General features: G+C 44.5%; 2 non-coding genes across 2 annotated transcripts; one reads left to right on the top strand and one right to left on the bottom strand.

Annotated features, from left to right (window-relative positions):
• Positions 1 to 28,245: 28,245 nt before the first annotated feature.
• On the bottom strand, positions 28,246 to 28,340 carry trnai-uau (transfer RNA isoleucine (anticodon UAU)). Its single transcript has 2 exons — positions 28,303 to 28,340; positions 28,246 to 28,281 (listed from the first exon to the last, which is right to left on the bottom strand). It is a non-coding gene; the product is annotated as a tRNA-Ile (tRNA).
• A 17,830-nt stretch (positions 28,341 to 46,170) lies between these two features.
• On the top strand, positions 46,171 to 46,254 carry trnas-uga (transfer RNA serine (anticodon UGA)). Its single transcript has one exon. It is a non-coding gene; the product is annotated as a tRNA-Ser (tRNA).
• The last annotated feature ends 25,304 nt before the right edge of the window (positions 46,255 to 71,558 follow it).

The following is a 71,558-nucleotide window of genomic DNA, read 5'->3' as shown; positions in this document are numbered from 1 at the left end:
CCCCACCCCACCCACCCCAACAATATCCAAAACGGTATACTTGTTAAGAGAGGGGAATAGCTGCAGGGGATTCCTGCACTGACTGCCAGCCCGCCCTAGTGGTCACCCATCTATCTGCTTGCAGTTTGGGTGTAACTACTTCTCTAAAACTCCTGTCTATGACGCTTTCCGTCACCTTGAAAATTTCCCGCGATATCACTCTAAGTCCTTTTGTTCCCTCTTTCGAGTCTCAGCGCCGCCGAGAGACACATGGAGCCTGTCGCCGCTCTGGATCAGCTTCCTCACAGGTCCGCCAGTCGTCTCTCCGCTACCATATAAGTAATGGCCTTGAGCCCCGCTCTTTATTTACAGCCTGTCGCTGCTCCTGATCAGCCTCCTCGCAGATCCGCTAGTCACCGCTCCACTACTATATCAGTAAGGGCGTCGAGCCCTGCTCTTTATTTACAGCCTGTCGCTGCTCCTGATCAGCTTCCTCACAGGTCCGCTAGTCATCACTCCGCTCCCAGGTAAGTAAGGGCCTTGAGCCCCGCTCTTCATTTATAGCCTGCCACGTTTTATGTTTTCTATTTTCTATTACACAGGATGTTCACTGCAGAGGTTGGAGCAGCCCTGCAATTCCTCTAACTATTAGATAATAAACTTGCTACTACTAGCGGCGCAGTGGTTAGCACCACAGCCTCACAGCTCCAGCGATTCTGGGTACTGCCTGTGCGGAGTTTGCAAGTTCTCCCTGTGACCGCGTGGGTTTCTGCTGGGTGCTCCGGTTTCCTCCCACAGCCAAAGATTTGCAGGTTGATAGGTAAATTGGCGATTGTAAATTGCCCCTCGTGTAGGTTGGGGAATTGAGGGGATGTGATAGGAATATGGGATTAATGTAGGATTAATATAAATGGCTGGTTGATGGTCGGCACAGACTCGGTGGGCCGAAGGGCCTGGTTCAGTGCTGTAACTCTAAATCAATAAATAATAAACCTCAATACTTAAAAAAAAGACGACTCACCGGCTACTGACTTCTCTTCTATTGGTGTCAGTTAAATCTCGGGAAGCTGCCCCTTATTCTGATGAAAACTGGAATGTTTAATTTCCAGCTCCTTGGACAAACTTCCTAACTTTGGAGAAAGGGAAACAAAGTTCCAAAACTGACCAGCCAATCAACTCACAGACTTCCTGACTCGGTGGAAACGGGAGAAGAAACCGGGAAGTGGCGGCGCTGATGGAGGAATCCCTGCACCATCACTTTAATGCTGCCCCTCTGACCCCCGGGGCTCTCGCCGAACCCGGCGGCTCTGATTCGGGGCCTGAGGGCCGCTGAAACTCCATGTTACCGAGGCTGCGCTCAGCTTCCGGGAGCCGCTCCGCGCAGACATGCGGACTCCGTGGGGCGGAGCCTTCTGACGCCTGCGTGTTGCTGTTCTTGGCTTGGAGATGGGCCGTATTTCTGCGCGCGGGGCATTCTGGGCAGTATAGGCTGCCATTTACCAAACGGAGAATGGAGTATGTTTCATACTCAAAAATAAAATGGTATAAAACAGCGAACATATATTAACGACGCGTTTGCTGGCAACGTAACCAAATAGGTGATGCATCACTGGTACATGCGCAAATGCAGCCTCATCGACTGAAACGTGACTGTGCCTCAGGCACAGGAGTTCAGTTCGCAAGCAGGACCCTGAGCTTCCGGTTGCTTGCCATTTCAACACTCCCCCCTGCTCACATCTTTGTCCTGGGATTGTTGCAGTGTTCCAGTGAACATCAACGCAAGCTCGAGGAACAGCATCTCATTTACCGATTAGGCACACTACAGCCTGCCGGACAGAACATTGAGTTCAATTATTTCAGAGCATGACAGCCCCCCCATTTTACTTTCATTTTTAGTTATTTGTTTTTCTTTCTTCTTACATTCTTTTTTTTACATTTTTTACAATCTTTTTTTTTTGCATTTATTTCATTTCATCTTAGTTTGTTCAGTTTGCTTACTCACTGTTTTTTTCAGGTTTGCACTTGCTGCTGTTCAATATTCGGTGTATTAACAACTAATTTGTACAAATGCTTTGTCTTTCAACACACCTTTAACATATTGTTTGCCTTTGCTCCGTGACCTTTTGGTCAGCTATGCGGCCTGGTCCAATCTAGACTTCCTTTGTTACCTCTTGCCCCACCCCCACCTCACTTGCTTATAACCTGTGACTTTTCTAATATTTGTCAGTTCCGATGAAGGGTCACTGACCCGAAACGTTAACTCTGCTTCTCTTTCCACAGATGCTGCCAGACCTACTGAGTGGTTCCAGCATTTCTTGTTTTTATTTCAGATTTCCAGCATCCGCAGTATTTTGCTTTTATTTTATGCCAGGAGTAAAGATGGCGCTGCTGAATTCGACACAAAACACGAATTAAATCCAAACCGCCTCAATGGTCGCATTCAGGTCCCTGCTCCCTCCCGTGATCACCGCTTCAATCACCGCATTCAGTTTCATGCTCAATCACAGCTTATCTTCCCCGCTCCCTCCGATGCCCTTCGCCTCGTCATTTTCAATGACTCTCCGCTCTCCCACTCGCCACTCCCTTCCAGCGCTTATATTGGGAAGTTCAATGGCGGGGCTTTAACCCAACATTATCGGCGTTAAAAAAAAATGTTCACGGTTCACGGCATTGGAGTCCAGGCATGCGCAGTGCCGAACTGCTTTTCGCGGAAGCGCAATGCCAAGCAGTGTGAGTGATGGCGGCGGACAAGGTCCTTGTGAGTTGCATCACACACTGCACCCCCTTTTCCTCCGAGGATGTTTTACTGGAGTTGTGTTGCTGAGTGTTTCGAAACTCTGTCTGCTAGAGCTGGAGGAGATTATAGAGATAGTGAGGCGTGAGGGGATGGAGAGATTTGAAAGCAAGGATGAGGATTTTAAAATTGAGGTGCTATTTAACTGGGAGCCTGTGTAGGCCAGTGAGCACAGTTGTGATGGGTGAACAGGACTTGGTTCGAGTAAGGACACAGGCAGCAGAGTTTTGAATGATCTAAAGTTTATGGAGGGTAGAATATGTGATGCTGGCCAGGAATGTGTTAGAATAGTCAATTTGAGAGGTAACAAATACATGGATGTAAGTTTCAGAGGCAGATGAGCTGAGACAGTGGTGAAGTCTGGCAATGTTACTGAGGTGGAACTAGGCAGTCTGAGTGATGGTGCTGATATGCAGTTGGAAGCTCATCTTGGGATCAAATATGATACCAAGGTTATGAATGGTCTGGTTTAGCCTGAGACAGTTGCCAGGGAGAAGGATAAAGTTGGTGCCCAGGGAGTGAAGTTCGTGGCAGGAAGTGAAGACTTCCCAATACTTAATTGGAGGAAATTTCTGTTCATCCAGTACTGGATGTCAGACAGTCAGGATGGTGTGTGACTTGGAGGGGAACCTTGAGGTGATGATGTTCACATACACCTGCTACCCTGGTCCTTCTACATGATGGAAGTTGAGGGTTTGGGAGGTTCTTTTCAAAGTTCTGGTCCAATTGTACACACATAGAATCACCCTCCTCTCCTCCCTCCCTCTCTTTTTTCTCCTCTCCCTCCTTCCTCCTATAGAGGGCAGAGTCTTGTGTAGGTCCAGACTGGTTGGCAGGTTCCCTTCCCTGAAGGACATTAGTGAACCAATTGGGGTTGTACATCAATCCAGCAGCTTTCATGGTCACTTTTTCCTATTGCCAGTCCCATGAATTACCAGATTCATTCAGCTCCATTTCACAACCTGCCTTTGTGTTTTTGTGGCTTTTCTCACAGACATTTTTTCCATTTTCAAGCAATTTGACAGGGTTTTAGAAGAGGAGGATTTGCAGTTGTGAAATGCAAAGCAAACATTTGATCGGGTTCTGAAGGACTTGGCCAATTTATCGTAACCCAGATATCACTGGATTTTGAACATGGAAGGAAAAAGCACTGATCACAGTGGGGAGAAACTGTACACGTGTTCTGTGTGTGGAAGAGGTTTCAGCCGATTATCGGGCCTGTCGAAACACAAGTGCAGTCACATGGGAAGAAACCATGTAAATATGGGAACTGTGGAAAGGATTGAATCATCCATTTGAGCTGGAAACCCATCCATGCAGTCACACGGAAGACTGGAGGATAGCAAATGTTGTTCCCTTGTTCAAGAAGGGGAGCAGAGACAGCCCTGGTAATTATAGACCTGTGAGCCTTACTTCGGTTGTGGGTAAAATGTTGGAAAGGTTATAAGAGATAGGATTTATAATCATCTTGAAAAGAATAAGTTCATTAGCGATAGTCAGCATGGTTTTGTGAAGGGTAGGTCGTGCCTCACAAACCTTATTGAGTTTTTCGAGAAGGTGACCAAACAGGTGGATGAGGGTAAAGCCGTGGATGTGGTGTATATGGATTTCAGTAAGGCGTTTGATAAGGTTCCCCACGGGAGGCTATTGCAGAAAATACGGAAGAATGGGATTGAAGGTGATTTAGAGCTTTGGACACCATGCAGAGTACTGGGCTAATGGGAAGATTCTTGGTAGTGTAGATGAGCAGAGAGATCTTGGTGACCAGGTACATAAATCCCTGAAAGTTGCCACCCAGGTTAATAGGGCTGTTAAGAAGGCATATGGTGTGTTAGCTTTTATTAGTAGGGGGATCAAGTTTCGGAGCCACGAGGTCATGCTGCAGCTGTACAAAACTCTGGTGCGGCCGCACCTGGAGTATTGCGTGCAGTTCTAGTCACTGCATTATAGGAAGGATGTGGAATCTTTGGAAAGGGTGCAGAGGAGATTTACTAGGATGTTGCCTGGCATGGAGGAAAGGTCGTACAAGGAAAGGCTGAGGGACTTGAGGTTGTTTTCGTTAGAGAGAAGGAGGAGGAGAGGTGACTTAATAGAGACATATAAGATAATCAGAGGGTTAGATAGGGTGGATAGTGAGAGTCTATTTCCCCGGATGGTGATGACAAACACGAGGGGACCTAGCTTTAAGTTGAGGGGTGATAGATATAGGACAGATGTCAGAGGTAGTTTCTTTACTTAGATACTAGTAGGGGCGTGGAACGCCCTGCCTGCAACAGTAGTAGACTCGCCAACTTTAAGGGCATTTAAGTGGTCATTGGATAGACATATGGATGAAAATGGAATAGTGTAGGTCAGATGGTTTCACAGGTCGGCGCAACATCGCGGGCCGAAGGGCCTGTACTGCGCTGTAATGTTCTATGTTCTATGTCCTTGTGTCTCTCCAAGTTGGATGGTCAGTTGAAGCCTCATCTACACACAGAACACGTGTATGTTTTCTCCCCTCTGTGAATGGTGTAATGTCTTTTCAGGCTGTGTAACTGGTGAAAGCTCAGTCACAGTCTGTGCACTGGAACACTCTCACTCGGGTGTGGGTGCCTTGCAGTTTTTCCAGTCACACTGATGTTTGAAATCTTTTCCCACAGACAGAACAAACATTTCTTGTTCCACATTCAAAGTCCGATGATATTCAGGTGCTGATGAATCGAATGATTCTTTCAGATCTTGATGTGATGCTTGGTTTAAGTTTTCCCGTCTGCTAATCCTTCTCTTCTAATACCCTGTTATAAAGGAGATTATAAAGGTCATCACTCTAAGTGCAGGATAGAAATTCAGAGCAGACAATTCTGGCTTCAATGCAACATTTTTCCTCTTTTGTTCCCCAAAGCTGTAAATCCCCGTCTCACAGCTCTCCCTCCTCCCTGGGCAACCAAACCCATGACATCATCTGCACGATTTCTTTGCTCCGCTGACAGTTTTCTCCCTCCCTCTACTCTGGCTGGGTTCAGTATTCCAGCCCCTGTTTGCTGAGTGAGAAACAAATCAAAGACTCAATGATTTTCCCTCCTGCTCACTGGGACACTAGAGCCCCGCCCACTCTCAGTGCCGGCAATATGATGGAAACGCATGCGCACCTCCCTCTGCTCAAGATGGCGGTGCCGAAACCCTCCCGGCTTCCTTTCGAGAGGTGGCAACCGTTAACCTGGGCAACTCAGGGAATACCCCGGAGGCGCAAATGCTGGAACTGGAGCAACTTATTCGGGGCTTGAGGCCTACACCAGGTGTTTTTGAAGCCTCTCCGGCCGCCCGCCGGTTCTCCTGTGCCCCATCAACTCTTACCCGCTGCAAATGCGTCCTCCAGAGAACTCTTACGGCTGTGATCATACAGACAATACGCATGCTCGAAATACTGTCCAGTACTGCACCTGCGCGCTGTGCTCCTGTGGAATGAATAGGGCAGATTCATAGATCGCTGGGAATGCTGGGTAACAGTCCCGCCATTGGAAGCCCAAATTAATGCTTCCAAATTGCATTCTGTTGTCGGATTGTAATTAAATTATTGGGCTGACCTTCCAAGATGGCTGTGTCGAAGGGAATTATTGCGTGATTGAGGGAGTATGACCATGACTGAGAGTCTTTCAGTGTGTACGTGGAGTGGATAGAGATGTTTTTCACTGTTAACAATACCCTCGAAGATAACAATACCCTAGGGCGGCACAGTGGCGCAGTGGTTAGCACTGCAGCCTCACAGCTCTAGGGGCTCTAGGGACCCGGGTTCGTTTCTGGGTACTGCCTGTTTGCAGGTTTGCAAATTCTCCCTGTGTCTGTGTGGGTTTTCTCTGGTTTCCTCCCACAAGCCAAAAGACTTGCAGGTTGATAGGTAAATTGGCAATTATAAATTGTCATTAGTATAGGTAGGTGGCAGGGAAATATTGGAACAGGTGGGGATGTTTGGTAGGAATATGAATATGGGATTAGTGTAGGATTAGTATAAATGGGTGGTTGATGTTCGGCACAGACTTGGTGGGCTGTATCTCTAATCTAATCTAAAGATCCTGATAATGTTGCTGTCAACCAGGCAGTGTGGGAAAAGACAGAGGGATATTTTTGACTGAAGCAGGCTCAATAATTTTCTCACCCCAGCAAAACCAAAGGACACGCCGATGAAGGACATGTTGATTAAGCTTGAGCAGCATTACAATCCTAAATCATTGAAGATTGCAGAAATCTATCAGTTTGGAACAAGGAATCAGCTGCCCAATGAGGACATTGGGGAGTTTATTGTGGCCTTCCAAAAGCTGTCACTTCATTGTGAAGTTTGGAGAATTTCAAGAGCGTGTGTTGTGTGACAGATTTGGTTCCAGATTAAAGGGTGAGCAAATTCACGGTAAGTTGATGACATTGCCAAAGGTGAGTTTTGACATAGCTTTTCAAACAGCACTGTCCATGGACATGGCTGAATTTGACTCGAGAGAAGTGAGAGTTAACAACCGTCAGTCATCTGCTGAAGCAAATAAGCTGCATATAAGTAAGCAGAAGATCCCAATGACGGCAACTGTTGGTGTTCAAGTGGGTGTTGCTAGTAAGAAAACGGGAGGAGGCCATCAGGGGAGTAGCAGTGGTTAAATAAAATCCTGTTACCGGTGTTGAGGCCAACATTGAGCCCAGAATTGTCCCGTTGTGAAGGCAGAGTGCTATAGCTGCAAGAAGAAGGGTCATCTTGCCAAGGCATGTCGCAAGAAGGTCATCGGTGAAAACACAGGCAGGAGGAAACATCATTCACTGCATACGGTTGTCAAACAGCAGCAGGTTGATGAGGCATCATTTGAGATCCATGTGATCAGAAGCACAAGGATGTCCAATGAAAATTCACAGAGCATCGTGGTCCAAGTATCATTGGATGAAGCTCCAGTAAACTGCAGCAACTCACTAAGGCTCCTTCGACAGCACCTTCCAAACCCGCGACCTCGATCACCTATAAAGACAAGGACAGCAGATGCATGGGGACACCACCGCCTGCAAGTTTCCTTCCAAGCCACACACCATCCTGACTTGGAGCTATGTCACCATTGCTTCACTGTCACTGGGTCAAAATCCTGGAACTCCCTTCCAACAGCACTGTTGGTGTCCCTAAACCCCAACGATTGCAGCAGTTCAAGAAGGGAGCTCACCACCACCATCACCTTCTCAAGGGCAATTAGGGTTGGCAATTAATGCTGGCGTTGCCAGCGATGCCCACGTCCCACAAACGACTAAATTCAACATGGAGGTCAACACAGGTGCATCAGTTAGTATAATTCCAGAGTCGCTGTGACGTGAAAAGTTGAGTCAACATCCGCTGGAAAAATCATGAGTAGAGTTACACAGTTATGGAGGAGAGAATATTTCCCAAATTGGAAGTGTATTGGTTGCGGTCACATACAATGAGCAATGTGCAAAATTGACCATCATTGTTGTGAAAGGTGAAAAACCAGCCTTGTTTGGAAGAAACTGGTTAGCAGCACTTAAGTTAAATATGAGCGAGCTTTTTTGTATTGAGGTGACATTCATATCTCAACATGAAGTACCCTAAGGTGTTCAGTGAAATCTGCAAATCAATTCAAGGATACAAGGCTAACATACAAGCTCGGGAGAATGCAAGTTCGGTGTATTGTCAGCTGCATCCAGTACCCTATGCTCTAAGAGAGGAGGTGAAGCAAGAACTGAAATGACTTGAGACTGAGAACATTATCTCTAAGGTCGAGCAGGGTAATTGGGCTATTCCCATAGTGGTAGCACCAAAGTCAGATGGTGGTGTAAGAGTATGCTCTGAGTATAAGGTAACCATCAACAGATACTGGAAAGTAATCCACCCAATAACTTGACAAACATGGAGCATCTGTTCACGACGTTGACAGGAAGCCAGACTTTTTCAAATTTCGATCTGACAAATGCCTATCTGCAGCTTGAGTCAGACGCTGAGTCTGAATCATTCTTGACTATCATTACACACATGGGTCTATTTCAGTTTCACAGGCTGCCATTTGGTGTTTCTTCAGTCCGTGGAATTTTGTAAGGAATGGAGCTAGTCGTGTGTTATTTGGATGACATTCATATTCGTGCTCCAAACAAGCAAACCTATGACGGCAGATGAAAGAGGTGTTCCAACGCTTGGAAAAGCATGGAGTTCAGATGACAGAACACAAATGTGAAATGTTTCAAAATTCTGTAATGCACTTGGGTCACAAAGTAGACAAGAACGGGTTGCATGCTACCAAGTGTAAAGATCAAGTAATTAGAAATGCGCCACACCCTCAGTTCACATCTGATCTCAGATCTTTTTTGAACCTCATAAATTACTGCGGTAAATTCATACCAGATCTGGCAACATTATTGCATCCATTGAATGAACTCTTGAGGAAGGGTTTCCATGGAATTGGACAAAGGAGGGTGATGAGGCATTCAAATGGCATAAAAATCAACTTGTGGAGGGTGTGATGCTTATGCATTACGATGTGCTCAGAGATTAAACGAACATGTGATTCCTCTCCATACAGAGCAGTTTTTTGTAACTCGTTCCTGGGATGTGGCCTTCAGACGAAGACGAGTTTCCAGTCACAGCAGATGACATTGGTTGAACAACTCGTCGGGGCTCCATATTGGCAAAGGGTGTACAAATATAACACAAATGAGTGGGAAACACAGATACTGGATTTAGAATACAGGCCATTTTTTACGCATAAGAATGAGTTGTCGGTTGATCAAATTTATGTCATGCAGGGAGCTAGAGTTGTAATCCCTGGAAAGTACATATTGCAGTTGCTATGTGATCTTCATGATGATCACTTAGGGATGTGTTTGACGAAGAGTCTAGTGAGGAGATATCTTTGGTGGCCAGAGTTAGAGAAGGACATTGGAAACATAGTGAAATCATCTGGAACATGTCAAGCAGTAGAAAGGAAGCCGCCATCGCCAAGTGGCTCCTCTTCCTCTGATGTCACCTCACAATTATTTTTTTCTCCTCTTCTGGTCAGTTCAGACTCACTGATCACAGCTCTCTTCACTGCTGAGCTGCTTCACATTGCTCCCTGTCTCTAAACTTTGTGCTCTAGGTAAAGCTCGAACTCACAGCCTTGGCATTCCTCGCTAATTGCACTGCTGTATAAGTACCATGCGTTAACCAACTGCGCCACTGGAATCCCAGTTTAATATATTTAACATGGTGAACTGCAGGCCAGTTAGCCTAACATCAGTGGTCGGGAAAATGCTCTCATCGATGTTCAAGGAAGTCTGAACGAGCACTTAGAAAATCATAGTCTGATCAAACAAAGTCAACATGGTTTTACGAAAGGGAAATCTTGCTTGACAAATTTATTACAGAATGCTGAGGATGTAACTAGAAGGATAGATAAAGGGGAACCAGGAAATACCAGGAACCAGGAGTTACTCGGGGTGGTGTCCTAGGCCCAACCATCTTCAGATGCTTCATCAATGAATTTCCCTCCATCATAAGTTCAGAAGTGGGGATGTTCGCCGATAATTGAATAAAGTTCAATACCATTCTCGATGCCTCAGATTCTGAAGCAGTCCAGGTCCACATGCAACAAGACCTGGACGACATTCAGGCTTGGGCTGATAAGTGGCAAGTAACATCCACACCACCCAAGTGCCAGTCAATTATCATCTCCAATAACAGAGAATCTAAACATCTCCCCCTGACATTCAATGGCATTATCATCGCTGAATCCCCCACCATCAACATCCTGGGGATCAGCCTTGCCCAGAAACCTGGAACAGCGATAAACATACTGTGGCTGCAAGAGTTGGTCAGGGGCTGGAAATTCTGCAACATCTTCTGACTCCCCAAAACCTGTCCACCATCAAGTAGTCAGAAGTCAGGAGTGTGATTGAATATTCTCCACTTGCCTGCATAATTTCAGTCACAACAGTACTCCAGAAGTTCAACACCAGCCAAGACGAAGCAACCCGCTTCATCACCACCCTATCTACCATCTTAAACATTTAATTCCTCCAGTATGATGCACAGTGGCAGCAGTGTGTACCATATACAAGATGCAGTGCAGCAATTCACCAATGCTCCTTTCACAATTCCTTGCAAACTCGCAACCAGTATCACCTGGAAGGACGAAAGCAGTAGATGCATGGGAACACCACCAACTGCATGCCTCCCTCCAAGTCACACAACATCCTGACTTGGAACTATATTGCTGAGTCAAAATCCTGGAACTCCCTCCCTAACAGCACTGTGCATGTACCTCACCATATGGACTTCAGCGGTTAAATAGGCAGCTCACTACCACCTTCCCAAGTGCAATTAGGGATGGGAAGTAAATGCCAGCATTGCCAGGGACCCTCAGATCCCAATAATGAAGAAGAAAAAGAATGGATAATTATCTGAGGAAAGAAATGTGCAGAGCTGCATGGAAAAGGCGGGTGTGTTGGACCAGCTGAGTTGCTCTTGCAGAGAGCTTGCATAAATATGAAGGGCAGAAACACCTCCTTCTGTGCTGTAACAATTTTATGATTCAATTCTATTCTGTTATATAAAGGAGACGTTTTGCTCCAACTACACAATCAGCTGGTTAGACCACACCTGGAATACTGTGTATAGTTTTGGTCTCAGCCCTTTATAAAGGATACACATTTGCCTTGGAAACAGGGTAGTGAAAATTCACCAGAATGTAGCCAAGGCTCTCATGGTTAAATTATGAGGTGCGATTCATTCAAGCAGGCCTGCATTCCTTGGAATATCGGAGGTTAATGGGTGATTTGATTGAGTATTTTAGGATTAGGAAATGAATTATTAGGGGAAATAGAGAGAAACTTCTTTTTTCAATAGTTGCTTTAAATGTGGTGCGTTGTGCTCTCATCTTGAATCTTAGAATAACAGAATTATAGAAAGTATAAGGTGCAGAAAGAGGCCACTTGGCCCATTGCGTCTGCGCAGTCAAAAAATGATCCGCACCTTCTCTTCCCACCTTCCAGCATTTGGTTAGTAGCCCTGAAGATTATGACACTTGAGATGCATATCTAGACTCCACTTAAATGAGTCGAGTGTTTCTACCTCAACTACCCTTTCAGGCAGTGAGTTCCAGACCCCCACCACTCTCTGGATGAAAAGATTGTTCCTCATCTCCCCTCTAATTTTTATACCAATGACTTTAAATCTATGCCCCGAGTCACTGACCTCTCTGCTAAAGTAAATAGGCCATTCACCTCCAATCTATTCAGGCCCCTCAACATTTTGTCCATTTCAATCAGATCTCCCCTCAGCCATCTCTGTTCCAAGAACAACCTCAAAATAAAGTAACAGCCCCATTTCCCAAAGCATTTCTAAAGATTCACAAAGCTGGAGACTAGATTTTCCTTTTGGAACTTTTCGATTTTGCACACTCCCAAGTGCAAATAGTTTCCAAAACAGCATCGCGGTCCTTCACCTTGCAACATGCCCTGGGATGAGGAAATTCAGTGATGTGGAGATTCAGGACACGTGGCGGCCAAATACAAAGCAGCTGTAAGCAGGAAGGCCACCAGACAAAGGACTGGAAGGAGAGTAAGTGCTGCAATCTGTGTGATGAGGACACCTGGACAAGACCTACCCAAAAACGCAGCCTCAGTTACACACAAGCAGAAATAATCAAGGAGGAACAGGAGGAAGGAACAGCAAACATGTCTGCTGCAAAGTTCCAAAATGTAAACAACATTGACTCAGAAATGACCGGGTTGGATTTGTCCTGCATTTTGTGTACAGGACATACCTGAGCAATTTCCACATTGCTGGGTAGGTTCCAGTATTGTAGCTGTACTGGAAAAGCTTGGCTAGGGGAGCGGCAAGTTCTGAAGCACAGGTCTTCAATTCTATTTTCAGAATGTTTTCAGAGCCTTTGCAGTATCTAATGCCTTCAGCCGATTCTTGATATCACGTGGAGTGAATCATATTAACTGACGATTGGCATCTGTGATGCTGGCGACATCAAGAGGAGGCCAAGATGGAACATCCACTCAGCACTTTTGGCTGAAGTTGGATGCAAATTCTTCAGCCTTGTCCTTTGCACTGATGTGCTGGTCTCCCCCATCATTGAGGATGGGGATATCTGATGCAACCTGATCATGCGTTATCCTCTTTAATACATCCTGAGCGTTCTTTATCCTATCTGATAGATCCTGACCCTTCCTTAAACACTTTGAATCTCCTTTAGCTCATGATCTTCTCTAATATGCTCTGTTATTTCTTTGATATACTCTGAGAATCCCTTACTGTCACTGTACACACTTATAGCCTTTAGATCCTCTGGTTAACATATTAACCCCTTATATTCCCTCTTAGCCTCGATAATCCCCATGTCCTTGTGAATTCACTAAGAAACGCTTAGATTCTCTGAAACTATGAGAAAAGGGTTTTGAAAGCCATGGCACAGATCGATGTGTGTGGAAACGGCTGACTTTACAGCGTATGCAGTAAAATAAAGAGCAAACTTGTGTGTGAGAAGAGCACAGAAAAGTTGTGCCTGGAGCGGCGCCCTTGGGGCAAGGAAACAAAAAAATCAAACCATTAACTTGAAAGCATAAAATTAAAAACAGACAATGCTAGAAACATTCAGCAGGTCAGGCAGCATCTGTGGAGAGATATTCCTTTCACCAGGATACAATGATCCACTTTGATACTTCACATAACTCAGATCTTACACTCTCCACATCTCCCTGTAAGGAAGAGTTTGGGCTGAAATGATCGTTTTGTAGATTTGAGCAAACAGAGTAAGGCAGCAATACATAACTCCCCAACTGCGGCCTGGGGAAGGATGGAACTCAGATTCAGGAATCTTGGATGTGTTGATAAAAGGAATAAAAGAACACATTCTTCTTCAACACAATAACCTTGAGGATGGAATTCAAAACCATGTGTGCAGGTGTAATGGATTCATGGGCCGTCGACTGAACCTCTCGGTCACATCGTCCCAGGAACACGGCTCAGAAAGTTCTCATATTTCCTTCATTCTCATTACAAAGCCCTGGACTCAGAGAGTGCACAGCAAGAAAACTCACTTTTAATTACCAGTCATCAGTGCCAGAATTTAATCTCTATTCACGTGGTTATGTGGATTTATGTTCCCGTCTTATGAGCGACTGGGTTTCCAATCCCAATGCTGTAATAATTTGTGTTATATCGTCAGAAAAGCTGCTCAGGTGGAAAGTTCAAAATCAAAGCAGGAGATGTTGGAAATATTCACCAGGTCTGTTAGTTTTCGTGGAGAGATCATCTTTCACTAAAAATATCTTTGTCTAACAATCCGTGTTAGACTATCGCAGCTGATTGAGTGGGACTGTGACTGTATAATGGTGAATACTCTGTGTTGTGGTCACAGCAACACCGATCAAGACAGAGCTTGTTTTACATCTTAAACCGGCTGCTGTACCTGCTAATGGAATGCAGCAAATAACCAATATTTATTCCTTGAAATTGTGCTTCTTCTTGATGGATGAAAACTATTGTCTCCTTTTACATCATCGCACTTACACATGCCTGTGCTTCAGGCTCCAACATTCAAACCCACCTCTTTTCTCAGATTATTCCTTCCACTATTAATACTGACTTCCTTCCATTTTATTTTACTGCAGCTTAGCCGACTGTAACATTCACTTTCATGTTCTTAAAGCCTTTCTGGGCTACCACCGCTGCACATGCTCCATTCACACCAATGTTTATTTGGGCCTTGAACTCAGTCCATACATTTAGGTCTGAGTGACCGCTCGGCAGACACACACTGCAAAAGCAGGGCTGGCCATTGGAAGGACAGAGTCGGAATGCTGATAATATTTCTTTGTGGAATCTTCTTTGACAAGGGATGTGAATTGAGGAACTGGGTTTTGATTTCGTGGCAGCTGGTGTTTTTCTCATGAAATGTGTTCTTTGATGAAGTAACGGAGACATTTGATGAGGGCAGTGGTAATGTGGTTGCTGTTGTGGAGATGGATTTTCAAAAGTCATTTGGTGAAATACCACATAATCAACTTGTTAGAAAAATTAAAGTGATGGAATTAAAGGACCAGTGAGAGCCTGGTTACATAATTATCTGAGGGATATAAAACAGAGAATAGTGAGAAGAGAAGAGGACTGATTTCCAGGGTGATGGGGAAAAGCTGGATTGTGGGATTAAACTGATTGATCTTCCAAAGAGCTGGCACAGGCTCGGCGGGTCGAGAGGCTTCCTTCTGTGCAGTAAAATTCACTGATTCCATCATGTAAATTTTCACATCAAACGGGAAATGTAATGCAATTCAACGTTCAAAGACAATGATTCCCAGAATATGTGTAGTTCAAGGCATTGTACCATGCTGTGATGGCCGAGTAGTTAAGGTGATGGACTTGAAATCCAATGGGAGTTTTTCTGCGCAGGTTTGAACCCTACTCACAGCGAAGTGAGTCTTATTTTCCTCGAGTTGGCTGCTCTATTTGCTGATTGGAAATGTTAAAATGGTTCAATATCAATCAGATATTGTGGAAGCTGAACAAACGGTGAGAAATAAACACAAAAATCAGCCTGCTGGAAGTGAACAAAAAGGGAGAAGCAATTGGCGAGCTTCTCTGGTGGTCGAATGGTTGGAGTTCAATGCACTTACTGCAACGACCTGGGTTCGATTCCTGGTCAGCAAATGGTCAGTAGTTGCTGCCCTGACAACTCACAAACGTGACTTACATTTAAAATAAAAGAAACAAGTAAATGGTCAGCACCTCTGGCCTTACCTGTGGAGGGAGAGAAACACAATTAAAGGTTCACATCAGTGATTATGCACCAGAGCTGAAGAAGTCAGAGATGTGACAGGTCGATGACAGAGCTCGGAAAGTTAAAGGGAACATGTGAAGGGCTGTGACAAATTACAACCCAGAGTGATGTATTCTTTTAGTTTAGTTTAGAGATACGGCACTGAAACAGGACCTTCGGCCCACCAAGGGAGGATGGGGCAAGGAATATATGGATGGCAGACATTGGGGCAGCTTTTTCTGCTTGCTGTTCAAACTGCACAAATATCATTCCTGATCAACCAATCACAACTGCTCTGTCAGCGAATCACACTGGACTGAATGACCTCCTTCTGTGCTGTACCTTTCTGTAATTGTATGTTTGTCATTTCTATCACCAGCTTTGGAAGCAGACCTGCTGAATGACATTTTAAATGGTGCCAACCCTTCACTGCAGCTCAGCTCATCAAAACATTCACTGATATTATCGGCCTGTTAGACATCTTCTTGAGTTACATCTGCTGAACAACATTAGCTTCTTGCAGCTCCGCTTTCTTCACACTGAAAGCCAGTGAGAAATTATGCACAGTTTGAAATCTAAGCAGCGGGTAAAAGATTGGAAGGAGAGTGTGTCTGGAGATAATTGCTAATGGGAACAACTCTTGCACATTCCAGTATTCAGTATCTGGAAGAAGCAGGAAGATGAGATCACAGTGCTTATTTATCCTGTTATCTGCAAAAATCCATCGCTTCTCAATGTCCTCCATCTTTCATTCCCACTCCCTGCTTTCCAGGGAAAGCTGGGATTCCTGAATTCGGTGTGTTCACATGAAGCAGCGAATTCATCTGGGAGCTGGAGGAACAGAGAGAGCTGGAGAAAAAGCAATGATAGAAGAAGGAGATCCCACATGAAACTGGCAGAATTTGATGTGTGTCAGTTGTTTCTATTGATGTATGATGGCAATGTGTTGCTTTGCACATTTTACAGGAGTCGCATTGATGAGGTTGGTGCATCTTGGAAATTGAAACTTGTACATCTGCAGCTTTATGCTCTTGTTAACACATTTGGTGCTGTCATTGCCTGAACAAGTCTTTTGTGTTCTCGCTAAACATTGGATTGTTTTAATGAGAAACAAATCTGTGGTGAAAGTGGTGAAGTGAAGATATAGCAAAAGCAGCATTGAGCAGCTAACTTGCAGTGAAGTCTGGCAAATTCACTAGTGCTCCAGTGATGAGAATTCTGTGCTTTTTCCACTGCAGACCTGGTTACATTCCTGGTCAGGGGATGAATCTTTCTTGCTGCAGTATGAACTGTCACAAAAAGAATGCATTGCTTGCTGAAAAAAAAATTAAAAAGCTCATTAGGGATAATATTTGTTCTTCTGTTCTCTTTGTTCTTTTCTTCTCTTTTGCCCCACCCCACTTAATTTTCTTGAAATCTGCAACATTTTTAACCTTTGCCAGTTCTGATGAAAGGTCACTGACTTGAAACGTTAACTCTGCTGCTCTCTCCACAGATGCTGCCAGACCTGCTGAGTATTTCCAGCACTTTTGTTTGTATTTCAGATTTCCAGCATCTGAAGTATTTTGCTTTTATATGAGGGTTGATGAGGCTGGCATGCTTAATTTAGTCTTCATGGATTTGAGCAAGGCTTTTAACAAGGTCCAACATGGAAGAATGGTCATCAAATTAAAAGCTTATACGATATTAAGACACCTGGCAAGTTGTATCCAAAATTGACTCAGTGGCAGGAATCGAAAGGTAATGGCAAATGGGTATATTTGTGACTGTTAGCCTGTTCTCTGTGGGATTCTGACCTCTGGGGGAGCCTACATTTGGGAGTCTCACCTTTTTTCTTAGTTGGAGAATATTTGTTCTGAACTCTCTTTGCTCCTCATTGAATGCCTCCCACTGCTCTGACACTGATTCACCTTCAAGTAGCTGTTTCCAGTCCTCTTTTAACAAATCAAATCTCCAATTAGTAAACGGGACATTCTCACAATTTAAAATTTTAATTCTTGGTCTCTCTTTATCCTTTTCTAACTATGCTAAATCTAACTGAATTATGATCATTGCCACTAAAATGCTCTCCCACTGATACCCCTTCCACCTACACAGATTTTTTTTCCTTAACACTACGTCCAGAACTGCCCCTTCTCTTGTTGGGTTTGCTCAGCATTGGCTAAAAATTCTCCTGAATGCACTGTAAGAATTTTGCTCCATCTATACTTTATGCACTTCAGAATCTTCAGAATTATCCATAAATATTGAATCTTAATTTCCACATTGATAAACATTGGATTGAATTTGATGCAGCTATAGAGCAGTGTCATTGAGCAGCACGAAAGGAAATCGGTATTAAATTAAGTTAAAACTACAATTATCTATCACTGTGCAGTGTGAGGGCACCTCATGATGCAATGGTCTCTGCTCAAGACAAATTCTTAAAGAGAACATCCCCTCTAGCATTATTTAACTCTGCTAATATTCCCTGTTGTATTTTCAGATAAAGCTGCACCATAAAACATTTTGATGTCTTGAAAATGTGCAACCTCCCCAGGTAGCAACTGAACACTCATTCCCCAAGTGATCGGTAGGGATACTCACCACTGAAGTAATAAGAAAAAAACCCACAACCCACACTTGTACACTTGTACATTCCATACCGAAGCATCAGGACAAGTATTGCACTGTTACCAGACCTGGGTTCATCCAGCAGCCCCAGAGGAAGGATCTTTATTCCAGACAGTCACTGAGGAGAGAGAAACAAAGAGAGAAAAGGAGAAAGAGAATGACAGAGCGATCAATAGAGTCTGGAGTAGATGCTGAAAGGAACAGATTCACAATTCCGTACTTTACTTCATTGAGATTGACAGACAGAAAGCAAGAAAAGACACAAAGATGTACATTTAAACAGTGCCTTTCACGTCATCAGGATCTCACAAAGCACTTGACAGTCAATAAAGTACTTTTGAAGTGTGGTTTCTTCTGTAATCTCATGACAGAGAGAGACAGAGAGTTCGACAAAAATACTGATTCAGCAGATGCCAAAATATGATCTTAAGAATTACATCTCAATATGGAAACTTTATTTCCAGGTCTGTATAAATCTTATTGTTTGTTTGATTCCGGTTCAGTAAATGTAAACCTGAAGTTGAGTGAATAAATTTGCCTCTAATCCCTGATGAAACAGGGACAAAGCTTTCCAAATTCTATCAGGTCACCTTCCAGCCTTCTCTATTCTCGAGGTTTTCCTGTTTGCTTTAACCTCTCCATTCTGGTAAAAGTTGTGAGTGAACATTTATTTTCCTGTTCACTGTGAGACCTGGCAGCAGTGGAAACAATTCCTAATGTCCGTGCGATTTGAAATTCTTCTTTTTTTGTTTATTAATTCATTATCTTGATGTGTTTATTATCTTAACCACGAGACTATGACTTCTTGTTCTCTATCTGTTTAAATGCTGCTCAGTAAAAATTTCAATCATCCGCTGATTTGTAACACATGGGCACTGAGTCACTGAACAGTCTCCACTCAAGAAAATGCAGAAAGAGACAAACTCATCTTGTATTATTTTTACTCTGCTATTTTCCTCTGCAACATGTTAAAATAACGCCTTACAACTAAAATAAATCAAGTTTGTGAAGTTAAAAATCCAGTCACCTCCTCGGGGAATTGAACCACATTGATAGACATAGAGTGAAACACACAGATATGTCCACCGAGAGTGAGGGAGGCCAAAAGAGAGACAGGCAGCCGGAAAGAAAGAGTGTCTCCAATTTGGCAGATTTTTGTTCCATTTCTGAAGGTACATTTTGAAATGCAAATGAGTAAATCCTGGAGGGATTGAAAGGTGCAGGATTTTATTACCTGTAATTGATGATTGGTTCTGTCAGTACCTGGTTAAACTTTGAAATAATCAGAAAGGTAGACAGCAGGGCACGAGCACTCACACAGAATTCACAACAGATTGTTAAGTTTATCATCTTAACCACTCGACTAAAAATGCATGCAATAAAGTATTATGCCTGGTAAATGGAGTTCGGTCATAAAAGCATCAGCAAAGTTAAAAATAATCTCGCCCGATTTGGGTTGAAACTTAGCACAAAAGCAAAAATACGGTTGCTGCTGGAAATCTAAAATAAAAGCAGAAAGTGCTGGAAATACTCAGCAGGTTCACCAGCATCTGTGGAGTGAGAAACAGAGTTAATGTTTCAGGTCAGTGATCTTTCAGCAGATCTCGATGTCACCTCTTCTTCTGCCAAAATTTTTCAATCTGTACTCTCTGGATCTTCAATCCTTCAGCCAATAGAAACAGTTCCTCTTTAATTCTTGGATCTAAACCCTTCATTTAAGCATACGATCAATTCTCCTCTCTCCTTCTCTGCTCGAAGATGAACAACCCCAGCTTCTCCAGTCTATCCACGGATGTGGAATCTCACATTCCTGAATTATATTTTCCTGCAGATTGAAGACGTCAAAAGCCAAAACATTTGATGTTTTCAACACGGCTGCTGAAATAGCCAGAATGTCAGGAGCTTCGAATCATTTATAGATCATTTAAAGATGACTTCGGAAAAAATCACCTCGTGCTAACTTAAAATAAATATGCTCCCCAGGTTGATTGCAGTGCAATGTTTCCATAAAGTTAGAGTTATCATCTTTCTTGTATTTGGGAACAGTCCCCAGTTCAAAACCACGTTGAAACGTTTTCAAAACGCATTCCGTGAAATACTAGGAAACCTTGAGTGATAGACATTCGTCAATCCATGTTCTCAAATTGCAATATATCACAGATTGTTACATTTGCTTTTCCTCTGTACAGTTCTGTGCACTCAAGCTGTCCACAGCGTCTTTCACTCAATTTCCTTTCTGCCCCTGTCAGAGCAGAAAGTCACCCTCAACGTTGAACATTACAGCTGATTTCTGTTCAAATTTGTGGGCGATTATTAAAGGATCATTCCGTGCTACCTCGGTTAATAACAGCCGGTCAAAGCTTCATGTCGCACATGGAAACAGTTACATCAATTATTCACCCATTCCCAATGCCACAGTCAGTGAGACCGGGACAAGCAGCAATATTCTAAACCCACACTCTCCAATCACCCACTGTCAACAGAAAACAACAAATCAATCAGAGGGTTACTGTACATCCATGGGACACGGGACATGACAGCCCGGGCCAAACATCCTCATACTCTGAGCCCAATGAATGAGTCACAAGCAATAGTAACAACTTTCGAAATCGTTCCCATGTAAAATGTGTTCATGTTATTTAAAAGCAATTCCTCAGTAAAATGGATTGCAATCTTTGGAAGGCGGTGCAGCTAAAAAGTGGAAGATGGGAATGATGTTATTGATGATTGAGTGGAATGTATTGCATCCTTGGGCGTTTGCTGATCAATTTCCTTTTACATCTTGGAACACAAAAAAAGCTGAGGCACCAGGAGGAAACCAACAGTTATCTCGCTTTAATGAGAGATATGGCAACGCTACCGTTGGTTGCCTAGCTACCTCAGTCAATAGAGCATGAGATTCTTAATTTCATGGTCATGGGTTGGAGATCCATGTTCACTGTGATTGTTTTAAACTTTGCTGCTGCTTTCAAGGGCGAGCCCCAGCTCTCCATTCCTCCACCACTGTCACCCGCGCTCAAACTGTATCTTTCTCCAGCACGCTGTTGTGAATGTCACAATTCCTGATTTACAAGTGAAAACTGTCCTCCTTATCACTGGCCATGTGAGAGACAAGTTTGTAGATGCAGCCGAATGTGCAGTGAATGATTATACTTTAAAAGTGGGAAGTTCCAGTGCAGCTTTTGTACCAAAACAAAAAAGATCTCAGTCACAGAATGAGAATGGTCACTTCCTGGGGGACAAATAGCATCGGATCCACGTCGAAAAGGATTCCAATGACAATGATCAGATTCATTAGATTCAGAGAGAAAAACTCCGAAACTCATCCTGAACGCAATTTACATGCAGATGAGCTATGAGGAAAGATTGGATAAGGCTGAGTTTGTATTCCTTGGGACAAAGGAAGCTACGGGGAGATGTAATGGAGGTGTATAAAATTATGAGGGACCTGTTTCTCATCAGACAGGCCAGAATGAGGTTTTCATTGCTGAAGCCACATTTAGCACTGTCAGTAGAAGAAAAGCAATCAAGACAGAAAGAGAGTCATGATAGGGGTAGAGTGGGAGAAAGAATTCTGAAGTTGAACCAGAAGGTGAGAGTGAAGATTCATCATCACAAGTGGTTGAAGTGGCGACCAGGAAGAGTGGTGGAAGATGTGGTCCTCGTACATATTTAGTCAAGATGTTTTGTAGTGGAAAAGTTAGGTTTGTACATATCGTTCATTTTTTACCTTCAGAGGTTCGCAAAAAAAAGAAGGAAGTTGGAAAGAATCAAATGTGTCTGATAAATCAGATAGTTTTGTTACGAGTTGAGCACCAATAGTTACTCAAACACAAATCATGCCCGAAACTTGTGCAAGAAAATGTTTGAGTTCAGATCCAAGGCACAGTTAGAGAGACATGTCTGATGAAATGGAAATTTCAAATGCTGCTCAAGGTCAAAATCAGCCTCTGTTGGAGAAACCTCTCCTCAGATTCAGTCCAAGATGGTTCAAGGTCTTTCCACAAGTTCTGGAAATTTGAGTCAGGATAGAAGGTGCCAGAGAAGGTGCCAAGAAATGTGTAAGGTCAGTCCTAGTAATTACAGGCCAGTTGGTTTAACATCAGTAGTGGGTAAGATTTTCGTAACAATAGTCAGGGAAAATATCAATTTACACGTAGAGAGGTTCGAGGTAATTAAAATAACCAGAAGGGATTTGTAAAAGACAGATCATGCATGACTAATTTAATTGAATTTTTTGTTGAAGTAAAGGAGAAGTTTGATGAAGGGAGTGTGTTGAATGTTGTTTATATGGATTTTAACAAAATATTTGATAAGGTACCACAAAATTGTGACTTATGGAATAGGAGGGATCAGTGTCCATTTGAATAAAATATTGGCTTAAGGACAGAAAACAACGAGTCAATGAAAATGGTTGTTTTTCAGACTGGAGAATGGTAGACAGTGATGTTCCCCAAAATAGCAGAATTTCAAAATTTGCTGATGACAACATACTTGGAGCTGCAGCAACCAGTGAGCATAATATGAATAGCCAACAACAGGATATAGATAGAACATAGAACATTACAGCACAGTACAGACACTTTGGCCCTCCATGTTGCGCCGACCTGTGAAACCATCTGACCTACACGATTCCATTTTCATCCATATGTCTATCCAATGACCACTTAAATGCCCTTAAAGTTGGCGTGTCTACTACTGTTGCAGGCAGGGCGTTCCACGCCCCTACTAGTATCTAAGTAAAGAAACTACCTCTGACATCTGTCCTATATCTATCACCCCTCAACTTAAAGCTATGTCCCCTCGTGCTTGCCATCACCATCCGAGGAAAAAGACTCTCACTATCCACCCTATCTAACCCTCTGATTATCTTATATGTTTCTATTAAGTCACCTCTCCTCCTCCTTCTCTCTAACGAAAACAACCTCAAGTCCCTCAGCCTTTCCTCGTAAGACCTTCCCTCCATACCAGGCAACATCCTAGTAAATCTCCTCTGCACCCTTTCCATAGCTTCCACATCCTTCCTATAATGCGGTGACCAGAACTGCACGCAACACTCCAGGTGCGGCCGCACCAAAGTTTTGTACAGCTGCAGCATGACCTCGTAGCTCCGAAACTCGATCCCCCTACTAATAAAAGCTAACACCCCATATGCCTTCTTAACAGCCCTATTAACCTGGGTGGCAACTTTCAGGGATTTATGTACCTGGTCACCAAGATCTCTCTGCTCATCTACACTACCAAGAATCTTCCCATTAGCCCAGTACTCTGCATTCCTATTGCTCCTTCCAAAGTGAATCACCTCACACTTTTCTGAATTGAACTCCATTTGCCATCTCTCAGCCCAGCTCTGCAGCCTATCTATGTCCCTCTGTAACCTACAACATCCTTCGGCACTATCCACAACTCCACCGACCTTCGTGTCATCTGCAGATTTACTAACCCACCCTTCTACACCCTCATCCAGGTCATTTATAAAAATGACAAACAGCAGTGGCCCCAAAACAGATCCCTGCGGTACACCACTAGTAACTAAACTCCAGGATGAACATTTGCCATCAACCACCACCCTCTGTCTTCTTTCAGCCAACAAATTTCTAATGTAAAGCACTAAATCTCCTTCAATCCCATACTTCCGTATTTTCTGCAATAGCCTACCGTGAAGAACCTTATCAAACGCCTTACTGAAATCCATATACACCACATCCACGGCTTTACCCTCATCCACCTGTTTGGTCACCTTCTCAAAAAACTCAATAAGGTTTGTGAGGCACGACCTACCCTTCACAAAACCGTGCTGACTATCTCTAATCAACTTATTCTTCCCAAGATGATTATAAATCCTATCTCTTATAGCCTTTTCCAACATTTTACCCACAAGGGACAGGAATGGATGTTGTGGGTTCCGGGATTTAGATGTTTCACTAAGAACAGAGAAGATGGTAAAAGAGGGGGGGTCATGTGGCATTGTTAATCAAGGAAAGTATTACAGCAGCAGAAAGGACGTTTGAGGACTCGTCTACTGAGGTAGTCTGGGCCGAGGTTAGAAACAGGAGAGGAGAGGTCACCCTGTTGGGAGTTTTCTATAGACCTCCAAATAGTTCCAGAGATGTAGAGAAAAGGATAGCAAAGATGATTCTTGACAGGAGCGAGAGTAACAGGGTCGTGGTTATGGGGAACTTTAACTTTCCAAATATTGACTGGAAATCTATAGTTCGGGTACTTTAGATGGGTCAGTTTTTGTCCAGTGTGTGCAGGAGGGTTTTCTGACACAGTATGTAGACAGGCCAACCAGGGGGGATGCCACATTGGATTTGGTACTGGGTAATGAATCCGGCCAGGTGTTAGATTTAGAAGTTGGTGAGCACTTTGGTGATAGTGATCACAATTCGGTTAGGTTTACCTTAGCGATGGGCAGGGACAGGCATATACAGCAGGGCAAGAAATATAGCTGGGGGAAAGGAAATTATGATGCGATTAGGCAAGATTTAGGATGCGTAGGATGGGGAAGGAAACTGCAGGGGATGGGCACAATCGAAATGTGGAGCTTATTCAAGGAGCAGCTACTGCGTGTCCTTGATAAGTATGTACCTGTCAGGCAGGGAGGAAGTTGTCGAGCGAGGGAGCCATGGTTTACTAAAGAAGTTGAAGAGCTTGTCAAGAGGAAGAAGAAGGCTGATGTTAGGATGAGACGTGAAGGCTCAGTTAGGGCGCTTGAGAGTTACAAGCTAGCCAGGAAGGATCTAAATGGAGAGATAAGAAGAGCAAGGAGAGGACACGAGAAGTCACTGGTGGATAGGATCAGGGAAAACCCTAAGGCTTTCTATAGGTATATCAGGAATAAAAGAATGACTAGAGTTAGATTAGGGCCAATCAAGGATAGTAGTGGGAAGTTGTGTGTGGAATCGGAGGAGATAGGGGAAGTGTTAAATGAATATTTGTCGTCAGTATTTACAGTGGAGAAAGAAAAGGTTGTTGAGGAGAATACTGGGATACAGACTACTAGGCTAGATGGGATTGAGGTTCACAAGGAGGAGGTGTTAGCAATTTTGGAAAGTGTGAAAATAGATAAGTCCCCTGGGCCAGATGGGATTTATCCTAGGATTCTCTGGGAAGCTAGGGAGGAGATTGCAGAGCCTTTGTCCTTGATCTTTATGTCATCATTGTCGACAGGAATAGTGCTGGAAGACTGGAGGATAGCAAATGTTGTCCCCTTGTTCAAGAAGGGGAGTAGAGACAGCCCTGGTAATTATAGACCTGTGAGCCTTACTTCGGTTGTGGGTAAAATGTTGGAAAAGGTTATAAGAGATAGGATTTATAATCATCTTGAAAAGAATAAGTTCATTAGAGATAGTCAGCACGGTTTTGTGAAGGGTAGGTCGTGCCTCACAAACCTTGTTGAGATTTTTGACAAGTTACCAAACAGGTGGATGAGAGTAAAGCCGTGGATGTGGTGTATCTGGATTTCAGTAAGGCGTTTGATAAAGTTCCCCACGGTAGGCTATTGCAGAAAATACAGAATTATGGGATTGAAGGTGAATTAGTGCTTTGGATCAGAAATTGGCTAGCTGAAAGAAGACAGAGGGTGGTGGTTGATGGTAAATGTTCATCCTGGAGTATAGTTTCTAGTGGTGTACCGCAAGGATCTGTTTTGGGGCCACTGCTGTTTCTCATTTTTATAAATGACCTGGATGAGGGTGTAGAAGGGTGGGTTAGTAAATTTGCGGATGACACGAAGGTCGGTGGAGTTGAGGATAGTGCCGAAGGATGTTGTCGGTTCCAGAGGGACATAGATAGGCTGCAGAGCTGGGCTGAGAGATGGCAAATGGAGTTTAATGCGGAAAATTGTGAGGTGATTCACTTCGGAAGGAGTAACAGGATTGCAGAATACTGGGCTAATGGGAAGATTCTTGGTAGTGTAGAAGAACAGAGAGATCTTGTTGTCCAGGTACATAAATCCCTGAAAGTTGCCACCCAGGTTAATAGAGCTGTTAAGAAGGCATATGGTGTGTTAGCTTTTATTAGTAGGGGGATCGAGTTGAGGAGCCACGAGGTCATGCTGCAGCTGTACAGAACTCTGGTGCGGCCGCACCTGGAGTATTGCGTGCAGTTCTGGTCACCACATTATAGGAAGGATGTGGAAGCTTTGGAAAAGGTGCAGAGGAGATTTACTAGGATGTTGCCTGGTATGGAGGGAAGGTCTTACGAGGAAAGGCTGAGGGACTTGAGGTTGTTTTCGTTAGAGAGAAGGAGGAGGAGAGGTGACTTAATAGAGACATATAAGATAATCAGAGGGTTGGACAGGGTGGATAGTGAGAGCCTTTTTCCTCGGATGGTGATGGCAACACGAGGGGACATAGCTTTAAGTTGAGGGGTGATAGATATAGGACAGATGTCAGAGGTAGTTTCTTTACACAGAGAGTAGTAGGGGCGTGGAACGCCCTGCCTGCAACAGTAGTAGACTCGCCAACTTTAAGGGCATTTAAGTGGTCATTGGATAGACATATGGATGAAAATGGAATAGTGTAGGTCATATGGTCTCACAGGTCGGCGCAACATCGAGGGCTGAAGGGCCCGTACTGCGCTGTAATGTTCTATGTTCTATGTTCTAACCGAAGTAAGGCTCACAGGTCTATAATTACCAGGGCTGTCTTCTTGAACAAGGGGACAACATTTGCTATCCTCCAGTCTTCCGGCACTATTCCTGTCGACAATGACGACATAAAGATCAAGGTCAAAGGGTCTGCAATCTCCTCTCTGGCTTCCCAGAGAATCCTAGGATAAATCCCATCTGGCCCAGGGGTCTTATCTATTTTCACACTTTCCAAAATTGCTAACACCTCCTCCTTGTGAATCTCAACCCCATTTTGCCTAGTAGTCTGTATCTCAGTATTCTCCTCGACAACATTTTCTTTCTCTACTGTAAATACTGACGAAAATATTCATTTAACACTTCCCCTATCTCCTCTGATTCCACACACAACTTCCCACTACTATCCTTGATTGGCCCTAATCTAACTCCAGTCATTCTTTTATTCCTGATATCCCAATAGAAAGCCTTAGGGTTTTCCCTGATCCTATCCGCCAATGACTTCTCGTGTCCTCTCCTCGCCCTTCTTAGCTCTCCCTTTAGATCCTTCCTGGCTAGTTTGTAACTCTCAAGATAGGGTAGTAGAATGGACAGAATGTTGGCAGATAGAATTTTATACTGACAAGTGTGAAGTGATGCATTTTGACAGAGGGATTAAGCAGAGGCAATGTAGATGTAAAAGCATAGTTCTAAAGAATGTGCTGGAACAGAGGGACCTGGGGGCGCAGGTGCATAGATCTTTGAAGGTGGCAAGATATATTAAGAGAATAGTTAGGAAAGCATAAGGAATCTTAGGCTTCATAAATAGAAGTACTCAGTCCAATTATGGTGAACCTCTATAAAGCTCTGGTGAGCAACAGCTCTGTCCTGTTCTTGTCAGCACATTTCAGGAACGATATGAGGGTCCTTGAGAGGGCGCTGAGGAGATTTAGCAGAAGGGTTCCAGGGATGGAGCATTTTAGTTACAAGGTTAGGTTGGCAGAGCTGGGCTTGTTCTCCTTAGAACAAAAGAGATTGAGGGGAGATTTAATAGAAGTGTACCAGATTATGACAGGCCTGGATAAGTTAGACAAGGGAAAATTGTTCCCATTAACAAACGGCACAAGGAGTAGTGACCACAAATTGCCAGTTCTGTGAAAAAAAGGATGTTGGGGAGTATGAGGAAGCACTGTTTTTGTATCTCAAGTGATAATGACCTGGAACTCGTTGCCCACAAGGGTGGTGGAAGCAGAAATGATAAATGCCTTCAGGAGGAATTCTGAGAAAAGCAGGCTTGCGGGGCTATGGGTATCGAGCCTGACTGCGTTGCTCTGTGCAGAGCTGGCATGGACCGAGTTGTCTCCTTCTCTGCTGGAAATAACTATGAAGTTTTGCAGGGCTCTCACCGCACGTGGCTCCTGTTGCTTTCATGCCACCTCATCCTTGTTTTCTATCCCTTCTTCTGGCCACTTCAGACGAACTTCTCTGCAGTGTGCAGCTGTTTCTCATTGCACCCCGTTTCTAAAATTCAGTGCTCCAGGTGAGGCTCGAACTCACAACCTCAGCATAGCTCATTAATTGCACTGCTGTATAAGTACCACACGCTAACCATTTACGCCACTGGAGCCACATTGCTCCCTAAATAGTTTGGGGAATTACAGGCAAGTTAGCCTAACATCAGTCGTCTGGAAAATGTTCTCATCTGTGACAAAGGAAGTATTAACAAGCACTTGGAAAATCATTGTCTGGTCAAACAAAGTAAACATGTTTTTACCGAATGGAAATCTTGATTGACAAATTTATTCCAGAATTCTGAGGATGTAGCTGAAAGGGCAGACAAAGGGGAACCAGGAATGTAGTATAATTGGATTTCCAAAAGGCATTCGGTAAGATACCATCGAAGATTAATATACCAGATAAAGGTTCATGGAATTGAAGTAATATATTAGCATGCAAGGAGGACTTAGAGGTTAATGGACAGAAAGCAACGAGGGATTGATGGAGCATTTTCAAGATATCAGACCGTAACTCGTGGAGTGCCTCAAGGATCAGTGCTGGGGCCACAGCTATGTCCAATACCGAGAGTGTGGTGGAAGCAGATTCGGTCCTGGGTTGAAGAGAAGATTGGTCCTTATCATCATTGATGCCAGCCTTTAGATAATTTCATTAAATCCACGTGCTATCAAGAGACGGGTGAAGGCACTGAAAATACAAAACACGATGGGCCCTGATACAATTCCAACTGTCATACTGAAGACCTGTGCTCTCGAACCAGCTGTGGCCTGAGAGAAGTTGTTTCAGTACAATTGCAAAAAGCACATCTTCCTGACAATGCGAAATTTGCCCAGCTATGTCCTGTCTACAAAAATCGGGAAAAGTCCAATCCGCCCATTAATTACCCCATCAGTCTACTCTCAATCATCAGCAAAGTTGTGGAAGGTATCATCGACAGTGCTATCAATAAACACTTACTCAGTAACACATCGCTGACCGATGCTCAGTTTGGATTCCACCAGGGGCACTCAATTCCAGACTTCATTACAACTTTGGCCAAACATGGAAAATAGAGCTGTATTAGAGAGGTGACAGTGACTGACTTTGACATCAAGGTAACATTAGACCCAGTATGGTTTAAAGGAGCCCGAGCAAAACTGGAGGCAATGGGAAAGAGAGGGGAAACGCTCCACGAGATGAAGTCATACCTAACACAAAGGTATCTCCTGGGGTGGGGGGGGGGGGGGGGTGGGCGGGAGTGTTTGCTAGAGTGGTTGGGGAGGGTTAAACTAAAATGGCAGGGGGATGGGAAATTTTGCAAGGAATCAGAGGAAGGGGGATCAAGGACAAGAACGAAAGGGGAATAAGAAAAGTGATAGGCAGAGAAATCAAGGGCCAGAATCAAACAGGGCCACAGTGTAAAATAGTGGGAAGGAGACACGTAATGTTAAAAAGACAAGCCTTAAGGCTTTGTGACTTAACGTGTGGATTATTAACAATCTTCTTCTTTGGCCTCCTTGTCTCCAGAGACAATGGGTAAGTGCCTGGAGGTGGTCAGTGCTTTGTGGAGCAGCGCCTGGAGTGGCTATAAAGGCCAATTCGAGAGTGACAGACTCTTCCACATGTGCTGCAGAAAAATTTGGTTGTCAGGGCTGTTATGCAGTTGGCTCTCCCCTTGCATTTCTGTCTTTTTTCCTGCCAACTGCTCAGTCTCTTCGACTCACCACGCTTTAGCCCCGCCTTTATGGCTGCCTGCCAGCTCCGACAATCACTGGCAACTGACTCCCACGACTTGTGATCAAAGTCATAGGACTTCATGTCGCTTCTGCAGATGTCTTTAAAGTGGAGACATGGACGGCTGGTGGGTCTGGTGCCAGTGACGAGCTCGCTGCACAATGTATCCTTGGGGATCTTCCCATCTTCCATGCAGCTCACATGGCCAAGCCATCTCGAACACCGCTGGCTCAGTAGGGTGCATACGTTGGGGATATTGGCGGCCTCGAGGACTTCTGTGTTGGAGATACGGTCCTGCCACCTGATGCCAAGTATTCTCCGGAGGCAGCGAAGATGGAATGAATTGAAACGTCGCTCTTGGCTGACATACGTTGTCCAGGCCTCGCTGCTGTAGAGCAAGGTACTGAGGACACAGGCTTGATACACTCGGACCTTTGTGTTCCGTGTCAGTGCGCCATTTTCCCACACTCTCTTGGCCAGTCCGGATATAGCAGTGGAAGCCTTTCCCACACGTTTGTTGATTTCTGCATCGAGAGACAAGATACTGGTGATAGTTGAGCCTAGGTAGGTGAACTCTTGAACCACTTCCGGAGAATGGTCGCCGATATTGATGGATGAAGCATTTCTGACGTCCTGTCCCATGATATTCATTTTCTTGAGGCTGATTGTTCGGCCAAATTCGTTGTAGGCAGCTGCAAATCTGTCGATGAGACTCTGCAGACACTCTTCAGTGTGAGATGTTAATGCAGCATCGTCAGCAAAGAGGAGTTCCCTGATGAGTACTTTCCGTACTTTGGTCTTCGCTCTTAGACGGGCAAGGTTAAACAACCTGCCGCCTGATCTTGTGTGGAGGAAAATTCCTTCTTCTGAAGACTTGAACGCATGTGAGAGCAGCAGGGAGAAGAAGATCCCTAACAGTGTTGGTGCGAGAACACAGTCCTGTTTCACGATGCTCAGGATAGGAAAGGGGTCTGATGAGGTGCTGCGATACTGGATTGTGCCTTTCATATTGTCATGGAATGAGGTGATGACACTTAGTAGATCTGGTGGACATCTGATCTTTTCTAGTAATCTGAAGAGACCATGTCTGCTGACGAGGTCAAAGGCTTTGGTGAGATCAATGAAAGCAACGTAGAGGGGCATCTGTTTTTCATGGCCTTTCTCCTGTAGCTGACGAAGGGAGAACAGCATGTCAATGATCAATCTCTCTGCTCGAAAGCCAAATTGTGCCTCAGGGTCGACACGCATGGCCAACTTCTGGGGTCTGTTTAAAACGACTCGAGCGAGGACTTCCCCACTATACTGAGCAGGGAGACTCCACGGTAGTTGTTGCAGTCACCGCGGTCACCTTTGTTCTTATAGAGGGTGATGATATTGGCATCGTGCATGTCCTGTGGTGCTGCTCCCTCGTCCCAACACAGGCAAAGCAGTATGTCGAGTGCTGAGAGTATAGCAGGCTTAGCACTCTTGATTATTTCAGGGGTAATGCTGTCCTTCCCAGGGGCATTTCTGCTGGCTAGACAATCATTGGCATCACTGAGTTCCGATTTTGTTTGCTGTACGTCCAGCTCATCCATGACTGGCAGAGACTGGGCTGCATTGAGGGCGGTCTGAGTGACAACATTTTCCCTGGAGTGCAGTTCTAGGTAGTGCTCCACCCAGCGGTCCATTTGCTTGCGTTGGTCAGTGGTTGTTTCCCATGATTTGGATTTGAGGGGGCGATCTTCTTGATGGTTGGCCCAGAAGCTCTCTTAATGCCATCATACATATCTCTGATGCTTCCGGTGTTGGAGGCCTGCTGAATATGACTGCATAGGCGTTGTCAGTAGTCATCTGCGTAGCGTCTGGCTGTTCTTAGTGCAGCGTTTCTGGCTGCTTTCAGTGCGACAGATGTTAGCTCACTGGGGGCTTTCTTGTATTTCAACAGTGCAATGCGCTTAGCGGCACTTAGCGGTGGAAGCGAAAACAATCAATGACTTCAAGAGGAAGTTGGATGGCCAGCTGAGAGAAATAGACTTGCAGGGCTGCAGGGATTGAGTCGGGGAGTGGGACTGACTGCGTAGCTCCATAGAGAGCTGGCATGGACACGATGGGCCTAATGGCCTCCTTCTGTGTCATAAATGACTCCATGACTCAGTTAAAGAGGAAATCATTGGAAGCAGATTCCCACTGTTAGTTTTTACCCCATTCTTGATTGCTGTGTATTCATTTTTCCAATGGATGGCACTGCTTTTCTTTACTTTCTCTTTATGGTAACCATGACAACTAATGCACAGCATGATTGGAATCTGGTAATATCTTGCTTGTAATTTTGTTAGCAGAGTATTGTAATAAAAAAACAAACAAAAATTGAAAGCATATTTCATGAAGTAAATTGAACATTATTCCTGCATTATAGCTCAATCCCTTGCTCGCGAAACCATGGTGATATACAGTCCCCGAACAAGAACTCACAGTACAGACTGGGGTAAGACACAAAGCAGGAAGTGTCAATTCCAAGAGAGGAATTCATAAAATTATTAGACCCAGTAATTTGTAGAAACAAATGATAAATCACAGTTGTGTGGCAAACAGGATTTGAAAAAGAAAACAGATGACTATTTTCAATAAAGGAGCTTTTGTTCTGAGGAGCTGAATCGAGGAACATCCTATTGATGTTCTGTGGCCTGACTTCTGAGCTCATCTACTGGTGAAACCCTCTAGAAACATTGTAAGTTACCTCTGGACTTGACTCTTCCATTGCACTAATGCAGACCATAAATCTCACCTCTTAACAACACCTTACATTTATATAGCACCTTTAATTTAGCAAAACCTCCAAAGGTGCTCTGCAAGAGCTTTATCAATCAAAGTTTGGCACCAAGGCACCAGGAGATATCAAGACAGATGCTCAAAAGCTTGGTCAAAGAGGTCGGTTTTAAGGAGCATTATAAGGGAGGAGAGAAAGGTAGAGAGGCTGGGGGCTTTATGGTGGGAATTCCAGAGCTTAGAGCCTCAGCAGCTGAAAGTATGGCCACCAATTGCAGAACAATTAAAATCAGGGTGCTATATAAATGCAACTTGTTGTTTTCGTGTAATGCAGGCCACAAATCTCCCTCATATCAACACCTTGCATTTATATTGTGCCTTTAGTGGAGGTAAAAAAGTCAAAGCGCTTCACAGGAGTGTAATCAAATACAATTTTGACACTGAGCCACAAAAGGAGACATATAAAAGGTGACCAAAGGCTTACATAGGATTATAAAGGATATACGGTACAGATGCAGGCCATTCGGCCCAACCATTCCATGCCAGCACTTATGCAAAGAGCTGGGTATTAAGGAGCATTTTGAAGTTGGAGAGGAAAGTGGAGAGATGGAGTGGTTTAGGGAGGGCATTCCAGAGCTTAGGACCGAGGCAGCTGAAGGCATGGCCGACAAGGGTGGGATAAATGAAGCAGAAGATGCACAAGAGGCTAGAATTGGAAGAATGCAGAGTTCTCAGGGCTGGAAGTAGTTACACTTATAAACAGGAATGGTGGTGGGGGCAAGACCATGGAGGCACTTGGACACAAGGGGGAGAATTTTATGGTCTCTCCCATGACGAGTTTGGGGGCAGTGAGAGCACAAACTCGAATGGGATCCTGTCAGGGGTGGGAAGGAATTCCTGCCACTTTCCTGCCTCCGCCAAAATTTAGTCTGGGGCGGGAAGGCCTGTGAACGGCCTTCTTGCACTGCTGCCAATTGAGGCCCTTAATTGGGCAATTAATCACCAACTAAGGGCCTCATCCTACATCATGCATGACTAATTTAATTGAATTTTTTGTTGAAGTAAAGGAGAAGTTTGATGAAGGGAGTGTGTTAAGTGTTGTTTATATGGATTTTAACAAAATATTTGATAAGGTACCACAGAAAAGGCTTGGTAACAAAATTGTGACTTATGGAATAGGAGGGTCAGTGTCCAGTTGAATAAAATATTGGCTTAAGGACTGAAAACAACGAGTCAATGAAAATGGTTGTTTTTCAGACTGGAGAATGGTAGATAGTGATGTTCCACAAGATAGCATAATTTCAAAATTTGCTGATGACAACAAACTTGGAGCTGCAGCAACCAGTGAGCATAATATGAACAGCCTACAGCAGGACATAGATAGGGTAGTAGAATGGACAGAATGTTGGCAGAAAGAATTTTATACTGACGAGTGTGAAGTGATGCATTTTGACAGAGGGATTAAGGAGAGGCAATGTAGATGTAAAAGCATAGTTCTAAAGAATGTGCTGGAACAGAGGGACCTGGGGGCGCAGGTGCATAGATCTTTGAAGGTGGCAAGATATATTAAGAGAATAGTTAGGAAAGCATAAGGAATCTTAGGCTTCATAAATAGAAGTACTCAGTACAGTTATGGTGAACCTCTATAAAGCTCTGGTTAGCCACAACTCTGTCCTGTTCTTGTCACCACATTTCAGGAACGATATGAGGGTCCTTGAGAGGGTGCTGAGGAGATTTAGCAGAAGGGCTCCAGGGATGGAGCATTTTAGTTACAAGGTTAGGTTGGCAGAGCTGGGCTTGTTCTCCTTTGAACAAAAGAGATTGAGGGGAGATTTAATAGAAGTGTACCAGATTATGACAGGCTGGGATAAGTTAGACAAGGAAAACAGGACAAGGAGTAGTGACCACAAATTGCCAGTTCTGTGGAAAAAAAGGATGTGGGGGAGTATGAGGAAGCACTGTTTTTATATCTCAAGTGATAATGACCTGGAACTCGCTGCCCACAAGGGTGGTGGAAGCAGAAATGACAAACGCCTTCAGGAGGAATTCTGAGAAAAGCAGGCTTGCGGGGCTACGGGCATCGAGCCTGACTGCGTTGCTCTGTGCAGAGCTGGCATGGACCGAGCTGTCTCTTTCTCTGCTGGAAATGACTATGAAGTTTTGCAGTGCTCTCACCGCACGTGGCTCCTGTTGCTTTCATGTCACCTCATCGTTGTTTTCTATCCCTTCTTCTGGCCAGTTCAGACTAACTTCTCACCCCGTTTCTAAAATTCGGTGCTTTAGATGAGGCTCGAACTCACAACCTTGACATAGCTCATTCAATGCATTGCTGTATAAATACCGCACACTAACCGATTCGGCCACTGGAGTCACTACACACCCCATATAGTATGGGGAACTGCAGGCATGTTAGCCTAACATCAGTCATCTGGAAAATGTTCTAATCTATGACACACGAAGTATTAACAAGCAATTGGAAAATCATTGTCTGAACAAACAAAGTCAACATGTTTTTACCGAATGGAAATCTTGATTGACAAATGTATTCCAGAATTCTGAGGATGTAACTGAAAGGGCAGATAAAGGGAAACCAGGACTGCAGTATAATTGGATTTCCAAAAGGCATTCGGTAAGATACCATCGAAGATTTATATACTAGATAAAGGCTCATGGAATTGAAGTAATATATTAGCATGCAAGGAGGACCTAGAGGTTAATGGACAGAAAGCAACGAGGGATAAATGGAGCATTTTCAAGATATCAGACCGTAATTCGTGGAGTGCCTCAAGGATCAGTGCTGGGGCCACAGCTATGTCCAATACCGAGAGTGTGGTGGAAGCAGATTCGGTCCTGGGTTGAAGAGAAGATTGGTCCTTATCATCATTGATGCCAGCCTTTAGATAATTCCATTAAATCCACGTGCTATCAAGAGACGGCTGAAAGCACTGAATATAGAAAACACGATGGGCCCTGACACAATTCCAACTGTCCTACTGAAGATCTGTGCTCTCGAACCAGCTGTGGCCTGAGAGAAGTTGTTTCAGTACAATTGCAAAAAGCACATCTTCCTGACAATGCGAAATTAGCCCAGCTATGTCCTGTCTACAAAAATCGGGAAAAGTCCAATCCGCCCATTAACTACCCCATCAGTCTACTCTCAATCATCAGCAAAATGTGGAAGGTATCGTCGACAGTGCTATCAATAAACACTTACTCAGTAACACATTGCTGACCGATGCTCAGTTTGGATTCCACCAGGGGCACTCAATTCGAGACTTCATTACAACCTTGGCCAAACATGGAAAATAGAGCTGTATTAGAGAGGTGACAGTGTCTGCCTTTGACATCAAGGTAACATTAGTCCTAGTATGGGATCAAGGAGCCCGAGCAAAACTGGAGGCAATGGGAAAGAGAGGGGAAACGCTCCACGAGATGAAGTCATACCTAACACAAAGGTATGTCCTCGGGGCAGTGTTTTCCAGAGTGGTTGGCGAGGGTTAAACTAAAATGGCAGGGGGATGGGAAACTTTGCAAGGAGTCAGAGGAAGGGTGATCAAGGAAAAGAACCAAAGGGGAATAAGAAAAGTGATAGGCAGAGAAATCAAGGGCCAGAATCAAACAGGGCCACAGTGAAAAATAGTGGGAAGGAGACAAGGAATGTTAAATAGACAAGCCTTAAGTCTTTGTGACTTAACGTGTGGATTATTAACAATCTTCTTCTTTGTCCTCCTTGTCTCCAGATACAATGGGTAAGCGCCTGGAGGTGGTCAGTGCTTTGTGGAGCAGTGCTTGGAGTGGCTATAAAGGCCAATTCGAGAGTGACAGACACTTCCACATGTGCTGCAGATAAAATTGGTTGTCAGGGCTGTTACACAGTTGGCTCTCCCCTTGCATTTCTGTCTTTTTTTCCAGCCAACTGCTCAGTCTCTTCGACTCACCACGCTTTAGCCCCGCCTTTATGGCTACCCACCAGCTCTGACGATCACTGGCAACTGACTCCAACGACGTGTGATCAATGTCACAGGACTTCATGTTGCGCTTGCAGACGTCTTTAAAGCAGAGACATGGACGGCTGGTGGGTCTGGTACCAGTGACGAGCTCACTGCACAATGTGTCCTTGGGGATCTTGCCATCTTCCATGCAGCTCACATGGCCAAGCCATCTCAAGCACCGCTGGGTCTGTAGGATGCATAAGTTGGGGATGTTGGCGGCCTCGAGGACTTCTGTGTTGGAGATCCGATCCAGCCACCTGATGCCAAGGATTCTCTGGAGGCAGTGAACATGGAATGAATTGAAACATCGCTCTTGGCTGAAATACGTTGTTCAGGCCTCGCTGCTGTAAAGCAAAGTACTGAGGACACAGGCTTGATACACTCGGACCTTTGTGTTCTGTGTCAGTGCGCCATTTTCCCACACTCTCTTGGCCAGTCTGGACATAGCAGTGGAAGCCTTTCCCATGCGCTTGTTGATTTCTGCATCGAGAGACAGGTTACTGGTGATAGTTGAGCCTAGGTAGGTGAACTCTTGAACCACTTCCGGAGCGTGATCACCGATATTGATGGATGGAGCATTTCTGACGTCCTGTCCCATGATATTCATTTTCTTGAGGCTGATTGTTCGGCCAAATTCGTTGTAGGCAGCCGCAAACCTGTCGATGAGACTCTGCAGACACTCTCCAGTGTGAGATGTTAATGCAGCATCGTCAGCAAAGAGGAGTTCCCTGATGAGTACTTTCCGTACTTTGGTCTTCGCTCTTAGACGGGAAAGGTTGAACAACCTGCCACCTGATCTTGTGTGGAGGAAAATTCCTTCTTCTGAAGACTTGAACGCATGTGAGAGCAGCAGGGAGAAGAAGATCCCAAACAGTGTTGGTGCGAGAACACAGTCCTGTTTCACGCCACTCAAGATAGGAAAGGGGTCTGATGAGGCACCGCTGTACTGGATTGTGCCTTTCATATTGTCATGGAATGATGTGATGATACTTTGTAGCTTTGGTGGACATCCGATCTTTTCTAGTAATCTGAAGAGACCACGTCTGCTGACGAGGTCAAAGGCTTTGGTGAGATCAATGAAAGCAACGTAGAGGGGCATCTGTTTTTCATGGCCTTTCTCCAGTAGCTGACGAAGGGAGAACAGCATGTCAATGATCAATCTCTCTGCTCGAAAGCCACATTGTGCCTCAGGGTCGACACGCACGGCCAGCTTCTGGAGTCTGTTTAAAGCGACTGGAGCAAAGACTTCCCCACTATACTGAGCAGGGTGACTCCACGGTAGTTGTTGCAGTCACCGCGGTCACCTTTGTTCTTATAGAGGGTGATGATATTGGCATCGTGCATGTCCTGTGGTACTGCTCCCTCGTCCCAACACAGGCAAAGCAGTTTGTAGAGTGCTGAGAGTATAGCAGGCTTAGCACTCTTGATTATTTCAGGGGTAATGCTGTCCTTCCCAGGGGCATTTCCGCTGGCCAGAGAATCAATGGCATCACTGAGTTCCGATTTTGTTTGCTGTACGTCCAGCTCATCCATGACTGGCAGAGACTGGGCTGCATTGAGGGCGGTCTGAGTGACAACATTTTCCCTGTAGTACAGTTCTAGGTAGTGCTCCACCCAGAGGTCCATTTGTTTGCATTGGTCAGTGGTTGTGTCCCCTGATTTAGATTTGAGGGGGCGATCTTCTTGATGGTTGGCCCAGAAGCTCTCTTAATGCCATCAGACATATCTCTGATGCTTCCGGTGTCGGAGGCCAGCTGAATATGGCTGCATAGGTGTTGCCAGTAGTCATTTGCGCAGCGCCTGGCTGTTCTTAGTGCAGCATTTCTGGCTGCTTTAAGTGCTACAATTGTTAGCTCGCTGGGGGCTTTCTTGTTGTTCAACAGTGCAATGCGCTGAGCGGCTATGACAGGGTCCAGCTCTTCAAAGTGAGATTGAAACCAGTCTGCATTCGACTTCACACATTTACCATAGGTGATCATAGCTGATGGCGTCTCTGATGTGGGCCCACTTTTCTCTGCATCCCCTGTGGGAGTGTTTTGAAGGGCTTTTTCAAGTTGAATTTAGAAATTTATGTAACAGCTGTGGATAAGAAATTCTGCTTGGAGTGATGCAGCTTCTTTGGTTTGAGTCTAACCTTGCTGCACACCAGGGAATGGTCGGTATGAGCAATAAAGTGGATGAATTAATTGCGCGATTGGATGTAAACGGGTATGATATAGTTGGGATTACGGAGACATCGCTGCAGGCTGACCAGAGATGGGAAACGAACATCCAGGGTATTTGAAATAAAAACAAGAAATGCTGGAAATACTCAGCAGGTCTGGCAGCATCTGTGGAGAGAGACGTTAACGTTTCAGGTCAGTGACCCTTCTTCAGAACTGGCAAATATTAGAAATGTAAAAGGTAATAAGCAAGTAAAGTATGGGTGCGGCAAGAGATAACAAGGAGAAGGTGGAAATAGGACAAGGTCACAGAATTGTTGGCCAGAAGGTCATGGAGCAATGATACGTAAATTGTGCGTTGAAAGACAAAGCATTCGTACAGAAAGGGTGTTAACGGACTGAAAAATTGAACAGCTGCAAGTACAAACATGAAAAAAATAGTGGGTAAGCAAATTGATCAAACTAATGTATGGCAGATGAAGTATAATGTGAATAAATGTGATGTTATCCACTTTGGTGGCAAAAACAGGAAGGCAGATTATTATCTGAATGCCAAAAAAACTGAGAGAGGAGAATATCCAACGAGACCTGGGTGTTCTTGTTCGCCAGTCACTAAACGTAAGCATGCAGGTGCAACAGGTGTTTAAATAAATGCAAATGTTAAAATGGCCTTCATTGTGATAGGATTCGAGTGCAGGAGCATGAATGTCTTGCTGCAATTATACAGGGCCTTGGTGAGGCCACACCTGGAATACTGAGAAGTTTTGGTTGCCTTATCTGAGGGAGGATGTTCTTGCTCTCGAGGGAGTGCAACGAAGGTGTACCAGACTGAATTTTGGGATGGCGAGACTGACGTATGAGAGATTGAATTGGTTAGGATTATATTCGCTGGAGTTCAGAAAAGTGAAGGGGTGGGGGCGGGGGTGGGTGGTGGGTGTGGGGTGGGGGCGGGTTGTGTGTGTGTGGGGGTGGGGAGGGGGATCTCATAGAAACCTATAAATTTCTAACAGGCCTTGACAGGGTAGATGCAGGAAGGATGATCCCGATGGTGGGGGAGTCCAGAACCAGTGGTCATAGTCTAAGGATACGGGGTAAACCATTGCTCAGTGACACTCAGTTTGGGTTCCGCCAGGGCCACTCAGCTCCTGGCCTCATTATAGCCTTGGTTCAAACATGGACAAAAGAGCTGAACTCAAGAGGTGAGGTGAGAGTGACTGCCCTTGACATCAAGGCAGCCTTTGACCGAGTATGGCATCAAGGAGCCCTGGCAAAACTGAGGTCAAGGGAAATCAGGGGGAAAGCCCTTCGCTGTCTGGAGTCATACCTGGTGCAAAGGAAGATGGTTGTGGTTGTTGGAGGTCAATCATCTGAGCTCCAGGATATTACTGCAGGAGTTCCTCAGGATAGTGTCCTAGGCCCAACCATCTTCAACTGCTTTATCAATGGCTTTCCTTCAATCATAAGGTCAGAAGTGGGGATGTTCGCTGATGATTGCACAATGTTCAGCACCATTCGTGACTCCTCAGATACTGAAGCAGTCCGTGTAGAAATGCAGCAAGACCTGGACAATATCCAGGCTTGGGCTGATAAGTGGCAAGTAACATTCGCGCCACACAAGTGCCAGACAATGTCCATCTCCAACAAGAGAGAATCTAACCATCTCCCCTTGACATTCAACAGCATTACCATCGCTGAATCCCCCACTATCAACATCCTAGGGGTTACCATTGACCAGAAACTGAACTGGAGTAGCCATATAAATACCATGGCTACAAGAGCAGGTCAGAGGCTAGGAATCCTGAGGCGAGTAACTCAGTTTCTGACTCCCCAAAGCCTGCCCACCATCTACAAGGCATAAGTCAGGCGTGTGATGGAATACTCTCCACTTGCCTGGATGGGTGCAGCTCCAACAACACTCAAGAAGCTCAACACCATCCAGGACAAAGCAGCCCGCTTGATTGTCACCCCATCTACAAACATTCACTCCCTCCACCACCGATGCACAGTGGCAGCAGTATGTACCACCTACAAGATGCACTGCAGCAATGCACCAAGGCTCCTTAGACAGCACCTTCCAAACCCGCGACATCTACCAACTAGAAGGACAAGGGCAGCAAATACATGGGAACACCACTACCTGCAAGTTCCCCTCCAAGTCACACACCATCCTGACTTGGAACTATATCGTCACTCCTTCACTGTCGCTTGGTCAAAATCCTGGAACTCCCTTCCTAACAGCACTGTGGGTATACCTACACCAAATGGACTGCAGCGGTTCAGGAAGGGAGCTCACCATCACCTTCTCAAGGGCAATTAGGGATGGGCAATAAATGCTGGCCTGGCCAGCGTCGCCCACATCCCATGAATGAATTTTTAAAAATTCAGGACTGAGATGAGGAGACGTTTCTTCACCCAGAAAGTGGTGAACCTGTGGAATTTGCTCCCCCAGAAAGCAGTTGAGGTCAAAACATTGTATGTTTTCAAGCTCTTGGGCTCAAAGGGATCGATGGATGTGGAGGAAAAGCAGAAACAGATTAGTGAGTTGTATGATCAGCCATGATCATAATGAATGGCGGACCAGGCTCGAAGGGCCGAATGGCCTACTCCTGCTCCTATCTTCTATACTTCTATTTTAAAAGGAAGATGGTTGTGTTGTTGGGCGTCAATCATCTCAGTTCCTGGACATAATTGCAGGAGTTCCTCAGAGTCTTGTCCTGGACCCAATCAACTTCAGATTCTTCATCAATGACCGTCCCTCCATCACGAGGTCAGACGTGGGGATGCTCGCTGATGATTGCACTATGGTTGGTACCATTCTCGACTCCTCAGACACTGAAGCAGTCCATATGCATATGCAGCAAGGCCTGGACTACAGTCAAGCTTGGACTGATAAACGGCAAGTTACAGTCACACCTCACAATTGCTGGACAATTTTCATCCCCAACAAGAGAAATTCTAAACATCTCCCCTTGAAGTTCAACGGCATTATCATTGCTGAATCCTCCACCATCAACATCCTGGGGATTAGCCTTGCCCAGAAACCAGGAACAGCGATAAACATACTGTGGCTGCAAGAGTGGGTCCGGGGCTGGAAATTCTGCAACTCATCTTCTAACTCCCCAAAACCTGTCCACCATCTGGAAGGCAGAAGTCAGGGTGTGATGGAAAGCTCTCCACTTGCCTGCATGATTTCAGCCCCAAACACACTCTGAAGGTTCAACAGCATCTAAGACGAACCAACCTGCTTCATCATCACCCTATCCACCACATTAAACATTCACTTGCTCCACTATGGTGCACAGTGGCAGCAGTACGTACCATATACATGATGTACCGCAGCAACTCACCAATGCTCCTTTCACAACTGCTTGCAAACCTGCAACCAGTATCACCTCGAAGGACAAGAGCAGTAGATGCATGGGAACACCGCCACCTGCATGCCTCCCTCCAAGTCACACAGCATCCTGACCTAGAACTATATTGCTGGGTCAAAATGCCGGAATTCCCTCCCTAACATCACTGTCTGAGTGCCTCCCCATATAGACTTCAGCAGTTCAAGAAGGCAGCTCACCATCACCTTCCCAAGCACAATTACTGATGGGCAGTAAATGCTGGCATTGCCAGGGACTCTCATATCCCAATAAGGAAGAAGAAAAATAATGGGTAATTATCTGAAGAGAAACATTTGCAGAGCTATGTTGAAAATGCAGATGTGTTGGACCAGCTGAGTTGCTCTTGCAGAGAGCCAGGATGCACAAGAAAGGCCATAGGATCTCCTTCTGTACTGTAACGATTTTGTTATTCTGTTCTATTCTGTTGTAAAAAGAGAAATTTGGCTTCAACTGCACAATATGCTGGTTAGACCATACCTGGAATACTGTGTATAGTTTTGGTCGCAGCACATTATAAAGGATACACATTGGCCTTGGAAACAGGGCAGTGAATTTTCACCAGAATGCAGCCAAGGCTCTAATGGTTAAATTATGAGATGTGATTAATTAAAATAGGCTTGCATTCCATAGACTTTGGGTGGTTAATGGGTGATTTGATTGAGTATTTTAGGATCAGGAAATGAATGAGGAGGGTAAATAGAGAGAAACGTCTTTTTCACTTGATCATTGTGGACAGGAAGCTAACTAGAAAAATTGTACTCAATTTTAAATGGTGAGGGAGCATTCCTTTTCTCCCAGTGTGCACATTCTGTCATGAATCTACCTGTTGAAAGGCACTGAGAGGGTTTCAGAGCACAGCTACTGAAACATCTGCAGATGGTGAATATCCAGACTCCTTTTGAATGAGTCGAGTGTTTCTGCCCCAACTACCCATTTAGATAGTGAGTTCCAGACCCTCACCACCCTCTGGGTGAAAAGACTTCTCCTCATCTCCCATCTCCCTTCTAACTTTTCTACCAATCACTTTAAATCTATGCCCCTCGTCTCTGATCTCTCTTCCAAAGTAAATGGGCCAGTCACCTCCACTCTATCCAGGCCCCTCAACATCTTGCACATTTCAATCAGATCTCCCGTCAGCCATCTCTGTTCCAAGAACAACCCGAAAATAAATTAACAACTCCATTTCCCATAAGATTCACAAAGCTGGAGACTGGATTTTCCTTTTCGTACCATTCAATTTTTCGCACTCCCAAGTGCAAATACTTTCCAAGACCGCCTCGCTGTCCTTCACCTTTCATCATGCCCAGGGATGAGGAAATTCAGTTATGTGGAGATTCTGGGCACGTGGCGGCCAAATACAAAGCAGCTGTAAGCTGGAAGGCCACCAGACAAAGGACTGGAAGTAGAGTAAGTGCTGCAACATGTGTGATGAGGACACCTGGACAGGACCTACCCAAAACGCAGCCTCAGTTACACACAGGCAGAAATAATCAAGGAGGAACAGGAGGAAGGAACAGCAAACATGTCTGCTGCAAAGTTCCAAAATGTGAACCACATTGACTCACACAGAGTGAACAGTCAAATACACCAAGAGTGAGGAAAGCCTAAAGAGAGACAGCTAGGACAAAACAGTGCCACTAATTTGGCTGAGTTCTGTTTCATTTCTGACTTCTTAAAATTTATTTCATGGGATATGGGCATCGCTGGCAAGACTAGCATTTATTGCCCATCCCTAATTTCCCTTGAGAAGGAGGTGGTGAGCTGCCTTCTTGAACCACTGCAGTCCATGTGGTGTCGGTGCACGGACAGTGCTGTTAGGGAGGGAGTTCCAGGATTTTGATCCAATATCAGTAAAGGAAAGGTGATATATTTCCAAGTCAGGATGGTGTGTGGCCTGGAGTGGAACTTGCAGATAGTGATGTTCCCACTCATCTGCTGTCCTTGCCCTTCCAGGTGGCAGAGGTCACGCGTTTGCAAAGTGCTGTCGAATTGCAAAGTGCTGTTGAAGGAGTTGTGGTGAGTTGCTGCAGTGTATCTTGTAGATGATACACACTGCTGCTATTGTGCTTTGGTGGCAAAGGGAGTGAATGTTTGTGGTGGTGGATGGGCTGCCAATCAAGTGGGCTGATATGTCCCGGATGATGTTGAGCTTCCTGAATGCAGCTCCAATATCATTCAAGTAAGTGGACAGTATTCCATCGCACTCCTGACTTGTGTCTTGTAGATGGCGGACAGGCTTTGGGGTGTCAGGTGTTGGGTTAATCGCTGCAGAATTCCCAGCCTCGGACCCGCTGTTGTAGACACAGTATGTATGTGGCGAATTCAGTTCTGTTTCTGGTCAATGGCATCCCCCAAAGTTGTTGATAGTCTGGGTTTCAGCGATCATAATTCCATTGAATTGGGGTTCCATTCCCAATGCGGTCATAATTTGTGTTATATCGGTGACCAATGGTGCACCATAGGGATCGGTGCTGGGACCCTTGCTGTTTCTTATATCAGCAGAAAAGCTGCTCAGGTGGAAAGTCCAAAATAAAAGCATGACATGTTAGAAAGATTCAGCAGATCAGGCAGCTTATGTCGAGAAATCCTCTTCACTGAAAAAGATCTTTCTCAAACAATTGTGTTAGACTATCGCAGCTGCTTAAGTGGGACTGTGAATGTATAATGGTGAATACTCTGTGTTGTGGTCACAGCAACTCCAAATCCAGACAGAGCTTGCTTTATGTCTTAAACCGGCTGCTGCACCAACTAATGGAATGCATCAAATAACCAATCCTTACTTCTTGAAAATGAATTTCTTCTTGATGGAGAAAAAAAACTACTGTCTCCTTTTCCAGCATTTCACTTACACATGCCTGTGCTTCACGCTCCAACATTCAAACCCGCCCCTTCTCTCAGATTATTCCTTCCACTATTAACACTCACTTGCTTCCATTTCATTTCACTGTGGCTTAGCAGACTGTAACATTCACTTTCACGGTCTTAAAGCCGTTAACATCGCTCGGTTACCACCGCTGTTTCGAGGTCACACACGTTCCATTCACACCAAAGTTCATTTGGACCTTGAACTGAGTCTATACACTTAGGTCCGACCGCTCGGCAGACACATGCCACAAAAGCAGGGCTGGCCTTTGGAAGGCCAGCGGTGGGTTGTTGACAATATTTCTTTGGGGAATCTTCTTTGCCAAGGGATGTGAATTGATGAACTGGGTTTTGTTTTCATGGCAGATGATGTTTTTCTCATGAAATGTGTTCTGTGATGAATTAATGGAGAAAGAAACTGGAACACACTACCTGAAGGGGTGGTAGCGGCAGGAACACTCACAACATTTAATAAGTATTTAGATGAGCACTTGAAACGCCATAGCATACAAGGCTGCGGGCGAAGTGCTCGAAATGGGATTAGAATAGATGGGTGCTTGATAGCTGGCACAGATACGATGGTCCGAAGGGCCTATTCCTGTGCTGTATAGCTGTATAACTCTAAAGTTGATGAGGGTAGTGGTAATGTGATTGATGTTGTGGAGATGGACTTTAAAAAGCATTTGGTGAAATACCACATAATCAACTTGTTAGAAAAATTAAAGTGATGGAATTAAAGGACCAGTGGCAGCGCGGATACATAATTTTCTGAGGTCCATAAAACAGAGAATAGCGAGAAGAGAAGAGGACTTATTTCCAGGGTGATGGGGAAAAGCTGGATTGTGGGATTAAACTGACTGATTTTTCAAAGAGCCGGTGCAGGCTCAGCGGGTCGAGAGGATTCCTTCTGTGTTGTAAACTACACTGATTCCATCATGGGAATTTTAACATACACTGGGAGATGCAACTCAACTCAAGGCTCAAAGACAATGATTCCCCAGAATATGTCTAATTTCAGCAATTGTCTAATGCATTGTACCAATTATTTAATTAGAAGAGCAAGCAACATTTGAGCTGTGATGGCCGAGTGGTTAAGGCGTTGGACTTGAAATCCAATGGGGAATTACCCTGCGCAGGTTCAAACCCTGCTCGCAGCGGCTTTGTGTCTTTTTTCTTGAGTTGACTACTCAGTTTGCTGGTTGGAAATGTTCAAATGTCTCAATATCAATCAGAGATCGTGGATTTGTCATAAACTGAACAAAAGGCAAAAAATGTGTGAGAAATAAACAAACAAATCAGCCTGTTGAAGGTGAAGAAATGGGAAAAGCAGCTAATATTGAAAGGCGTGGGTGAGCTTCACTGGTGTTCGAGTGGTGTGGGCTCAATGCATTCACTCTCGCGTTCTGGGTTCGATTCCTGGTCAGAAAGTAATCAGTTTTTTTACTGTGATGACAACTCTCACAAACGTGACTGACATTAAAAAGAAACAGCAAATGGTTCGCAACTCGGCGGTCATAGAGTTATACAGCAGAAAAACAGGCCCTTCGGCCAATCGTGTCTGTGCCAGTCATGAAGAACCTAACTATTCTCATCCCATTTTGCAGCACTTGGTCCGTCGCCTTGAATTCTCTGCCGTTTCAAGTGCTCATCGAAATACTTGGTAAATGTTGTGAGGGTTCCTGCCTCTCCCAACCCTTTTCAGGCAGTGTGGTCCAAATTCCAAACACCCTCTGAGTGAACTTTTTCCCTCAAATCCACTCTAAACCTCCTGCCCCCTACCTTAAATCTATGCCCCCTGGTTATTGACACGTCCACTAAGGAAAAAGTTTCTTCCTGTCGAACCTATCAATGCCCCTCATAATTTTGTATACCTCAATCGTGTCCCCCCTCAGCCTTCTCTACTCTAAGGAAAATAACTCGAGCCATTTCAGTCTCTCTTCAAAACTGAAATGCTCCAGGTCAGAAAACATCATCGTGAATCTCCTCTGCACCCTCTCCAGGGCAATCACATCCTTCCTATAGTGTGCTGCCCAGAGTACTGTGCACAGTACACCAGCTGTGGCCGAACTAGCATTTTATACAGCTCCATCATAACCTCCCTGCTCTTATATTCTGTGCCTTGGCTAATAAAGGCAATTATCCCATATGCCTGCCTAACCACCTCATCTGCCAGTGCTGCTGCATTCAGTGGTCTATAGACAAGTACACCAAGGTCCCCCAGACATTCTGTACTTCCTAGGGTCCTACCATCCATTGTATATTCCCTTGCCTTGTTAGGCCTCCAAAATGCATCACCTCACACTTCTCAGGATTAAATTCCATTTGCCACTGCTCCACCCATCTTACCAGCCCCTCTATATCGTCCTGTAATCTAAGGCTTTCCCCCTCACTATTTACGACACCACTAATTTTCGTGTCATCTGCGAATTTACTGATCATACCTCCTATATTCACGTCTAAATCATTCATGTACACTACAAACAGCAAGGGTCCCAGCGGTGATCCCTGCGCTACACCACTTGTCACAGGCTTCCACTCACAAAAACAACCCTCGACGACCATCCTCTGCCTCCTGCCACTAAGCCAATTTTTGATCCACTTTGCCAAATTTCCCTGGATCCCATGGGCCCTTACCTTCTTAACCAATCTCCCATGCGGGACTTTATCAAAAGACTTACTGAAGTCCATTTGACTACATCAACTGGTTTACCCTCATCTACACATCTAGTCACCACCTCAAAGAATTCAATCAAGTTAGTTAGACACGATCCCTCCCTGACAAAGACATGTTAACTATCCCTAATTAATCCCTGCCTCTCCAAGTGGAGATTAATCCTGTCCCTCAGAATTTCTTCCAATAGTTGCCCAACCACTGATGTTAGACTCACCGGTCTGTCATTACCTGGTTTATCCCTGGAATCCGTCTTGAAGAAAGGTACCATATTCGCTGTCCTCCAATCCTCTGGTATGTCTCCTGTGGCCAGATAGGATCTGAAAATTTGTGTCAAAGCCCCTGTGATCACCTCCCTTGCCTCACATCATAGCCTGGGATACATCGCACCTGGGCCTGGGGATTTATCAAATTTTAAGCCCGCTAAAACAGCTAATGATTCCTCCCTTTCAATGTTAATGTGTTCAAGTATATCACAATCACCCTCCCTGATGTCTACACCCACATCGTCCTTCTCCATAGTGAATACAGATGAAAAGTAATTTTTAAAACCTCACCAATAACCTCCGGCTCCACACACAGATTGCCACTTTGGCCCCTAATGGACCCCTGTTTTGCCTGTAGATTCTATACCCTGGAATATTGAGCTGCCAGTCCTGCCCCTCCATCAATCATGTCTCTGTGATATCAATAATATCTTAATCCAATGTGATAATCTTCGCCCTCAATTCATCTGCCTTACTGGTAAGATTCCTTTCATTAAAATAGATGCAATCCAGCCTTGCAGTTTTCACTTGTGCCTTAACAATATTTGCTCTGCCTTCCACACTGACTCAGTTTCTCTTTTATATTTGGCTGTGCATCACCCCCTACTGTACCTCCACTTTGTATCCCATCCCCCTGCCAAATTATGTTAGCACCCAGCAACCCCAACCACCCCACCCCCGCACCCCCCGCACCCCCCCCCCCACCCCAGCCCCGGACCCCCAACAGCACCAGCAAACCACTCAGCAAGATTTTGGTCCCATTCCAGTTCAGGTGCAACCCACGCAACTTGCACGCCAGAAATATACCCAGTGATCCCTCCTGCACCATCTCCTCAGCCACGCATTCATCTGCTCTTTCCTCCTATTCCTATACTCACTCGCATGTGGCACCAGGAGTAATCCGGAGAATACACCGTTTGAGATCCTGTTTTTCAATCTTCTACCTAGCTCCCTAAATTCTTGTTGCAGTGCCTCATCCCTCTTTCTGCCAATGTCGGTGTGTACCACGAACTCTGAATGTTCACCCTCCCCCTTCAGAATGTCCTTCAGCTGCTCCATGACATACTTCACCAGAGCACCAGGGAGGCAACATACCATCCTGGAGACCGTTTCCCACCACAGAAAGGCCGATCTGTACACGTCACGATAGAATCCCCTATCACTATAGCTCTTCCACACTTTTTCCTGCCCTGCTGTGCAGCTGAGCCACCTGCGGTATCTGTGGAGAGAGCGAAACACAATTAAAGGTCCAGGTCGGTGACTGTGCAGCAGAGCTGAAGAAGTCAGAGATGTAACTGGTCGCTAACAGTTATAGAGACAGAGCTTGGGATGGAAAGTGGAACATGTTAGAACACAGAGTGATGAACTGATGAAAGTGAGGAAAAGGCCAGGAAAATATGGGTGGCAGGCAATGGGGCAGATATTTCTGCCTGCTGCTCAAGCTGCACAAATATCATTCCTGATCAACAAATCACAACTGCTCTGTCAACGAATCATGCTGGACCGAATGGCCTCCTTCTGTGCTGTACCTTTCTGCTATTGTATGTTCATTAACAGCACTGCTGCTGCCTTCACAGTCATTCTACCAACTTACAACCAATTAGAGCCAAATACACATTGAAAACCAGTGAGAAATTATGCAGTGTTTGAAATATAAGCAAGTGGTAAAAGATTGGAAGGAGAGTGTGACTGGGGATAATTGCTAATGGGAACAACTCTTACACATTCCAGTATTCAGTATCTGGAAGAAGCAGGAAGATGAGATCACAGTGCTTGTTTATCCCATTATCTGCAACACCCATTGTTTCCCAATGTCCTCCATCTTTCATTCCCATTCCTGGCTTTCCAGGGAAATCTGGGTTTCATGAATTCGATGTGTTCACATCAGGCATCTAACTCACCTGGGAGCTGGGGGAACAGAGAGAGCTGGAGAAAAAGCAATGATAGAAGCTGAAGGAGATCCCACATGAAACTGGCAGAATTTGATGTGTGTCAGTTGTTTCTATTGATGTATGATGGCAGTGTGCTGCTTTGTACATTGATGAGGTCGGTTCATCTTGGAAATTGAAAATTGTACATCTGCAGCTTTGTGCTCATGTCAACACATTCGGTGCTGTCATTGCCTGAACAAGGCTTTTGTGTTTCAGGTAAATATTTGGTTGCTTTAATGAGAAACGAATCTGTGGTGAAAATGGCCTGAAGTGAATAAATAGCAAATGTAGCGTGGAGCAGCTCACTTGTAGTGAATTCTGGCAGATTCCCTGGTGGTCTTCTGGAATTCAATGCTTTCGACATCGCAGACATGGTTATATTCCTAGTCAAGGAATGAAACACGGTCAGGGAATGAAATTTTCTTGCTGCTGTATGAAATGACACAAAAATACATTCCTTGCTGAATAAAAACGTAATCAAGCTCATTAGGAATAATATTTGTTCTTCTGTTCTCTTGGTTCTTTTGTTCTCTTTTGCACCACCTCACTTTATTTGCTTAAAATCTATTACATTGCTGACCTTTGCCAGTTCTAGTGAAATGTCGCTGACCTTAAACGTTAACTCTGCCGCACTCTCCACAGATGCGGTCAGACTTGCTGAATATTTCCAGCACGTTTTGTTTTTATCTCAGATTTCCAGCATCTGCAATATTTTGCTTTTATATTAGGGTTGTTGCGACAGGCGTACTTCTTTTATTCTTCATCAATTTTAACAAGTTGCAACATGGCAGACTGGCAGATATGAAGCAGTGTCACTGAGCAGCACGAACAGAAATCGGTATTAGACTAAAATCACAATTATCTATCACTGTGTACTGTGAGGGCACTTCATGATGAAACGGTCACTGCTTCAGAAAATTCTTAAACAGAACATTCCCTCTTGCATTTTTATCTCTGCCAACATTCGCCATTATATTTTGAGATGAAGCTGCACCATGAAACATTCCGATGTCTTGAAAATGTGCAACCTCCCCATGTAGAAATTGACTCCACACTCCCCATGTGATAGGTAAAGATACTCACCACTGAACTAAAAAGGAAGGAACACAACTCACAGTTGTGTATCCGCGACAGAAGCATCAGTCCAAGAATCGCACTGTTAGCAGACCTGGGTTCATCCACCAGCCCCTGAGGGAGGATTTTTATTCCAGACAGACACCGATGAGAGGGAAACAAAGAGAAAAAGAGGGAAAAGGATAAAGAGAATGGCAGAGTGTGGAGTAGATGCTGAAAGGAACAGATTCACTCCACAATTCCATATTTTACTTCACTGAGACTGACAGACAGAAAGTAAGAAAAGAAAAGAAAACAGCACCTTTCACGTCCCCAGGATCTCACAAAGCGCTTTACAGTCAAGGAAGTACTTTTAAAGTGTGGTCACTGCAGTCATTTAATGGCAGAGAGAGAGAGAGTTGGACAAAAATGCTGATCCATCAGATGTCAAAATATGATCTTAAGAATTGCATCTCAATATAGAATCTTTCTTTCCAGGTCTATAAAAATCTTGCTGTTTGTTTGATTCCGGATCAGCAAATGTAAACCTGAAGCTGAGTGACTAAATTTCGCCTCTAATACCTGATGAAACAGGGACAAAGCATCGCAAATTCTATCAGGTCACCTTCCAGCCTTCTCTATTTTCGAGGTTTTCCTGTTGGTTTTCAGCTCTTGTTCTGGTAAAAGTTGTCAGTGAACGTTTATTTTCCTGTTCCCTGTGTGAGCTGGCAGCGGTGGAAACAATTCCTAATGTCTGAGGGATTTGACTTTGTTTTTTTAAATTTATTAATTCATTCTCTCGATGTATTCATTACCTAACCACTCGACTATAACTACTCGGTCTATATCTGTTTAAATGTTGCTCAGTTAAAATTTAAATCATCCTCTGCTTTTTAATACACCGGCAGTTAGTCGCTGAACAGTCTCCACTCAAGAAAATGCAGAAAGAGACAATCTCGTCTTTTATTATTTTTACCCTGCTACTTTCCACTGCAACATTTTAAAATGATGCTACACAACTAAAATAAATCAAGTTTGTGAAGGTAAAAATCCAGTCACCTCCTCGGGGAATTGAACCACATTGACACACATAGAGCGAAACACACAGATATGTACAACAAGAGTGAGGGAGGCCGAAAGAGAGACAGGCAGCTGGAAAGAAAGAGTATCTCCAATTTGGCAGATTTTTGTTCCATTTCTAAAGGTAAATTTTGAAATGCAAATGAGAAAATCCTGGAGGGATTGAAAGGTGCAGGATTTTATTACCTGTAACTGATGATTGGTTGCAGGGACCTGGTTAAACTTTGAAATAATCAGAAAGGCAGGCAGCAGGACACGAGCACTCACACAGAATTCACAACAGATTGTTAAGTTTATCATCTTAACCACTCGGCTACAACTGCATGCAATAAAGTATTATACCTGGTAAATGGAGTTCGGTCATAAAAGCAACAGCAAAGTTAAAAATAAACTCGCCCAATTTGGGATTAAACTTAGCACAAAAGCAAAAATACTGTTGTTGCTGGAAATCTGAAATAAAAGCAGAAACTGCTGGAAATACTAAGCAGATTCGCCAGCATCTGTGGAGTGAGAAACAGAGTTAATGTTTCAGGTCAGTGATCTTTCAGCAGATCTCGATGTCACCTCTTCTTCTGCCAATCTTCCTCAATCTGTACTCTCTGGTTTTTCAATCCTTCAGCCATTAGAAACAGTTCCTCTTTAATTCTTCCATCTAAACCCTTCATATAAACATTTTTATCAATTCTCCTCTCTCCTTCTCTGCTCGAAGATGAACAACCCCAGCTTCTCCAGTCTATCCACGGATCTGGAATCTCACATCCCTGAATTATATTTTCCTGAAGATTGATGATGTCAAAAGCCAAAACATTTGATGTTTTCAACATGGCTGCTGAAATAGCCAGAATGTCATGAGCTTGGAATCATTTTTAGATGATTTAAAGATGACTTCGAAAAAAATCACCTCGTGCTAATTTAAAATAACAGTTTAACATTCTGGTTATGCTCCCTATGTTGATTGCAGTGCAGTATTTCTATTACGTTAGAGTTATCAACTGTCTTGTATTTGGGAACGGTCCCCAGTTCAAAACCACATTGAAACCTTATCAAAACACATTTCATGCAATACTAGGAAAAGTTGAGTGATACATATTCGTCAATACATGTTATCAAATTGCATTATGTCACAGACCTGTTACGTTTGCTTTTCCTCTGTACAGTTCTGTACACTCAAGCTGTCCACAGCGTCTTTCACTCACTTTCGTTTCCACCACTGACAGTGCAGAAAGTCATCCTCAAAGTGGAACATTACTGTTGATTTCTGTTCAAATTTGTGGGAGATTATGAAAGGATTATTCCGTGTTTCCTCGGTTAATAACAGCAAGTCTAAGCTGCATGTCACACATGGAAACAAATACATCAATTATTCACTCTTTCCCAGCTCCACAGTGAGTGAGACCGGGACAAGCAGCAATATTCCACCCCAACACTCTCCAATCACCCACTGCCAACACAAAACAACAAACCAATCAGAGGGTTACTGTACATCCGTGGGACACAGGACACTACAGTCTGGGCCAAACCTCCCCTTTCTCTGAGCACAGACTCAGGAGTGAATGAGTCACAAACAAAAGTAACAACTTTCGAAATCTTTCCATGTAAAATGTGTTCATGTTATTTAAAAGCTGACTGTTCTGCATCTGAAAATGAGCACCATGCAATTTGTGCTTTTCGTGTTTGTCTGTTCGGTTTGCAGTTCAATTTCTGGTGGATACTGAAGAGAATCTCATATCAAAATGATGACACAAAGTAGGTAAATAATAAACCCCAAAACAATTCCTCAATAAAATGGATCACAATCTTTGGAAGGAGGTGCAGCTAAGAAGTGGAAGATGGGAATGATGTTATTGATGATTGAGTGGAATGTGTTGCATCCTTGAGCTTTTGTTGATCAATTTCCTTTTACATCTCGGAACACAGAAAAATGACAACACCACCGTGGGTTGCCTAGTTACCTTAGTCAGTAGAGCATGAGACTCTTAATCTCCTGCTCAGGGGTTAGAGCCCCATGTTCAGTGTGATTGTTTTAAATTTTACAGCTGCTTTCACGGGAAAACCCCAGCTCTCCATTCCTCCACCACTGTCACCCGCGCTCAAACTGTGTCTTTCTCCAGCACGCTGTTGTGAATATCATAATTCCTGGTTTACAAGTGAAAAATGTCCTCTGAATCACTGGTCATGTTAGAGACAAGTTTGTAGATGAAGCCTAATGTGCAGTGAATGATAATACTTTAAAAGTGGAAAGTTCCAGTGCAGCATTTGTACAAAAAGAAACTGCTCAGAGTAACAGAATGAGAATGGTCACTTCCTGGGGGACAAATAACATCGGATCCACGTCTAAAAGGATTCCAATGACCATGATCAGATTCATCAGATTCAGGGAGAAAATCTGGGAAACTCATCCTGAACCTCATTTACATCCAGATGAGCTATGAGGAAAGATGGTATAAGGCTGGATTTGTTTTCCTTGAAACAGAGGAAGCTAAGGGGAGATTTAATGGAGGTGCAGAAAGTTATGAGGGACCTGGATAGAGTGGGTAGTGAGGACCTGTTTCCAAGATCAGAGAGATCAATAACCAGGGGGCATTGATTTAGAAAAATAAAGCCTTGCATTTATATAGAGCCTTTCACGACCACTGGAATCCCAAAGCCTTTCTGTCACTGCTTTTCCTCCAGTTCCCTCTGCTCCTCCAGAGAAGAAAGTGGAGCTACCAGAAACTAATGTTGTTCAGCAGATGTAGTGCAAGAAGATACCGAACAGGCCGATGACAACAGTAAATCTTTTGATGAGCTGAGCTGCAGTAAAGCGTTGGCACCATTTAAAATGTCATTCAGCAGGTCTGGTTCCAAATCTGCTGATAGAAATGACAAGAAAACTTCTCTCTGAATTTCCTTCGAGTCATAATGTCAGAAGGCAAAGTAACAAGACAGGAAAGTGTATTTGGCTGTAATGGTTGCAAGATGGCAGAATGACTGTGAAAGGCAGTAGCAGTAGTGTTGAGAAACATATAATTATAAAAATGTACTGCACAGAAAGAGGCCATTCGGCCCGGCGTGCTTATTTGACCGAGTAGTTCCGATTGGTTGATAAGGAACAACATTTCTGCCAGTTTGAACAGCAGGCAGAAAAACCTATCCCATTATCACTCACATTTTGTCTTGCACCAGCATCTCTTCAGTCAGTATATCACTCTGTCTTGCAACTTTTCACAGCCCTTTGCTTGTTTTCTATCACTCCCCTAGCTCTGTCGCTGTTCTTTTTCCAACTCTCAGACTTCTCCAGCTCTAATGAATGATCATCGACTTGGAAGATTGACTTGTTTCTCACTCCTTAGATGTAACAAGAGCTGTTGAGTGATTTCTCAGTCCCTTATACGAGTAATATCCCAATCTATATTAGGATACATTAAATCCCCCATTATTGCTATTCTATAATTCTTGCACCTCTCTGTATATTTGTTCCTCGATAGCTTTCCGATTAGCTGGTGGTCTCTGGAATTCACCCAGCAATCGAAATGTGACTCGATTGGTTTTTTTTTTTTAGCTCTAACCAAATACATTTTTTCCTTAATATAAAAACAAAATACTGCAGATGCTGGAAATCTGAAATAAAAACAAGAAATGCTGGAATCACTCAGCAGGTCTGGCAGCATCTGTGAAAAGAGAAGCAAAGTTAACGTTTCGGGTCAGTGACCCTACTTCCGAACCCATTCTTTCCTTGTCCCCTCTAGGACATCCTCAGTCTCCAGCACCGTAACGTTCTCCTTAATTAATACTGCTCCCCTTCCTCCTTTCTTTCCTATCATATATTTTCAGCACTCCTTGTATCAAAGTACATTTGGGACCCAGTTCTGTCCATTTTGAGTCAGGTTTCCGTGATCGCCACATCATATTTCCACTTGGGCCTCTGAAACTTGGAACTCACCAACCTTATTTACCACAGTCCACGCATTTACATGCTTACACAGTAAACCTAATTTAGATCTTATGACAGTTGGTGCTTTTCTCACGAAGTGTGTTCTTTGTTGAAGTAACGGAGAAAGTTGATGAGGGCAGCGGTAGTGTGGTTGATATTGTGCATATGGACTTCAAAAAGACATCTGATGAAATACCACATAATCGACTTCCTGGAAAAACTAACCTAGATGGAATTAAAGGCCCAGTGACAGCGTGGATACATTATTTTCTTGCATACAGCTATATTTTCCATGTTTGGATCAAGGTGGTTTTGAGGTCTGAAACTGAGTGCCCCTGGTGGAACCCAAACTGATTATCGGTCAGCAAGTTGTTACTGAGCAAGTGCACTTCATAGCACTGTCAACGCCACCTTCCATCACTTTGCTGATGATTGAGAGTAGACAAATGGGGCAGTAATTGGCCGGATTGGATTTCTCCCGATTTTTGTGGACAGGGCATACTTGGGCAATTTTCCAAATTTTCTATATTGTAGCTGCACTGGAACAGCTTGTCTAAGGACACGGCTAGTTACAGAGCACATGTCTTCAGTATGACAGCTGGGATTTTGTCAGGGCCCATAGACGTTTCTGTATCCAGTGCCTTCGCCCGTCTCTTGATATCACGTGGATTTAATTGAATTGTCTAAAGACTGGCATCGATGATGGTGAGGAACAATTCTCTCTTCAACCCAGGACTGAATATGCTTCCACCACACTCTCGGTATTGGAAATAGCTGAGGCCCCAGCACTGATCCTTGAGGCACTCCACTAGTCACGGCCTGCTAACTTGAAAATGCTCCATTTATCCCTACTCTTTGCTTTCTGTCCTTTAACCTCAAAGTCCTCTATGTCCTCTCTGCATGCTAATAATTACATGAGCTTTTATCTGGTGTATTAAACTTCTGTGGCATCCTACTGAATGCCTTTTGGAAATCCAATTATACTATATTTCCTGGTTCCCCTTTATCTACCCTTTCATTACATGCTCAGAATTGTTTAATAAATTTGTCAAAAGAGTTTTCCCTTTCGTAAAATCATGTTGACTTTGTTTGATCAGACTATGATTTTCTCAGTGCTTGTTAAGACTTACTTAATGATAGATGAGAACATTTTCCTGATGACTGATGTTCGGCTGACTGACCTGCAGTCCCCCATAGAATGAGCAAACAACCGTGGGTCCAGTGGTGCAATTGGTTAGCGCGTGGTACTGATACAGCAGTGCAGTTAGCGGGCTATGCTGAGATGTGAGTTTTAACCTCACCTGGAGCACAGATTTTTCAGACTGGCAGCAATGTGAAGCAGCTCAGCAGTGAAGAGGGCTGTGATCGGTGACTCTGAACTTACCAAAAGAGGAGAATAAAAATAACTGGATGCCTCCTGCTCAACTGTTTTGATTTTGTTTGACAAAGAAAGAACTCTGGTATTATACTGCTCCTTGCTCCACCACCCCCACCCCCCCACCCCACTCTTCACACCCCGTTCTCCGGCCGCTCGCTCCCCGCTTCCTCCCCCACCACCACCCCCCTCCATGGCCGCTCACACCCCGGCCTCCTTCTAGCCCCTAACTCCAGGTCGTGCCACTTCTCTCTTCTCGGTCACTCACTCGCACATTCGACTGATCCTCACCGCACTGCCTAAACAAGTAAGGCAGACCGTGAGGGCTGATGGGCAGATGTCGGAGCGAGAGGAGAAAAGCAGCATGACCGACAGATGGCGGCTTGAGAGGTGCGTGGTGGTGGGGTGAGGGGGGAGGGGGAGCGTGTGGGGTGTTGGGTGGAAGTGAGTAACGAGCGGCCGGAGAGTGGTTTGGGGAGGCGGGAGTGGGGAACAATTGGCCAGGGAAGAGGGGGCGAAAGCGTTGAAGTCTGGAGAGAGTGGCAGAGGAGAGAGCGGGGCCAGTGGAGCGGGACAGAGCAGTTAATTGGGGTAAGCGAGCACCTGGTGATGTTTTCCTGTGCATGCTCCAATTAGCCCCAGCAAGTGTGAAGCTGCGCATGTGCAGCATTACACAAAGCGCAGGAGACCATTTGTGCATGGTCTGCAGTGGAAAAAGCACCGAATTCTTACTACGAGAGCACCAGGGAATCTGCCAGACTTCACTTCAAGTGAGCTGCTCTATGCTGCTTTTGCTATTTCTTCATTTCAGGCCACTTTCACCACAGATTGTTTTCTCATTAAAACAATCGAATGTTTAGCTGGAACACAAAAGATTTGTTCAGGCAATGACAGCACCGAATGTGTGAACAAGAGCATAAAGCTACAGATGTACAAGTTTCAATTTCCAAGCTGCAGCAACCTCATCAATGCGACTCCTGTGAAATGTGCAAAGCAACACATTGCCATATATCAATAGAAACAACTGACACACATCAAATTCTGCCAGTTTCATGTGGGATCTCCTTCTTCTTCTATCATTGCTTTTTCTCCAGCTCTCTCTGTTCCCCCAGCTCCCAGGTGAATTAGCTGCTTCATGTGAACACACCTGATTCATGAAATCCAGCTTTCCCTGGAAAGAAGGGAGTGGGAATGAAAGATGGAGGACATTGAGAAACACTCTCCTTCCAATCTTTTACCCCTTGCTTATATTTCAAACTCTGCATAATTTCTCACTGGTTTTCAATGTGTATTTGGCTCTAATGGGTTGTAAAATGGTAGAATGACTGTGAAGGCAGCAGCAGTGCTTGTTAAGGAAAATTCAATTGCAGAAAGGTACAGCACAGAAGGAGGCCATTCGGTCCAGCATGATTCGTTGACAGAGCAGTTGTGATTTGTTGATCAGGAATGATATTTGTGCAGCTTGAGCAGCAGGCAGAAATATCTGCCCCATTGCCTGCCACCCATATTTTCCTGGCCTCTTCCTCACTTTCATCAGTTCATCACTCTGTATTCTAACATGTTCCCCTTTCCTTCCCAAGCCCTGTCTCTTTAACTGTTATCGACCAGTTACATCTCTGACTTCTTCAGCTCTGCTGCACAATCACGACTTGGACCTTTAATTTTGTTTTGCTCTCTCAACAGATACCGCAGGTGGCTCAGCTGCACAGCAGGGCAGGAAAAGTAGTGGAAGAGCTATAGTGAGTGGGGATTCTATCATGAGGTGCACAGATAGGCGTTTCTATGGCGGGAAACGGTCTCCAGGATGGTAGGTTGCCTCCCTGGTGCTCTGGTCAAGTATCGCTGCATGAGATTCTGAGGGGGGAGGGTGAACATTCAGAGGTCGTGGTACACAACGACATAGGCAGAAAGAGGGATGAGGTCCTGCAACAAGAATTTAGGGAGCTAGGTAGAAGATTGAAATGCAGGACCTCAAATGTTGTATTCTCTGTATTACTCCTGGTTCCACGCGCTAGTGAGCATAGGAATAGGAGGATAGAGCAAATGAATGCGTGGCTGAGGAGATGGTGCAGGAGGGATCACTGGGTCTGTTTCTGGCGTACAAGTTGCATGAGTTACACCTGAACTGTAACGGGACCAAACTCTTGCTGAGAGGTTTGCTAGTGCTGTTGGGGGCGCGGGACGGGGAGTGGGGAGTGGAGTGTGGGCGTGGGGTTGGTTGCTGGATGCTAACGTAATTTGGCAGGGGGATGGGATACCGAGTGGAGGTACAGTAGGGGGTGATTCACAGCCAAATATAAAAGACAAACTGAGTCAGTTTGGAAGGCAGAGCAAATATTGTGAAGGCACAAGTGAAAAATGCAAGGCTGGATTGCATCTATTTTAATGAAAGGAATCTTACCAGTAAGGCAGATGAATTGAGGGCGCAGATTTCACATTGGATTATGATATTATTAATATCACAGAGACATGATTGAGGGAGGGGCAGGACTGGCAGCTCAATATTCCAGGGTATAGAATCAACAGGCGAAACAGGGGCCCATTAGGGGCCAAAGTGGCAATCTGTATGTGGAGCCGGAGCGTATAGGTGAAGTTTTAAATGATTACTTTTCATCTGTGTTCACTATGGAGAACGATGATGTTGGTGTAGAGCTCAGGGAGGGAGATTGTGATATACTTGAACATATTAACATTGAAAGGGAGGAATTATTAGCTGTTTTCGCTGGCTTAAAATTTGATAAATCCCCAGGCCCAGGTGCGATGTATCCCAGGCTATGATGTGAGGCAAGGGAGGTGATAGCAGGAGCTCTGACACAAATTTCCAGATCGTCTCAGGCCACAGGAGACATACCAGAGGATTGGAGGACAGCAAATGTGGTACCTTTATTCAAGAAGGGTAGCAGGGATAAACCAGGTAATGACAGACTGGTGAGTCTAACATCAGTGGTTGGGCAACTATTGGAAGAAATTCTGAGGGACAGGATTAATCTCCACTTGGAGAGGCAGGGATTAATCAGAGATAGTCAACATGTCTTTGTAAGGGGGAGGGGTGGGGGGGGGGGGTGGGATCGTGTCTAACTAACCTGATTGAATTCTTTGAGGTGGTGACTAGATGTGTAGATGAGGGTAAACCAGTTGATGTAGTCAAATGGACTTTAGTAAATCTTTTGCTAAGGTCCCGCATGGGAGATTGGTTAAGAAGGTAAAGGCCCATGGGATGCAGGGAAATTTGGCAAAGTGAATCCACAATTGGCTTAGTGGCAGGAGGCAGAGGGTGGTCGTCGAGGGTTGTTTTTGTGAGTGGAAGCCTGTGACCAGTGGTGTAGCGCAGGGATCACTGCTGGGACCCTTGCTGTTTGTAGTGTACATTAATGATTTAGACATGAATATAGGAGGTGTGATCACTAAGTTCGCAGATGACACGAAAGTTGGTGGCGTCATAAATAGTGAGGAGGAATGCCTTAGATTGCAGGACGATATGGATGGGCTGGTAAGATGGGCAGAGCAGTGGCAAATGGAATTTAATCCTGAGAAGTGTGAGGTGATGCATTTTGGGATGACTAACAAGGCAAGGGAATATACAATGGATGGTAGGACCCTAAGAAATACAGAACGTCAGAGGGACCTTGGTGTACTTGTCTACAGAGCACTGAAAGCAGCAGCACTGGTAGATAAGGTGGTTAGGCAGGCATATGGGATAATTGCTTTTATCAGCTGAGGCATAGAATATAAGAGCAGGGAGGTTATGATGGAGCTGTATCAAACGCTAGTTCGGCCACAGCTGGAGTACTGTGCATAGTACTCTGGGCAGCACACTATAGAAAGGATGTGATTGACCTGGAGAGGGTGCAGAGGAGATTCACGACGATGTTGCCTGACCTGGAGCATTTCAGCTATGAAGAGAGACTGAAATGGCTCTGGTTATTTTCCTTGGAGTAGAGAAGACTGAAGGGGGACATGATTGATGTATATAAAAGTATGAGGGGCATTGATAGATTAGATAGGAAGAAACTTTTACCTTAGCGGAGGGGTCAATAACCAGGGGGCATAGATTTAAGGTAGGGGGCAGGAGGTTTAGAGTGGATTTGAGGGAAAAAGTTCACTCAGAGGGCGGTTGGAATTTGGACAACACCACCTGAAGGATTGGTAGAGGCAGGAACCCTCACAACATTTACCAAGTACTTCGATGAGCACTTGAAACGGCAGAGAATACAAGGCTACGGACCAAGTGCTGAAAAATGGGATTAGAATAATTAGGTGCTTCATTCCCAGCACAGACACAATTGGCCAAAGGGCGTGTTTTTATGCTGGATAAATCTATGACCGGCAGAGTTGTGAAACATTTGCTGTTTTTTTTAATGCCAGTCACGTTTGTGAGAGTTGTCATAGCAGTAACAGAACTGATTACTTTCTGACCAGGAATGGAACCAAGAACACGAGAGTGAATGCATTAAGCCCACGCCACTCGAACATCAGTGAAGCTCGCCCACACCTTTTAATATTAGCTGCTTTTCCCATTTCTTCCCCTTCAACAGGCTGATTTGTTTGTTTATTTCTCACCCATTTTTTGCCTTTTGTTCAGTTTACGACAAATCCACGATCTCTGATTGAAACTGAGACATTTGAACGTTTCCAACGTGCAAAGCAAGCAGCCAACTCAGGAAAGGTGTGAATGTTTGTTGATGGGATGCCAATCAAGTGGGCTGCTTTGTCCTGGATGGTGTCGAGCTTCTTGAGTGTTGTTGGAGTTGCACCCATCCAGGCAAGTGGAGAGTATGACATCCCACTCCTGACTTGTGCCTTGTCGATGGTGGACAGGCTTTGGGGAGTCAGGAGGTGCGTTACTCGCCTCAGGATTCCGAGCCTCTGACCTGCTCTTGCAGCCACGATATTTATAAGGCTACTCCAGTTCAGTTTCTGGTCAATGGTAACCCCTAGGATGTTGAGAGTTGGGGATTCTGATTAGATTAGATTAGAGATACAGCACTGAAACAGGCCCTTTGGCCCACCGAGTCTGTGCCGACCATCAACCACCCATCAACCATTCTGCGATGGTTATGCTGTTGAATGTCACGGGGAGATGGTTAGATTATCTCTTGTTGGAGATGGCCATTGCCTGGCACTTGTATGGCGGGAATATTACTTGCCACTTATCAGCCCAAGCCTGGATATTGTCCAGGTCTTGCTGCATTTCTACACGGACTGCTTCAGTATCTGAGGAGTCACGAATGGTGCTGAACATTGTGCAATCATCCGTGAACATCCCCACTTCTGACCTTATGATTGAAGGAAGGCCATTGATGAAGCAGCTCAAGATGGTTGGGCCTAGGGCACTATCCTGAGGAACTCCTGCAGTGATGTCCTGGAGCTCAGATGATTGACCTCCAACAACCACAAGCATCTTCCTTTGCGCTAGATATGACTCCAGCCAGCAGAGGATGTTCCCCCTGATACCCATTGACCTTGTTTTGCTATGGCTCCTTGATGCCATACTCGGCCAAATGCTGCCTTGATGTCAAGGGCAGTCACTCTCACCTCACCTCTTGAGTTCAGCTCTTTTGTCCATGTTTGAACCGAGGCTGTAATGAGGTGAGGAGCTGATTGGCCCTGGCAGAACCCAAACTGAGCATCACTGAGCAATGGTTGACCCCGTATCCTTAGACTAACACCCCTGGTTCTGGACTCCCACACCATCGGTAACATCCTTCCTGCATCTACCCTGTCAAGGCCTATTAGAAATTTATAGGTTTCTATGAGATCCAGCCCCCACCCCCCACCCCACCCCATCCCCCGCCCCTTCACTCTTCTGAACTCCAGCGAATATAATCCTAAACAATTCAATCTCTCACATGCCAGTCTCGCCATCCCAAAATTCAGTCTGGTACACCTTTGTTGCGCTACCTCTATAACAAGAACATCCTACCTCAGATAAGGAGACCAAAACTACACAGTATTCCAGGTGTGGCCTCACCAAGGCCCTGTATAATTGCAGCAAGACATTCATGCTCCTGTACTCGAATCCTATCGCAATGAAGGCCAACATAACATTTGCCTTTATTTAAACACCTGTCGCACCTGCATGCTTTCGTTTAGTGACTGGTGTACGAGAACACCCAGGTCTCGTTGCATATTCTCCTCTCTCAGTTTACAGGCATTCAGATAATAATCTGCCGTCCTGTTTTTGCTACCAAAGTGGATAACCTCACATTATTCACATTATACTTCATCTGCCATCCATTAGTTTGTTCAGTTTGCTTACCCACTGTTTTTTTCATGTTGGCACTTGCGGCTGTTCAATTTTCAGTCCGTTAACACCCTTTCTGTACGAATGCTTTGTCTTTCAACACACCATTAACATATCTTTGCTCCATTACCTTCTGGTCAGCTATTCCGTGACCTTGTCTGATCTACACCTTCTCCTTGTTATCTCTTGCCCCACCCACACTTTACTTGCTTACAACCTTTTACATTTCTAATATTTGCCAGTTCTGAAGAAGGGTCACTGACCTGAAACGTTAACTCTGCTTCTCTCTCCACAGATGCTGCCAGACCTGCTGAGTATTTCCAGCATTTTTTGTTTTTATTTCAAATAACCCTGGATGTTCGTTTCCCATCTCTGGTCAGCCTGCAGCGGTGTCTCCGTAATCCCAAATATATCATACCCATTTACATCCATTTGTGCAATTAATTCATCCACTTCATTGCTAATACCGACCACTCCCTAGTGTGCAGCAAGGTTAGACTCAAACCAAAGAAGCTGCATCACTCCAAGCAGAAGAGCCACTCACACATCAACACGAGCAGAATTTCTTATCCACAGCTGTTGCATAAATTTCTAAATTCACTTGAAAAAGCCCTTCAAAACACTCCCACAGGGGATGCAGAGACCAAGTGGGTCCACATCAGAGACGCCATCTATGAGTCAGCTTTGACCACCTATGGAAAACGTGTGAAGCAGAATGCAGAATGGTTTCAATCTCAGTTTGAAGAGCTGGAACCTATCATAGCCGCGAAGTGCATTGCACTGTTGAACTACAAGAAAGCCCCCATCGAGCTGACATCCATAGAACTTAAAGCAGCCAGAAATGCTGCACAAAGAACAGCCAGGCGCTGAGCAAATGACTACTGGCAACACCTATGCAGCCATATTCAGCTTGCCTCCGACACCGGAAACATCAGAGATATGCATGATGGCATTAAGAGAGCTTGTGGGCCAACCATCAAGAAGATCGCCCCCCTCAAATCCAAATCGGGGACACAATCACTGACCAACGCAAGCAAATGGACCTCTGGGTGGAGCGCTCCCGAGAACTGCACTCCAGGGAAAATGTGGTCACTCAGACCGCCCTGAATGCAGCCCAGTCTCTGCCAGTCATGGATGAGCTGGACGTACATCCAACAAAATCGGAACTGATGCCATTGATTCTCCAGCCAGTGGAAAAGCCCCTGGGAAGGATAGCATTGCCCCTGAAATAATCAAGAGTGCTAAGCCTGCTATACTCTCAGCACTCTACGAAATGCTTTGCCTGTGCTGGGACGAGGGAGCAGTACCACAGGATATGCGCAATGCCAATATCATCACCCTCTATAAGAAGAAAGGTGACCGCAGTGACTACAACAACTACCATCGAATATCCCTGCTCATTGTCAGGAAGATGTGCGTTTTGCAATTGTACTTAAACAGTTTCTCTCAGGCCACAGCTGGTTCGAGAGCACAGGTCTTCAGTATGACAGTTGGAATTGTGTCAGGGCCCATCGTGTTTTCTATATTCAGTGCTTTCACCCGTCTCTTGATAGCACGTGGATTTAATGGAATTCTCTCGAGGCTGGCATCAATGAAGATAAGGACCAATCTTCTCTTCAACCCAGGACCGAATCCGCTTCCACCACACACTCGGTATTGGACAAAGCTTTGGCCCCAGCACTGATCCTTGAGGCACTCCACGAGTTGCAGTCTGATATCTTGAAAATGCTCCATTTATCCCTACTCGTTGCTTTCTGTCTGTTAACCTCTAAGTCCTCCTTGCATGTTAATATATTACTTCAATTCCATGAGCCTTTATCTAGTGTATTAATCTTACCGAATGCCTTTTGGAAATCCAATTATACTACATTCCTGCCCTTTCAGTTACATCCTCAGAATTCTGGAATAAATCTGTCAATCAAGATTTCCATTCGGTAAAAACATGTTGACTTCGTTTGATCAGAGAATGATTTTCCCAGTGCTTGTTAATACTTCCTTTGTGATAGATTCGGACATTTTCCAGACGACTGATGTTCGGCTAACTTGCCTGTTATTCCCCATACTACAAGCAAAGCAATGTGGCTCCTGTGCCGCAATCGGTAAGCGCGTGGTAATTGTACAGCAGTGCAATTAATGAGCTATGCCGAGGTTGTGAGTTCGAGCCTCACCTGGGGCACAGAATTTTAGACACGGGGAGCAATGAGAAACAGCTGCACAGAGCAGAGAGCAGTCATTCGTTAGTCTGAACTGGCCAGAAGAAGGGGAACAATATCACTGTGAGGTGACATCAAAGGAACAGGAGCCACGTGCGGTGAGAGCACTGCAAAACTTCATAGTTATTTCCAGCAGAGAAGGAGACAACTCGGTCCATGCCATCTCTGCACAGAGCAACGCAGTCAGGCTCGATGCCCGTAGCCCTGCAAGTCTGCTTTTCTCAGAATTCCTCCTCAAGGCATTGATCATTTCTGCTTCCACCACTCTTGTGGGCAGCGAGTTCCTGGTCATTATCACTTGAGATATAAAAACAGTGCTTCCTCATACTCCCCCACATCCTTTTTTTCCACAGAACTGGCAATTTGTGGTCGCTACTCCTTGTGCAGTCTGTTAATGGGAACAATTTTTCCTTGTCTAACTTATCCAAGCCTGTCATAATCAGGTACACTTCTATTAAATCCCCCCTCAATCTCTTTTGTTCTAAGGAGAACAACCCCAGCTCTGCCAACCTAAAATAAAAGCAAAATACTGCGGATGCGAACCTAACCTTGAAACTAAAATGCTCCATCCGTGGAACCCTTCTGCTAAATCTCCTCTGAACGCTCTCAAGGACCCTCATATCAAAGAACATAGAACATAGAACAGTACAGCACAGTACAGGCCCTTCGGCCCACGATGTTGTGCCGACCCTTTAACCTACCCTAAGATCAAACTACCTACATACCCTTCATTCTACTATCATCCATGTACCTATCCAAGAGTTGCTTAAATGTCCCTAATGTATCTGCTTCAACTACCACCGCTGGCAGTGCATTCCACGCACCCACCACTCTCCGTGTAAAGAACCTACCTCTGACATCTCCTCTGAACCTTCCTCCTGTCACCTTAAAATTATGCCCCCTGGTGATAGCCCTTTCCACCCTGGGAAAAAGTCTCTGACTATCCACTATATCTATGCCTCTCATCATCTTATACACCTCTATCAAGTCACCTCTCATCATTCTTCGCTCCAATGAGAAAAGCCCGAGCTCCCTCAATCTTTCTGCATAAGACATGCCCTCCAGTCCAGGCAGCATCCTGGTAAATCTCCTCTGCAAACTCTCTAAAGCTTCCACATCCTTCTGATAATGAGGCGACCAGAACTGAACACAATATTCCAAGTGTGGTCTAACCAGGGCTTTATAGAGTTGCAGCATAACCTCGCTGCTCTTAAACTCAATCCCCCTGTTAACGAAAGCCAACACACCATATGCCTTCTTAACAAACCTATCAACTTGGGTGGCACCTTTGAGGGATCTGTGGACATGGACCCCAAGATCCCTCTGTTCCTCCACACTGCCGAGAATCCTGTCTTTAAGCCTGTATTCTGCATTCAAATTCGACCTTCCAAAATGAATCACTTCACACTTTTCCAGGTTGAACTCCATCTGCCACTTCTCAGCCCAGCTCTGCATCCTGTCAATGTCCCGTTGCAACCTACAACAGCCTTCCACACTATCCACAACTCCAGCAACCTTTGTGTCATCGGCAAAACTACTAACCCAACCTTCCACTTCCTCATCCAAGTCATTTATAAAAATCACAAAGAGCAGAAGTCTCAGAACAGATCCCTGCGGAACACCACTGGTCAGCGAGCTCCAGGCTGAATGCTTTCTACCTACTACCACCCTCTGTCTTCGATGGGCCAGCCAATTCTGTATCCAGACAGCCAAATTTCCCTGTATCCCATGCCTCCTTACTTTCTGAATGAGCCGACCATGGGGAACCTTATCAAACGCCGTGCTAAAATCCATATACACCACATCCACTGCTCTTCCTTCATCAATGTGTTTTGTCACATCCTCAAAGAATTCAATAAGGCTTGTGAGGCATGACCTGCCCCTCACAAAGCCATGCTGACTGTCTCTAATCAAACTATGCTTTTACAAATAATCATAAATCCTGTCTCTCAGAATCCTCTCCAATAATTTGCCCACCACCAAGGTAAGACTGACTGGTCTGTAATTCCCAGGGTTATCCCTATTCCCTTTCTTGAAAAAGGGAATAACATTTGCCACCCTCCAATCATCTGGTACCACTCCAGTGGACAGTGAGGACGCAAAGATCATCAAAGATCTCCCTGTGTCTGCGTTGGTTTCCTCCGGGTGCTCCGGTTTCCTCCCACATGCCAAAGATTTGCAGGTTGATAGGTAAATTGGCCATTATAAATTGCCCCTAGTATAGGTAGGTGGTAGGGAAAATAAAGGGACAGTGGGGATGTGGCAGGGATATGGAATTAGTGTAGGATTAGTATAAATTGGTGGTTGATGGTTGGCACGGACTCGGTGGGCCAAAGGGCCTGTTTCATTGCTGTATCTCTAAACTAAACTAATAATCATAAATCCTGTCTCTCAGAATCCTCTCCAATAATTTGCCCACCACCAAGGTAAGACTGACTGGTCTGTAATTCCCAGGGTTATCCCTTTTCCCTTTCTTGAACAAGGGAATAACATTTGCCACCCTCCAATCATCTGGTACCACTCCAGTGGACAGTGAGGATGCAAAGATCATCAAAGTTCTCCCTGTGTCTGCGTGGGTTTCCTCCGGGTGCTCTGGTTTCCTCCCACATGCCGAAGATTTGCAGGCTGATAGGTTAATTGGCCATTATAAATTGCCCCTAGTATAGGTAGGTGATAGGGAAATATAGGGACAGGTGGGGATGTGGTAGGAATATGGGATTAGTGTAGGATTGGTATAAATGAGTGGTTGATGCTCGGCACAGACTCGATGGGCCGAAGGGCCTGTTTCAATGCTGTATCTCTGAACTAAACTGAATCATCGCCAATGGCACGGCAAATTCTTCCCTCGCTTCCCGTAATAACCTTGGGTATATCCCTTATGGCCCCGGGGACTTATCTATCATCATGTCTTTCAAAATTTCCAGCACATCCTCCTTCTTAACATCAACCTGTTCGAGCATATCAGCCTGTTCCACGCTGTCCTCACAAACGACAAGGTCCCTCTCACAGGTGAATACTGAAGCAAAGGATTCATTAAGGACCTCCCCTACCTATATCGTTCCTGAAATGTGGTGACAAGAGCGGGACAGAGTTGTGGCTAACCAGAGCTTTATAAAGGTTCACCATAATTGTACTGAGTACTTCTTTTTATTAAGCCTAAGATTCCTTATGCTTTACTAACTATTCTCTCAGTATATCTTGCCACCTTCAAAGATCTATGCACCAGCACTCCCAGGTCACTCTGTTCCAGCACGCTCTTTCGAACTATGCTATTACATCTACATTGCCTCTTCTTAATTCTTCTGTCAAAATGCATCACTTCACACTTGTGAGGATAAAATTCTATCTGCCACCATTCTGTCCATTCTACTGTCCTATCTATGGCCTGTTGTCGGCTGTTCATATTATGCTCACTGGTTGCTGCAGCTCCAAGTTTGGTGTCATCATCAAATTTTGAAATTGTGCTATCTATTCCTGGATTCATGTCATTTAAATGAAGAACAAAAATCAGCACTGACCCTTGGGGAACATCACTATCTAACATCCTGCAGTCTGAAAAACAACCATTTTCTTTGACTGGTTGTTTTCAGTCCTTAAGCCAATATTTTATCCAACTGGACACTGACCGTCCTATTTCATGAGTCACAATTTTATTAACAAGCCTTTAATGTGGTACCTTATCAAATATTTTATTAAAATCCATATAAACAACATTCAGCACACTCCCTTCATCAAAATTCTCCTTTACTTCATAAAAAAATTCAATTAAATTAGTCATGCATGATCTTTATTTTACAAATCCATGCTGGTTATTTTAGTTACCTCGAACCTCTCTACGTATAAATTGATATTTTCCCTGACTATTGTTACGAAAATCTTACCCACTACTGATGTTAAACCAACTGGCCTGTAATTGCTAGGACTGACCTTACACATTTCTTGGCACCTTCTCTGGCACCTTCTATCCTGACTCAAACATCCAGAACTTGTGGAAAGACCTTGACCCATCTTGGACTGAGTCTGAGGAGAGGTTTCTTCAACAGAGGCTGATTTTGACCTTGAGCTACATTTGAAATTTCCATTTCATCAGACATGTCTCACTAACTCTGCCTTGGATCTGAACTCAAACATTTTCTTGCACAAGTTTCTGGCATGATTTGTGTTTGAGTAACTATTGGTGCTCAACTCGTAACAAAACTATATGATTTATCAGACACATTTGATTCTTTCCAACTTCCTTCTTTTTTTTGCGAACCTCTGAAGGTAAAAAATGAACGATATGTCCAAACCTAACTTTTCCACTACAAAACATCTTGACTAAATATGTACGAGGACCACATCTTCCACCACTCTTCCTGGTCGCCACTTCAACCACTTGTGATGATGAATCTTCACTCTCACCTTCTGGTTCAACTTCAGAATTATTTCTCCCACTCTACCCCTATCATGACTCTCTTTCTGTCTTGATTGTTTTTCTTCTACTGACAGTGCTAAATGTGGCTTCAGCAATGAAAACCTCATTCTGGCCTGTCTGATGAGAAACAGGTCCCTCATAATTTTATACACCTCCATTACATCTCCCCTTAACTTCCTCTGTTCCAAGGAATACAAACCCAGCCTTATCCAATCATTCCTCAGCTCAGCTGCATTAAAATAACGTTCAGGATGAGTTTCCGAGTTTTTCTCCCTGAATCTAATGAATCCGATCATTGTCATTGGAATCCTTTTCGATGTGGATCCGATGCTATTTGTCCCACAGGAAGTGACCATTCTCATTCTGTGACAGAGACGTTTTTTGTTTTGTACAAAAGCTGCACTGGAACTTGCCACTTTCAAAGTATTATCATTTACTGTACATTAGGCTGCATCTACAAACTTGTCTCTCACATGTCCAGTGATTCGGAGGACACTTGTAAATCAGGAATTGTGACATTCACAACAGCGTGCTGGAGAAAGATACAGTTTGAGTGCGGGTGACAGTGGTGGAGGAATGGAGAGCTGGGATTCGCCCGTGAAAGCAGCAACAAAGTTTAAAACAATCACAGTGAACATGGAGCTCCAACCCATGACCATGAAATTAAGAATCTCATGCTCTATTGACTGAGGTAACTGGGCAACCCACGGTAGCGTTGCCATATCTCTCAGAAAGTGAGATAACTGTTGGTTTCCTCCTGGTGCCTCAGCTTTTTTTGTGTTCCAAGATGTAAAAGGAAATTGATCAACAAAAGCCCAAGGATGCAATACATTCCACTCAATCATCAATAACATCATTCCCATCTTCCACTTTTTAGCTGCACCGCCTTCCAAAGATTGCAATCCATTTTACTGAGGAATTGTTCTGGGATTGATTGTTTACCTACGTTGTGTCCTCATTTTGATATGAGATTCTCTTCAATATCCACCACAAATTGAATTGCAAACCTAACAGACAAACACGAAAAACACAAATCCCATGGTGCTCATTTTCAGATACAGAACAGTCACCTTTTAAATAACATGAACACATTTTACATGCGAACGATTTCGAAAGTTGTTACTATTGCTTGTGACTCATTCATTGTGCTCAGAGTATGAGGATGTTTGGCCCGGGCTGTAGTGTCGCGTGTCCCACGGATGTACAGTAACCCTCTGATTGATTTGTTGTTTTCTGTTGACAGTGGGTGATTGGAGAGTGTGGGTTTAGAATATTGCTGCTTGTCCTGGTCTCACTGACTG

This window comes from Heterodontus francisci, chromosome 34 (assembly GCF_036365525.1).
Source record: "Heterodontus francisci isolate sHetFra1 chromosome 34, sHetFra1.hap1, whole genome shotgun sequence".
In the NCBI taxonomy this organism is placed as follows: domain Eukaryota; kingdom Metazoa; phylum Chordata; class Chondrichthyes; order Heterodontiformes; family Heterodontidae; genus Heterodontus; species Heterodontus francisci.
Note: the sequence above shows the minus strand (reverse complement) of the source record. Positions and strands in the feature narration are given on the sequence as shown.